Consider the following 72,089-nt stretch of genomic DNA (forward strand, 5'->3'; position numbering starts at 1 on the left):
TGGTTATTATACTTACTTGTATTTGTGCCAAATAAACTAAGTATAAAAGCGTCCTTGAGTAGAGGGTTCTTACCTATATCAATCGGTTAGTTGAACCGATAGTGAGATGATAAAGGGAACACTACTCTTAATCATTCCTAGTCGAGTATTAACATTCAGGGACAATGTTAATGCGACGAGACTAGCATGTAGGTCAACTCGATGACTTGATCTCACAAGTCATGGATATAGAGATATCAAGTTAACACATGGGTATGCATTGGAGAATGTATACTGAATGACCCGCCATGAGAAAGTATCATGGATCGTTATATGAGTGTCATATACTTTCTCATGTGGCTATTAGTATGACTACTAGTCCTTGGACCTGAAGTCACCATGGATCTCTACATAAGGAGTTACATACTTTGGCTTCGTCAAACGTCACCCGTAACTGGGTGGACTATAAAGGCGATTACTGGGTATGTAACGAATTAAGCAGAGGGATGTGAGTAATGTAGATGGGATCTATCCCTCCTATATGACGGGAGCGACATCGATATTCTTGATAGAGTGAGACCACGAAGTGCATGGCCATGCCCAAATGAGTCAATATGAGATATTGAGCTCATTTGATCGAGTGAGTCTACTTGGAGTTCAAGATTTAGATTGATTAGAGGATGACACGGTCTATGCCTCACATTGATCAATCTAGATGTCTAGGATAGAAGGACACTTGTCATATATTGTGAGAAGTCACAATTAGTAGTCACAAGGTGATATTGGATCTCAACATTCTTGTGACTTGGGTAGTAATGATGTGTTGCTAGATACCGCTCATTACTTATGCTTCTAAATGGGTTTAGGAGCATTGCCAACATTATAAGAACCTATAGGGTCACACACAAAGGACAATTAGATGGAGATTAGGTTCATATGATGAACCAAGAGGATTAGATTCATGTGATGAATCAAATTAGATTAAGAGTAATCCAAATTGAACTAATTGAGTTGGACTCAATTTGATTCATGTGTTCAATGAGTCTAATTTAGATTATGACTCATTGAATCAATTTAATTAAATGAATTAGATTCATTATATTAAATTGGCTTGAATCAAATGGTTGGATTTGATCAACCATGGGAGTTATAATGTCAAGTTTGACTTGACTTGAGAGGAAGAGGAAGAGTCAAGTTTGAATTGACTATTTGCCATCTCATTTGTGAGTTGGCATTAGGAGGACTAATGATGATGTGCCACATCATTATAGTTGGTACATGTGTGTGCCACCTCATGGAGGTTATAAATCTTCTCTTTAATGGCCACATTAAATGAGAATGGAGGTTATAACTCCAATGTGGCCGGCCACTTATTGTGAGGAAAAGAGTTGATTTTTCAATTCAAGGCATTCACTCCATCTTCTTCCTCTTGCTCTCAATTTTCTTCTCCCTCTCCTCTCTTGGCCGAACATTTCATAGGTGCTAGCACACCTTTTGTTTGGCCTCTCCACCTAGTTTGTTCGTGTGGATACTTCTAGAGGATCGTACGCTTGACGATCTCAAGATCCGGCAAACCGTTGGACTAGCAGGATTGCGAAGGGCATCGCATCGAGGGTAACTTCCTTCTCTAGTGTAGATCTAGGATTTAGTAAACTCGTACTCAAAATTTTTGTTTATAAACTTCGCACAGATCCGGTGGCATGGGAGATTCGGGGTTTCCGCAACGCGAAAAAGCGATTTTTGCAGCTCGAAAATCCCAACAGTGATATCAGAGCCACGTGCAAAGTCTTGTACGAATTTAGTTTGCATTTTTATGAAAAATGTAGGTTCTGTAACTTTCTATAAATTTAGGGTTTTTATGATTTTTATGAGTATTTTTCTCGTAGAAGCGAAGCACAAGTGTTTAGACACTTGTAGGCTTCGACTACCGAGAAGATTTTTCCGAAACGACAAGGTTTCGCCCCAAATCTTTTTGGGACAGCGGACTAAGGCGCTGTAGGATTTCTTAGGGACACTCACGATGGTTATATCGTAGGTAGGGGCGCTGCCCCTGGCCCCGCAAGGGGATTTGTTCCGCGATTGTGCCCGAAAACCATTTAACGGGGCCGCCGGGAATTTTTACTCATAAAAATTTTAAAAAATAGTATTAAAATTACAGAAAATTATGGAAATTGCATAATTTAGAATTATGTATAATTTGTGATGGTCATGGCCCCAAAAGACCCAATTTGATTGGAATATTTGTGTTGTAATTCATATTACGGCCTGCGCGCCGTCATTTGTGTTGTGTGTGCTGTATATTTGATACGCGACCAGCGCGTCATGCCTTTCTCCATTTATTCTTGTTGTAAATTAGTTTAGACTCGAATGTAACTCGAGTTTCAAAATTGTAATGTACAAAATTGGAGCCGTGGAAGGTCCACTCGAGACGGAGTTACGAGGAGGGCGCGAGCAACACAAGGTGGTCAGAGGGAGGAGCTTGAGAAGCTGTTGACCCTAGGTTGACCATCCGATCTTCTCATTGGCTTGAGAAGATCGTAGTAGGGCCATGACTAATCACAAATAGTATAATTAATTTCTTGTGTGTGTGTATTTGATGCATGCTAGTAAAGTAGTTAATTAACGCCTTAACGATTAGATTAGATCTAAATCGTGTACAAGATGCACCCTACGATTAGATTAGATCTCAATCGCATCAACTCTAAAATGCCTACCATACTGTGATACCTATCACTACCTCGATCACATGTGTTGTTGAATCTTCCAAAGCAGAGAAACACATATTATCTTGGAAGGGTACGGAGGGACAATCTTGGTCCCGCCTATCAACGCATGGGTGAGTAGAGACTCAATTTGATTGAGTACAACTAGTTAAATCGAGTTTAACTGTAGGCATTCTTCCAACGGTTGGAAAGATAGGGCATAAATCACATTTATATTAATTCTTGGGCATATTAGCTAAAGCTAACTCAAGTTTTAATATAACTGCAGATAATGATCCTATAAACAAGAGTTGCATAGAAATGTAATTGGTAAATCGTTATCTACCGATCATACTAAATCTTGGCCGTATTAGCCAAAGCTAACTCAAGGGTTAGTATGATGTAGATCTTGTCCCACATGAATTATAGAATTCAGTGGGAGCATCATTTAATTAAAGGCCTAATTAAATGATTACTAGAATATGATGTTTATTTATTTTCTGCATTTTTCTATTGTAGATAACTATGACGTCAAACACGAACACCTTCTCTCTGTGTTCTGTCCTTGACAAGGACAAGCTCAACGGAGCAAATTTCCTGGACTGGTACAGGAATCTGAGAATAGTTCTCACCCAAGAACGTAAACTGTACGTTCTGGAGCAGCCCATTCCAGAGGCTCCTCTTGCCACTGCCACGCGAGCTGACCGAGATGCTTACAAGAAGCATCAAGATGACGCATTAGATGTGTCCTGCCTTATGCTCGCGACCATGAACTCTGAGCTTCAGAAGCAACACTAGTTAATGGGTGCTTATGATATGGTTGAACATCTTCATCAACTATATCAAAGACAAGCACGACACGAGAGATTTGAGATCTCAACGGCACTATTTCAGTGCAAGATGTCAGATGGGGCTCCCGTATGCTCATATGTACTCAAGATGATTGGGTACATAGAAAACCTACAGAGATTGGGGTTCCTGCTTGGCCAAGAGCTGGCCACTAACCTGATCTTGCAATCCTTGCCGGATAGCTATAGTCAATTCGTTCTAAACTACAACATGAACGAAATTGACAAGCCACTGCCCGAGCTGCTTAGCATGTTGTTCTGTTTATTTAAAAGATATGTTCTATTATAGTGCACCTCTGATGAACGAACTCTACATTCTAGACCTTGAAATCCCTATCTATAACATAAATATCAAGAGGTTCAAGTCAAATGACATGAACCAAACCTATCTCTGGCACTGTCGCTTAGGTCATATAAATGACAAGCGCTTATCCCAGCACCATAAGGATGGTTTGCTGGAATCATTTGATTTTGAACCTTATGAGACGTGCGAGTCATGCCTACTAGGCAAGATGACCAAGACTCCCTTTAGTGGGCACAGTGAAAGAGCGACTGATTTGTTAGGACTTATACATAGTGATGTATGTGTCCCTTTCAATGTGGCTGCTAGAGGCGGTTATAGGTACTTCATCACATTTAATGATGACTTCAGTAGATATGGTTATGTGTACTTGATGACACATAAGTTTGAATCCTTTGAAAAGTTCAAAGAATTCAAGAATGAAGTACAGAACCAGCTTGGCAAGAGTATTAAGATACTTTGATCAGATCGAGGTGGAGAATACCTTAGCCATGAGTTTCGTGACTATCTAGCTGAGTGTGGGATTCTATCCCAACTCACTCCTCCAGGAACATCACAGTGGAATGGTGTAACCGAAAGGTGGAATCGTACCCTATTAGATATGGTACGATCTATGCTGAGTCACACAGATCTTCTGACATTCTTTTGGGGCTATGCTCTAGACACGGCAGCTTTTATACTCAACCGAGTTCCATCCAAGGCCGTGATAAAGACACCATATAGGATATGGAATGGGAGAGATGCCCAAGTGTCTTTTATGAAGATTTGAGGATGTGAGGCTTACGTTAGACGTCAAGTCTCAAACAAACTGGGACCCAAATTTGATAAGTGCTATTTCATTGGATATCCCAAGGAAACTAAGGGATATTACTTCTATATTCCCAGTCAGCACAAGGTAGTTGTGGCAAAGACTGGGGTCTTTCTAGAAAGGGACTTTGTTTCTAGAAAGACTAGTGGGAGTATGTTCGATCTTGAAAAAGTTCAAGATACGGACCATAGCACTGAAGCCTCGATGGAAGTTGAACTGGAACCACAAAGTGTTGTGGATGATGTTGTTCCACAAAGAGTTAAGGAATAACAACCAGTTCAAGTAGACATACCTCTTCGCAGGTCTGATAGGGTACGTCGTCAGCCTGAGAGATACTCATTTCTCTTGTCTGACCATGATGATGTTGTGCTCATAGAGGATGAGCCTACCACCTATCAGGAAGTTGTGATGAGACCATATTCCGAGAAATGGCTAGAGGCCATGAGATCCGAGATGGAATCCATGTACACTAACCATGTATGGACTTTGGTTGATCCACCTAAAGGGGTAAAACCCATAGAGTGTAAGTGGGTCTTTAAGAGAAAGACTAAAATGGATGGACTTATCTATAAGGGTCGCTTGGTAGCTAAAGGTTTCAAGCAGATTTATGGTATTGACTATGATGAAACCTTTTCTCCAATAGCAATGTTTAAGTCCATTCGGATCATGCTTGCTATTGCAGCATACCATGACTACGAGATATAGCAGATGGATGTTAAAACCACATTTCTGAATGGAAACCTGCTCGAGGATGTGTACATGACACAACCTGAGGGTTTTGTAGATCCACAGCATATTGGCAGAGTATGCAAGCTGCATAGGTCCATTTATGGACTAAAGCAAGCTTCTCGGAGCTGGAATCTTCTATTCGATGATGCAATCAAACAGTTTGGTTTCATCAAGAATGAAGATGAACCTTGTGTCTACAAGAAGGTTGTAGGGGATATAGTTATCTTCCTCATATTGTATGTGGATGACATACTACTCATTGGGAAAGACATCCCTTTGCTACAGTTTGTCAATGCTTGGCTAGGGACTTGTTTCTCAATGAAGGACTTAGGTGAAGCATCCCACATTCTAGGGATACAGATCTATAGAGATAGATCTAAGAGATTGCTTGGCCTAAGTCAGAGTACATATATTGACAAGGTACTCCTTCGGTTTGCCATGCAGAACTCCAAGGGATTTCTATCGATGTCACATGGCGTGAGTCTTTCGAAGACTCAAGGTCTCTCTTCTAGAGAGGAGAGAGACCGCATGGATCAGATCTCTTATGCCTCAGCCATAGGATCTATCATGTACGCCATGCTATGTACTCATCCTGATGTCTCGTATGCTTTGAGCATGATGAGCAGATACCAGTCAGATCTAGGTGAAAATCACTGGATAATGGTCAAAAATATTCTTAAGTACTTAAGAAGGACTAAAGAATATTTCTTGATATATAGAGGCGATGATGAGCTAGCTGTAAAGGGTTATAGTGATGCCAGCTTCCAGACCGACCAAGATGATTATCGATCACAGTCAGGGTTCGTGTTTTGCATAAATGGTGGTGCTGTGAGCTGGAAGAATTCGAAGCAAGACACAGTAGCTGATTCTACGACAGAGGCCGAGTGCATTGCTGCATCAGAGGCAGCAAAGGAGGCAGTTTGGATCCGCAAGTTCATCACTGAACTTGGGGTGGTTCCTAGTATCGCTGACCCTATTGACTTCTATTGTGACAACAATGGAGCTATAGCACAGGCTAACGAACCTCGCTCACACCAGCGGACCAAACACATACTACGGCGCTTCCATCTCATTCGAGAGATTATCGAGAGAGGAGATGTGAAGATTTATAGAGTACCTACAGAGGCTAACATCGCAGATCCCTTGACCAAGGCTTTGGCACAGAGGAAGCATGATGGTCACACTAGGTCATTGGGGCTTAGAGCTTACACTGATTGGCACTAGTGCTAGTGGGAGATTGTTAGTTACAGCCCTAGAACCAATCATTTGATGATTGTTGTATGGACTAATTGCATCATATTCTTATATAAATAAAGACAATTGTTTTGGTTATTATACTAACTTGTATTGGTGCCAAATAAACTAAGTATAATAGCGTCCTTGAGTAAAGGGTTCTTACTTATATCAATCGGTTAGTTGAACCGATAGTGAGATGATATAGGGAACACTACTCTTAACCATTTCTAGTCGAGTATTAACATTCAGGGACAATGTTAATGCGACGAGACTAGCATGTAGGTCAACTCGATGACTTGATCTCACAAGTCATGGATATAGAGATATCAAGTTGACACATGGCTATGCATTGGAGAATGTATACTGAATGACCCGGCATGAGAAAGTATCATGGATCGTTATATGAGTGTCATATACTTTCTCATGTGGCTATTAGTGTGACTACTAGCCCTTGGACCTGAAGTCACCATGGATCTCTATATAAGGAGTTACGTACTTTGGCTTCGTCAAACGTCACCCGTAACTGGGTGGACTATAAAGGCGATTACTGGGTATGTAATGAATTATGCAGAGGGATGTGAGTGATGTAGATGGGATCTATCCCTCCTATATGACGGGAGCGACATCGATATTCTTGATAGAGTGAGACCACGAAGTGCATGGCCATGCTCAAATGAGTTAATATGAGATATTGATCTCATTTGATCGAGTGAGTCTACTTGGAGTTCAAGATTTAGATTGATTAGAGGATGACACGGTCTATGCCTCACATTGATCACTCTAAATGTCTAGGATAGAAGGACACTTGTCATATATTGTAAGGAGTCACAATTAGTAGTCACAAGGTGATGTTGGATCTCAACATTCTTGTAACTTGGGTAGTAATGATGTGTTGCTAGATACCGCTCATTACTTATGCTTCTAAATGAGTTTAGGAGCATTGTCAACGTTATAAGAACCTATAGGGTCACACACAAAGGACAATTAGATGGAGATTAGGTTCATATGATGAACCAAGAGGATTAGATTCATGTGATGAATTAAATTGGATTAAGAGTAATCCTAATTGAATTAATTGAGTTGGACTCAATTTGATTCATGTGTTCAATGAGTCTAATTTAGATTATGATTCATTGAATCAATTTAATTAAATGAATTAGATTCATTATATTAAATTGGCTTGAATTAAATGGTTGGATTTGATCAACCATGGGAGTTATAATGTCAAGTTTGACTTGACTTGAGAGGAAGAGGAAGAGTCAAGTTTGACTTAACTATTTGCCACCTCATTTGTGAGTTGGCATTAGGAGGACTAATGATGATGTGCCACATCATCATAGTTGGCACATGTGTATGCCACCTCATGGAGGTTACAAATCTTCCCTTTAATGGCCACATTAAATGAGAATGGAGGTTATAACTCCATTGTGGCCGGCCACTTATTATGAGGAAAAGAGTTGATTTTTCAATTCAAGGCATTCACTCCATCTTCTTCCTCTTGCTCTCAATTTTCTTCTCCCTCTCCTCTCTTGGCCGAATATTTCATAGGTGCTAGCACACCTTTTGTTTGGCCTCTCCACCTAGTTTGTTCGTGTGGATACTTCTAGAGGATCGTACGCTTGACGATCTCGAGATCCGGCGAACCGTTGGACGAGTGGGATTGCGAAGGGCATTGCATCGAGGGTAACTTCCTTCTCTAGTGTAGATCTAGGCTTTAGTAAACTCGTACTCGAAATTTTTGTTTATAAACTTCGCACGGATCCAGTGGCATGGGAGATTCAGGGTTTCCGCAACGTGAAATAGCGATTTTTGCGGCCCGAAAATCCAAACAGTACGGGCATGTACTTAGACGACCAATAAATGCTCTAGTTAGGCGATGTGAAACTATGATAAATATGCATATCAAACGAGGAAGAGTAAGACAAAAAAAAGACTTGGTTGGCAATAATAAAACAAGATAAAATTTATTTAAATATAGAAGATGATATAATAGGAGATAGAGTTCAATGGCGTAAAAAGATTCATATAGCCGACCCCACCTAGTGGGAAAAAATCTTGGTTGTTGTTGTATCGAGAAAATATTTTTCTATATGATGACTAACTTAAGTTTTATGATTTACTCTTTTCTAATGGAGCAGGGATCCTCTGGTTTATATTTAGCGGATCAGGCCCTAATCCACTACAGTGATTGGAGGGATTTAATGGTCCTCATCTGCTAAACAGGTGGGGACCATTCAATCCCTCTAATCGCTGCCCGTGGTACAGGAGCGGATCAGGACAGATGGGACGAGAAGATCCCGTCTGCACCTAGTGATGTGAGATAGTCAAGGCGGCTAGAGTGATGAGTTTCACCTTTTATAGGAGTATCCAATTAAAGTTTTAATTTAGTTCTATTTTTGTCAGATGTGTGATCAAGTGTTCACACTCTATTAAGTAAAGTCTCAGTATGTCGTTTCTCTATCTTTTCTTTTGATTGAGACATTCATCCTAGTCAGCAACATCTCAACATCTCCCAACACCTCACTAGTGGCTCCACCTTACCACAAGCTCATAATTCCTAGCTCTACGCTAGCGGAGCTCTCGACCCTCCTAGCCCTCGCTAATGGCCTTACGACACACTCAGAATTCATAACTTCGTGCTAGCAGAGTTCTCGGCACTCCTAGCCCATGGCTAGTGGTCCTATAACAGTCTTGAAATTCATAACTCCACACTAGCAGAGCTCTCGTCCCTCTTAGCCCCTAACTAATGGCTTCACCATATGACAGACCTGGAATTCCTAGGTTCGCACTGGAAGAGCTCTCAGTTCTCCTAGCCCCTCATTAGTGCCTCCATCTTACGACATATCTAGAATTCTTAGATTTGTGCTAGCGGAACTATCGACCCTCCTAGCCCCTCGCTAGTGGCTCATCTCCTTACGATAGACGCGAAATTCCTACTTCTATTCTAGCAGAGCTGTCGACCCTTCTAGCCCCTCTCTAGTAGCTTCGCCTTACAATAAGGTCAAAATTCCTAGCTTCGAGCTAGTGGACCTGTCGATCCTCCTAGGCCCTTGCTAGTGGCTTCATCTTACGACATATCTGGAATTCCTAGCTCCATGCCAACAGAGCTCTAGCCCTCCTAGTACCTTTCTAGCAGCTCCACCTTATGACATATCCAAAATTTCTAGTTCTGTGCTAACGGAGGTCTCGGTCCTCCTAGCACCACGTTAGTAGTTTCGTCTTACTACCATCCCTGAACACCTAGCTCCGTGCTAATGCTAGCGGAGCTCTCGGCCCTTCTAGCTACTCGTTAGTGGCTCTGCCTTGCGACAGGTCCAAAATTCCTAGCTCCACACTAGCAGAGCTCTTAGTCCCCTACCCTCTCTAGTGGCTTCTCCTTATGACAACCCTGGAATTCCTAGCTCCGCACTGGCAGAGCTCTTGGCCCTCGAGCGGCTCAACCTTATGACAAGCACAAAACTTTTAGGCCATGCTAGTGGCTCAGCCTTACGACAAGCTCGACCTTGGATATCCTGACCTTGGGTTCAAATATCTCATACTTCACTGTTAAACAACTTGAGATTATCAGCTCAAGTTAGATTGACAAATAAGACTCCAATTAATTTTATATAATTTTAATTCAATGCATTCTCTCTACCTCTAATAAATATTGTCCTAGCCCTGCGCTAGCACTTAACCCAAGTAATAGAGTTTGCAAGGAGATGAGCCAACTACTACGGAGTGAATTTAGTCGTTGGCATTCAAGTCTCAATCTCAGATCCTCCTGATACAACGTTGACTTGGTGCAAAATTTCAGCTGTAGAAATTAAGAAAAAGAAAAAACTAGCCATATTAATGAATCTAAAATTGATAATAGGAAATACAAAGTATAAGGTCTTTATATAGTTTAGTTAAGAAACCCTAAACTCTAAATATAAAAGGGAAACATCTCCCCTCAAACAAATAAAAGCTATAAACAAATAAATATATATAATCTAACATCCCCCTTCAAACTCACAATTTTATAGCTAGAAGCATTGAGAATTTGTCAGATAAGAAATGAAAGTGTGAAGCATAATATGACTTGGTAAACATATCAATAATCTGTAGTATTGAAGGAACAAAAAGTAATATAATGGTGCTAATCTAAAGATGATGACGAGTAATGTGACAATCAATTTTAATATGTTTCATTCGCTCATGAAAAACTAAATTATGTGTAATTTAAATAGCACTCTGATTATCACAATATAAGGGAGTATGTTGATGAAGAGAGATACTCATATCTGTAAGCAATCAACGCAACCAAACTATCTCATAAGTAGTTAAGGTCATAGCATGATACTCAGCTTCTGTGGAAGATCTAGAAATAACATTTTGCTTCTTACTTTTTCAAGAAATGAGGGAATCACCGAGAAAAATATAGAAGTCAGTGGTAGATTTATGATCCGTAGGATCACCATCCCAATCCGCATAACAGTATGCACGTAGTTCAAGAGATGAAGTAGAAGGAAATAAAAGGCTTTAAAATTGAGTGCCCTGGAGATACCTGAGAATACGAAAAAAAGTAGCCTAATGAACTATAGTTGGTATAGCGACAAATTGATTAACCACATGAACAGCATACGCAATATCTGGATGAGTCACAATGAGATAAACCAAGCTTCCAACAATAGTTCTGTACAAACTAGGATCCGACAAAGGTGAGCCATTAGATGGAGAATATCGAGCATTAGTTTTAATAGGAGTATCAACAACTCTATTATCAATAAGACGAGCATGCTCAAATAGATTATATATATACTTTGACTAGATAAAAGATAACCTTTTGAGAAATAAGCAACCTCAATGCCCAAAAAGTAGCGTAGTATGTCCAAGTCTTTCATAACAAAACGATGAGTCAACTCAAACTTCAGGGAAGCAATTTCATCAGAATCATCATTAGTAATGATCATGTCATCAACATATATGATAAAAGAATATAACATGCACTCGTACATCTAACAAACAATGTTAAATCATTATTACTAGGATGAAAACTAAGCAAAATAATCAATATAGAGAACTTCTCAAACCAAGCATGTTTGAGACCATAAAGTGCTTTACGAATCCTGCAAACATCACCAGGTTGGTGTGAAATATCAGGAGGAGGTGTCATATAAATTTCTTCATGAAGAGCACCATTTAGAAATGCATTTTTGACATTCATCTAAGATATTCTCCATCGACGAACAGAAGCAACATCAACAGAGTATGAACATCCATCATTTTTACAACAAGAGCAAATATTTCCTCATAATTCATGTTATACTCCTGAGAATAACCTTTAGCAATAAGACGAGTTTTGTATCACTTGACAGATCGATCAGATTTAGTTTTGATCTTATATACCCAACGAGAACCAATAGTTTGTTTTCTAGGTGGCAACGGAACCAAATCCTATGTATGAGTCTGATGCAGAGTAGTTAGTTACTCAGCCATAGTACTCTTCCAAAGTGGGTTACAAACAATTTCTCTATAGGATATAGGCTCATAAAGACAATGAATAGATGCAACAAATTAAGTAAAAGAATGAGATAACAAGAGTAAACAAAATCTGATAGTTTAGTAGACTTACGAACATGAGTGGATGACGATGGTGGAGAGAAGGATCATCCGCAACCTCAGGAGATGATTGGGTAGTGACAAAAGGAGGAGCATGTGGAGCGGATATCTCAGGAACCAAAGTACCAGATTCAGTTGAGCTACCAGTATGAGCTGTGGGTGAAACTTCCTCAGTGTCGATATTGTAAGGATCAATACAAAGTATATATGACTTTGTCATATTATGCGAACTAGCTAGAATAGAAAAGAATGGAATATGCTCAAGAAACACATGACGAGAGATATACAATTTTTTACTAATGGGATCAAAGCAACGATATCCTTTTTTAGTAATACCATAACCCAAAAAAACACAAAGAGCAAACCGAGAGGTTAATTTATTACGCTCGACATGTGGATGAAGGACAAAGTAAGTACAACCAAAAACACATAAAGAGGAATAGAGAGGAGCATGCCCATACAATTTTTTAGAAGGTAACAAGCCTAAATTGTGTGAGTTTGGAATTCTATTAATCACGTGGGAAGCGGTAAGGATTACTCCCCCCCCCCCCCCCCCCAAAGGTACTAGGAATACTGGTAGATAATAAAAATGAACGAGTTGTTTCAACAAGATACCTATGTTTTCGTTCAACCACATCATTCTATTAAGGAGTATCTATACAAGAGATTTGATGAATAGTACCATCAAAAGTAAGTAATTGTGAAAATTAATTTGAAGTGTATTCACCCCTCAAATTACAACGAAAACATTTTATGACACTAGAATGTTGAGTGATCCTGTCGGGAAGCTGGGAAGACAAACCTGCCGGAATGACGTGTCTGGAAGGTTGACCGCATTCCCATGACCCGGCGGGTGAGCTGTCCTCTAGGTTGACCGAGTCGTCAAAAATCCTTCGGTCAACCGTACCTGCAGCCAGTGATCAGGATGCCCCGATCACTAGTACCTCAGTGCTCGAGGTAGGTCCCGCGAGCATATGAGCATCCACATAGTAATAGAACAATAAAATAAGTACAAAATGAATATGAAGACGTACCCTGGCCCCCGGGGGGGGGCGCCCTCAGATGGATGGTTAAGCTGATCGGGATACTGACCGGGTCGTCGCGGCCCTGAATAGTAGGTGAATGTCCGCCTGGTGAGTAGCTAGCTCCAATGGCTCGAAGCCGTACGCGATATGGATCAGTAGGATGATGCACTATCCGACTACAACCTTGGCTCGCAAGCCGAAATGCAACAATGGCACGAAGGCCTAACACTCTACTGGCTCGCAGACCGGGATACAACTGTAAGACCGTTAGATTCGATAGAGGGGGGGTGAATATCGATTCGAAAATCTCGAGTTAAAACGCAGCGGAAAAGTAAGGAAGTAAAGAAATGAACACGGTTGATTTTTACTTCGTTCGGAGCCTGTGACGACTCCTACTCGAAGGCCCGTACTCCTTGAGTACCTTCGTTGGGCAATTCACTAGCAATTCGGATAATTACAATTTACGTACAAATATTGCTAATGAAAAGAAAGAAAACAAAGCTAACCGACAAACAATGAATTAAAAGGAGAGCCGGAGTGAGTCGTCGGAGCTTTGTGAACGTTGTTGGAGCGCAGAGCAGCAGAGTGATTGGACTCAGAGTTCTCAGAAGACTGATGTGTTGAAGCTCCTGCCTGGGGCTTCTTTTATATGCTGCTCCGGGCGCCTGGATCCCTTCCGGGCGCCTGGAGTGTGACGTAACACTCCCAACCAGCATGCTCCAAGTGTCAACGTCGTCCTGGGATAAAATTTGCCTCCGGGCGCCTGGATCCCTTCCAGGCGCCCGGACTTCCGGGCGCCCGGAGCCATTCCGGGCGCCCGGACCCTCACTGTTCCCTACCTGCAAAACAGTGTTAGTCCGAGGCAAATAAACCCTGCAGCACAGTTTGTTAGCACATTTTTACAGATACGCTAAGTAATAAAAATTAGCATCAAGAGTATGACTTAGATTCCGTCTTTCCGAGACCGGAATCTAGTCACGATCTCGACTTAGATATCCGAAATGGATCTAAGCCGGATCGACGCCTAATGTTCCCTTCCCGGGAACGCGTCCTCGCAGTCACTCCCCTCCAGTGACTTACCTTACTTACGTCCGGTCAGCCCGTCGACCCGTCTGGACTTCTTGCCAAGCGTCCGGTCAGCCCGTCGACCCGCTTGGACTTCTCGCCAGCTATCCGGTCAGCCCGTCGACCTAGCTGGACTTCTCGCCAAGCGTCCGGTCAGCCCGTCGACCCGCTTGGACTTCTCGCCAGCTATCCGGTCAGCCCGTCGACCTAGCTGGACTTTTCCTGCACACTTGATCAAAGTGTCAGACAACAACACAACTAACTTAACCTATTTGTCATTCATCAAAACCTGGGTTAGACCGTTAGTGCTACCCGCACCAACAATCTCCCCCTTTTTGATGGAATGACAACCTGGTTAAGTTAGTGAAAGCATATGTACGAAACAACATGCATTTGTGTGGTTTTAAAGTTAGTTTGTGTTTTCAAATTGGTTTAGCTAACTTAACCACCTAACCCTTCTCCCCCTTTGGCATTCATAAAAAAGTAAGCAGGGGTAAACAAGCATAGTGTAGAGTAATAAAAAGTTTGGTTAAAAATATTCAAAGATATTGATAAAAGTATAATTTTTAACAGCAAAAAAAATTAGTCAAGTTGACTTGGGGGAGTTTAAGCTTTTGAAAATTTGTTTAAAGCATTAGCTTTTAGCTTTTAGAAAGCTAGCTAAGTTTTCATTTTCAAACACAAGTTTTCAAAAACCAGAATTCCAAAACTAAGTTTGAAAAATTTATTTTTCAACACTAAGTTTGTAAACGATTTAATTTAAAACTTAAGTTTTGACAGTGATTTAAGTTTGAAAAAATCTAACTTTCATAATTTTTAACACTTGAGTTTTTGTAAATCAAATTTCAGTTTGTAAATATTGATTTTGAACTTTACTTTTAGTTTTCAAAGGAGTTTGGTAGAACTAATTTTGATAAAGTAAAATAATTAAATCTAATTTTCAAAAATCAAAATTTTAAAGTTCAAAAGTACTAGTTTCAAAACCATGGTTTAAAATACTTGAAAAGTTGAGTTTTCAAACACTAAGTAAAAAGGATAAAAAGTTTGTGATTTAAAACAAATAATTTTGAAAAAATTTTCACAATTTTAAGCAAGTTGATATTGAAAATTGATTTTCAAAATTAAGGAAAATGATTTTGAGAAGCTTAGTTTGTAAACTTAAGTTTTGAAAAATCTAATTTCCACAATTTTCAAAACTAAGTTAAATCTAATTTTTAGAATCAATTTTCAATAAAAAGTAAAACCCAATTTTTAAAAACAACTTAGTTTTATAAGAGTTAGTTTTCAAAAGTAGGTTTAAGAAATTTTTAGGAGAACACTTTTCAAACAAGATTTAAAATATTTTATATAAAGGAAAATTTTTAATTAATTCCTCCCCCTGAACCTGACATAACTTTAACCAGCTGTCTAACCAATTAGGTACTAACTAACTATCAGAAGATAGTAGCTTTCACCTGGTTAGTCAGATAAAGTTAATTATAATCAGTCAGTGTTTGACTTGACTGATGAACTTTAATCTGATTAATATCTGAATTGTATTTAACGTCCAGACTTATGTTGATGCACTGAAATAAACATCTTAAGTCTAGACAGTTGGCCTATGCATCTCACCCCTTTCTATGTTTATCAAACACAAGCAAGGTAAGCCTAAGATGTTGGTGAGATGCTCAAGAACTAAACCTATGGGTACATTCTTTCTAAGGATTCAAAACTAGTCTAAGGCCAAAACTGTTTTTGAAAAATCTAAAAATGGAAAGTTTTGAAAACAAACAAGTTTAACCTATAATTTGATAAAACCATTTTGAAAGTATTTTGAAATTTCCTAGTCTATTGAGCACATCCCCAATTGTCGTCGTAAGTTGCTAAATTCACTCTCAGGGAGTGGTTTTGTAAAAATGTCAGCTAAATTTGATTTAGACTCAATGTACTTGAGTTCAATATCACCTTTAGTAACATGATCCCTGATGAAGTGATGCCTAACTTCAATATGTTTGGTTCTTGAATGATGTACAGGATTCTTGGTTAAGTTAATCGAACTTATATTATCAATTAATACTTTTACATTTGTGATATTTAAGTTGAAATCTTTTAGAGTATGCATCATCCATAATATTTGTGCAACACACTCGCCTATAGCTATGTATTCTGACTCAGTTGTAGATAGTGCAACACAGTGTTGCTTTCTACTAAACCAGCTGACAAGGGATGGACCAAGTAGTTGGCATCCACCACTTGTGCTTTTGCGGTCTAATTTGCATCCGGCATAATCTGAGTCAGAATATCCTATTAATTCAAAGTTGTTGGTCCTAGGATACCAAATTCCTACATTTGTGGTTCCCTTGAGGTATCTAAAGATTCTTTTGACTTGAGTCAAATGAGATTCTTTAGCACAGGTTTGGTATCGAGCACACATACTAACTGCAAATAAAATGTCAGGTCGGCTTGCAGTTAGGTAAAGTAGACTACCTATTGCGCTCCGATAATGTTTTAAGTCTACTAATTTTCCATTAGGATCATCATCTAGGATTGTGTTGACGGCCATAGGTGTTTTTATTTCTTTAGTATTTTCCATTCCAAATTTTCTAAGTAATTCCTTAGTATATTTTTGTTGATAAATATAATTTCCTTCATTTGTTTGTTTGACTTGTAACCCTAGAAAATAAGTTAATTTTCCTACCAGACTCATTTCGAATTTGTGTTCCATTAGGTTTGTAAATTCGTTTAAAAACTCTGAGTTTGTTGAACCAAAGATGATATCATCTACATAAATTTGAGCTATAAAAATATCTTCTTTTATTGATTTCACAAATAGTGTTGGGTCAATTTGACCTTGGTTGAACTCTTTAGAGGTTAAGTAAGAGGTTAGTCTTTCATACCATGCCCTAGGTGCCTGTTTAAGTCCATATAATGCCTTTTTTAATTTGTAGACATAATCAGGGTGTTCTAGGCTTTCAAAACCTGGTGGCTGACCTACATAAACTTCTTCTTTTATCAATCCATTAAGAAAGGCAGACTTGACATCCATTTGGTATAGTTTGAATCCTTTATGAGCTGCATAGCTTAGTAACATTCTAATGGACTCTAGTCTAGCTACTGGGGCATAAGTTTCATCGTAGTCAAGTCCTTCAACTTGACTGAACCCTTTGGCAACTAACCTAGCCTTGTTCCTAGTAATTTCTCCAGTTTCACTTAACTTGTTTCTAAATACCCATTTGGTTTCTATTATTTTCTTATCGTTAGGTGGAGGTACTAAGTCCCAAACTTCATTGCGCTCAAATTGAGCTAATTCTTCTTGCATAGCTATGACCCAGTCTGGGTCAAGTAGAGATTCAGCTACAGTTTTGGGTTCAATGTTTGAGATTAACGAGATTTGACTTAGGTTTCTGAAAGATGACCTAGTTTGGACCCTCAGGTCTGGGTCACCAATTATTTGATTAGTAGGATGGTTTGGGTTGACTCTTATGGTTCTAGGAGGTTGACTTTCTTGTAGTTGTTCTTCTTCTTCATGATTTTGGGTTTGGTTTGTTCCCTCAGAATTGATATGTTCGTGAACAGAGTCAACTGGTTGAGGTTGGGCTTGTTCTAGGTTTTGATTGGATTCTTTGAATTTTACATTGGTGGTTTCCTCAATTCTTAAAGTGACTTTATTATAAATTCTGTAGCCTCTGCTATTCAGAGAGTAACCTAGAAAAATTCCATTTTCTATTTTGGAAGTGAATTTGCCTAAGTGTTCTCTAGTATTTAGGATAAAGGCTGGGCAACCAAATACCTTAAAGTATTTTATATTAGGTTGTTTGTTGTAATATATTTCAAAAAATGTTTTATTGTGTTTTTTGTTTAGTGTTGTTCGGTTTTGTACATAGCAGGCTGTACTAACAGCTTCTGCCCAAAAATATTTAGGTAAGTTGTATTCATTTAGCATAGTTCTCGATGCTTCAAGTAAGGTTCTATTTTTCCTTTCTACAATTCCATTTTGTTGGGGAGTTTTAGGGCAAGAAAATTCATGATGGTAGCCATTTTCAAGGCAAAATTTTTCAAAATTATGATTTTTAAATTCTCCTCCATTATCACTTCTGATTCTTTTAATTTTTATGCCTTTTCATTTTCAATTTGTTTGCAGAAATTTGTAAAAATTTCAAAGGTTTCATCTTTATTTTTTAAGAATTTGACCCAAGTGAACCTAGAATAGTCATCTATTATAACTAAACAGTATAGACTTCCATTTATTGATTTAACTCCATGGGAGTCAAATAGGTCTAAGTGTAAAAGTTCTAGGACTGAATTGGTTTGGGATTCATTAATTGGTTTGTGGGTAGATTTTGTTTGTTTGTCTTGTTGACAAGCATTACATATTGTTAAATCTAAGTTAGGTAATTTTGGTAAGCCTCTAACTAGACCATTTAATTTACTTATGTTTCTGAAATGTGTGTGTGACATTCTTCTATGCCATAGCCAGGTTTCTTCTTTTTGTGTTAAATAACACTTGACTGAAGAAGTGGTTAAGTTAATGGCATAGATATTGTCTTTTCTAAAGCCTTTTAGGCTTATAGTTGGATTATCTAGATGTTTGATCAAACATTCTGTGGATAGAAATTTTACCTTATACCTAGTGTCACATAATTGACTTATGCTCAGGAGATTGTATTTAAAATTTTCAACAAGTAGAACATTTGTAATTATGAAATCTATTTTTAATTCAATATTACCTATACCAATTACCTTGAGTTTACCGTTGTTTCCAAAGGCAACTGTTCCTAGGCTTTTGTAGGTTAATTGAGTGAACTTGGTGTGATCTCCAGTCATATGTTTGGAGCAACCACTGTCCAAAATCCAGTTGGTTTCCTCTTCGGAACCTTCGGAAACGAGTGCGGACTCGTGGCTCGATTCGGGTTCGGACACGTCTTCCGATTCCTCTGATTCGTCTTCCGTTTCAGCTTCGCGAGTCATCAGCGCGAGATGACTTTGGTGCTTTTGCCTTTCTCCCTCTGATTTGTCTGAGGAGGAATCGTCCCATGTTGCTTTGAGGGCTTTCTTCTTTGTTGACTTTGGTTTGTCAAGTTTCAATCTTGGGCATTCGTTCTTGTAGTGCCCCTTTTTGTTACATCCGAAACATGTGACATTTCTTGAGTCGGCTGGCGAACTGATCTTTTGAAGATCCTGTTTGCTGAAGCTTCTCTTTTTCCTGGTGAACATTTTCCTTACCAGGTTCACCAGGTGTTCTTCGTCTTCAGAGTTTTGATCGGAATCTTCTTCAGATTCGGGCTTGTTCTTCTTTTCTTTAGAGGAACCTGCAAATAAAGCTACACCTTTCTCGACCCCGGCGTTAGTTTGCTCATGCAGTTCTAATTCACAAAAGAGTTCATCCAATTTTAATTTAGATAAATTTTTTGAAATTTTGTAGGCATCTACGATTGATGCCCACAAATTGTTTCGCGGAAAAGCATTTAACGCGTACCTGATTAAGTCTCGGTTCTCCATTTGGTGGCCAATCGCGTGGAGACCGTTGAGGATATCTTTGACCCTCGCGTGGAGCTGACTTGCCGTTTCTCCTTCCTGCATTTTTATATTAAAAATTTTATTTAACAGCAAATCTCTTTTTGTTACCTTCGCATCACTTGTTCCTTCGTGCAGCTCGATCAGTTTATCCCAAAGCTCCTTAGCGTTTTGATGCGGTCCGACTCGGTTCAGTTCTTCTCGTGTTAGTCCGCAGTGTAGAGTATTGATGGCTTTGTTTTCAATTGATGCCTTTTTCTTTATATCATTTGTCCAGTCTTCAGGGTCTACTATGTTCCCGGAGTTGTCTACTGGAATTTTGTAAGCCCTTGTGACGCTCATCCATTGGTCGTAGTCTGTCTTCATGTAGACCTCCATTCTTCTTTTCCAGTATGAAAAGTCATCCCCGTTGAATAGGGGAGGACGATCTGTCTGAAGCCTTCTTGTTGAGACATCTTATCCTGCACACACTAAATTAACTGGAAAAATCCCAAGACTTCGTCTTGGATTAGCAGAGCGGGAGAAAATAGAAACTCTAAGTTGTACCAATTTGGAAAAAAAATCTTCCAAAAGATAATAATATCAGTTTGGAATTATAAAAAATGATTTCACCCCCTGTCTGATTGGTGGTTGCACCAAATCAGAGCGGTACCTGCTCCGATACCACTTGTAAGACCGTTAGATTCGATAGAGGGGAGGTGAATATCAATTCGAAAATCTCGAGTTAAAACGCAGCGGAAAAGTAAGGAAGTAAAGAAATGAACACGGTTGATTTTTTACTTAGTTCGGAGCCTGTGACGACTCCTACTCGAAGGCCCGTACTCCTTGAGTACCTTCGTTGGGCAATTCACTAGCAATTCGGATAATTACAATTTATGTACAAATATTGCTAATGAAAAGAAAGAAAACAAAGCTAACCGACAAACAATGAATTAAAAGGAGAGCCGGAGTGAGTCGTCGGAGCTTTGTGAACGTTGTTGGCGCAGCGCGAGTGATTGGACTCGAGTTCTCGGAAGACCGATGTGTTGAAGCTGCACAGGGCTTCTTTTATATCGGCGCTGGATCCTTCCGGCGGAGTGTACTCCCAACCAGCATGCTCCAAGTGTCAACGTCGCTCAGGATAAAATTTGCCTCCGGGCGCCTGGATCCCGGAGCCATTCCGGCGCCTGGACCCTCACTGTTCCCTACCTGCAAAACAGTGTTAGTCCGAGGCAAATAAATCCTGCAGCACAGTTTGTTAGCACATTTTTACAGATACGCTAAGTAATAAAAATTAGCATCAAGAGTATGACTTAGATTCCGTCTTTCCGAGACCGGAATCTAGTCACGATCTCGACTTAGATATCCGAAATGGATCTAAGCCGGATCGACGCCTAATGTTCCCTTCCCGGGAACGCGTCCTCGCAGTCACTCCCCTCCAGTGACTTACCTTACTTACCTGCCAGACGTCCGGTCAGCCCGTCGACCCGTCTGGACTTCTTGCCAAGCGTTCGGTCAGCCCGTCGACCCGCTTGGACTTCTCGCCAGCTATCCGGTCAGCCCGTCGACCTAGCTGGACTTCTCGCCAAGCGTCCGGTCAGCCCGTCGACGCCAGCTATCCGGTCAGCCCGTCGACCTAGCTGGACTTTTCCTGCACACTTGATCAAAGTGTCAGACAACAACACAACTAACTTAACCTATTTGTCATTCATCAAAACCTGGGTTAGACCGTTAGTGCTACCCGCACCAACAACAACAACGGCACTAAGGCCGGGCACTCTCTCGGCTCGCAGGCCGGAATATAAACATAATACAATACCTGAACCCTCGGATGGCGGCGGCTTGGAGGGTGACTGTGGCGGTCGCCAGGGGCGGCGCCCGCTGGGGGCAGTGCTGCCGCGTGGGACGGCGAGGATGGCCACAACAGCTGCAGGCGGCGATAACAGTGCTGGAAGGGGTAGCAACAGCCCCTGTAGGCAACGGCGGACACTGCTGAACCCTGTGAGCAGCTAGTCCCTATGGCTGCGCGAGGGAAAAGAGCGCTTCCTCCTCTCTGCTCGTGGTGGTTGCGACAAGAGGAGGAGAAATAGAAGCGGCGGTCGGGTCCTTTGGCGGTGACGGCCGGCGAGAGGGCCGGAAGCATCGCTGTCCGTGGGAAGAGAAGGAGCGCGTCCGCGTCGTCGGCTCGAAGAAGGATCGACGATAGACAGGGCTTCGAGAAGAGGAGAAGGAATAGGCAAGATGCTTGGCTGGTGGCTTCGTGAAGGTGGCGGCGGGAGAGGAAAACTCCACCTCCTTCCTCTCTCCGGTGGCGGCGAAACCTCAACCTCCTCTCTGTACTGGGCTATGGCGGAGACAAAAACGAAAAACCCATCCTCCTGCCCTTTTTTCTTGGCGGCGGCCTCCCGCTCCTCTCCCGAACCCCCATGCCCTCCTTCTGTCAACCGTGCTTATAAGCACTAAAATCCCTAAAGCATTCTCCTTCCAAATGACACAAATGCCCCCGTCCCTCTTCTTAATTCGTTTCATGTCCCAAACTACATCCGGATCATTGATTTTTCACAAGAGTTTGAAGTTGTTGAAAATTGTATGATAATCAGACCTGTGTTTCATAAGATAGACCGAAGTGTAACGAATGCAATCATCAATAAACGAAACATAATACCTTGACCCCCCCCCCCCCCCCCCCCCTTTGTGAGAATAGGAGAGGATCCCCACACATCAAAATGGATAAGATCAAATAGAGCAGAAGAAAAAGAAAGACTTTTAAAAAATGGTAAGGCAAAAAATTTGGCTAGTTTACAATCACTACAATAAAAAATATCAAAACTTTCTAAAGGTCCTAATACTCCTATAGAAGTTTAAAACTACAAACGAGATGCTGAAACATAATCTAAATGAAAGTGACACAAATAAAAATCATAAGATGAACGATTCAGATGAAAGATGATAAATCCACACTTGTAGCTACAACTTCCGGTACTTTGAGTTGATCTAAAACATAGAGTCCTCCTTGCCTATGACCTATCCCAATCAGCCTCTGAAATTGCAGGTCCTGAACATAACAATTGGATGAAGAAAAACAGAAACAAGATTTAAAGTAAGACTCGAAATATAATAAACATCAGTAAAAAATAAACAAGATGTAACAATTGAACTGATACCTACTAATGATATAGGAGTACCATCAGTAGTCACAATAGATATAGATGAACGGGGAGAAAAAGAAATAAAAGATGATAAATTAGATGACATATGATGGGAGACACTAGAGTCCAAAATCCATAAGGATGAAGATATATATGAAATATCAGACGATGACAAATGTATATGAGAGAAAGCTGATATGGCAGAAGGTTGTGAAGTAAGGAACCGTCGAAACTGCTCTAATATATACGGATCAGATTTCCATGAAGCATCTACACGATCAGACATGATGATAGAACGAATAATGCTCAGAATAACCAAATTGTAAGGATGCACATCTGTACGATCTGTAAAAACTGGTGTCAGGACAACCCGTGGTCACACAAAGAATTTGAGGCCAAAAAGGATGTCAAATGTAGAATCGATAACATAGGGTGTCAGTGTTGAAATCGAAAAAAGGACGTTAATACTAAAATCGGTAACACATGGTGTCGGCACCGAAATCGATAGAAAATCAACAGTATAGGACGTCGGCATCAAAATCGGCAAAAAGTGCATCGGCGCCGAAATTGGCAGGATAGGTCGTCAGCATCAAAATAGACAGGACATAGCGTCGACGCTAAAATCGATAGCAACAGTAATAGGAAATAATAACAGGGTAGAAAAAAATTATGTTAGAAAAAGAGAATCTTGCTATGATATTATGTAGAAATTAAAATATATATATATATATATATATATCTATATTATTGAATAAAAATTGATAATAGAAAATATAGCTATGATATTATGTAGAAATTAAAATATATATATATATATATATATATTTATATTATTGAATAAAAATTGATAATAAAAATTATAGAGTATAAAGTATTTATATAGTTAAAAAAATTCTAAACTTTAAATATTAAAAGAAAAAAAATAAATTATTCTAAATATTATAAATAAATAAATATACTAGCATCATCCGTGCCTCATTATTTAGATGCTGACACGCTCTCTATCTTAGTCTCGGCAAACTCGAAACTCATAGTCTCGCGTTGATAGCTTAGTCGTGTGATAGAAACCCTTCGTCGGTTCATTCGTTGTTCAATGCTAGTAGAGGTAAACATGATAATTATAAGACAATCGCGTCACTCAGCTAAGCTCTCTGCCGTTTATTTTTATTGCTTAGCCTCTCTGAAATAGACTGTTGACTTGGTCGGTACATTAGTCCCCCGCCGCTCAGAATAAATCAAAAACACATATCGGGCACATGCCATTTGCACAAGTTTTAGAAAGTGAAGTTTATTTATAAAAGAGAATTTTTCCATGTCATTAAAAAGAAAAGACAAATAATAAGAATGTATGAGATAGCAAACCTAACCACCCTGTTTTCGCTTTTTGTCCGTCCTCTCTCTCCTTAAAACATCATCCCAAACAATTAAATTCTAACCATAATTAATTAAATGCCAAAATTAAATTTATTTAGAACTTGTGAATTGTTTTAATAGTTATATAATATTATGTTAGTATTCAAATATCGATAGAATTAAAAGGATAGTTCGGTATATGAAACTCTTATCATACGGAATTTCAGAGAATGATTCATTGTATGTAGTTTTACCTTACTTTTTGGAAGATGTTGTTTCCAAAATTTAAACTCATGACCTTTAGGTCATAAAATAACAACTTTATCATTATGCCAAAACTCCCTTTTATGAGTGAGTTGACTATTAAGAAATTTAATTGGTCTTAGCTCATTCATGATCATGTGACACGTATGGTAAATCTAACAACCAAATTGAAGTTGATGGGAATGGATATGAGTGAGACATTCCTAATACAATTTATTATCAATTCACGTCCTTCTGAGTTCAGATAGTTCCATGTGAACTATAACATCATTAAAGAAAAGTGGAACTTTCAAAAAATTAAGACTATATTAGATAGAAGCAAGGTAAGTTAAAGAAAAATGAAGGATCATTCCATCCATTTATCGACTTATGACAGAGCCAGTAGTAGCAAGGCTAAGCTAGGTAAGAAAGGTACAAATAAAGGTAAAGCCCTTATGAAAATTAAAAAGGGTAGTGGAGTCCATAAAGAAAATGTTAGTGTTGGAAGCATCAAATAATCGAACCTGATTTTGATATTAATAAAAAGTTTAAAGTTAAGTTGTATTGTGATCTAATGAGGTTAACTAAGTGAGCAGGTATCTCAACTAGAAAGTACTAGTAGGTCAAGTTGATTGGATATTAGGCAAAGACAAAAGTCCTAGTGGCCACTAGGCAAATCGAAAGCTCTATTTGTGGCTAAGCAAGGGGAAGTTGTTAGTACCCTAGGGTAGTTTTGAGGAGGTCAACCGAGTTAAGTTAGGTTCTGTGTTTGTTTGATACCTTGTGTCTAAGTGTGTAGAACTTAGGAGTATAGGAAGTCAAACGAAAGACGCAACTAGAGATAAGGACGACACAGAAGAGAGTCGATAGACCTGGTGCATCCGAGGGACGAAGTGCTACGGAAGAATACACTGGCGGATGAGAAGGAAGCGCGCGACATTTCCAAGAGACGAGAAGCCAGAGCAGAAGCTTGCTCGAGGAGAAGGCCGGAAAATAAGTTCAGGTGAGCCCTATTCCAGATGGTCGAAATCACCCAAGCGAACGGAGTGGAATCGTAGGAGAATCAGATAGTCAACAAGATGTTGATTGTCCGGGAGCTTGGACCGCTTGGATGCTCCGGGTGCCCGGACCCATGCCTCGATGCCCGCCTCACAGAGCAAGGGCGTTAGGGTGCCTGGACTTGGTCTAGACACCCTAACGAGAATGAATTTATCTTGATCAAGCCATTATGACATGGATAAAGTTTTATCTACACCCAAGCGTCTAGAGCTGCCACGTCAGCAATTGGTCATATTCAACCAACAGACTATAATAGAGTCCTAGTCTTGGTAGTTTAAACAATCACTTGTACACAAGTTCATTTTTTGTTCTACTACTTTATTTGGTTGCTTCCAACACTTGTAAGAGGCTTCTACACCTACGACGAAAGGAGAATTAGATTAGTGCTTTCAACATCTTGGATTAATAACCTCTTCGGTTGTAACTAAGTAAAATTGGTAGTCTCTATTAATTTATTAATTTTAGTTTATTGTAATAAAGTGATTATTTTAATCAAGCAATTAGATCGAGAAAGGTTTGATTTTGTTTTTCAAGGCAATTCACTCTCTCTTGTCGACCGCACGGGTCCTAACAAGTGGTATTAGAGTCATGCTCATTTCAGAAGGACTAACCACCATCCGAAGCAAAAGAAATGGCTGGATCCAACATCTACCTGCTGAAATTTGAGGGAGATTTTTTAACATGGAAAAAGCACAGGGAGATATTCTTCAAGATCGATTTTGAAATATTACCAATTATAAATACGATTTTGTAGCACCTATGGATCAACACGGAACTGAGAAAGAAGAATACATGTGGACGAAGAACGAACAAGTCAACTTTGTGGCTAATAGGAAAGCAGAGTTTTTTATCTTAGTGTTCTTCCACCCAAGGAGGTTAGCAAAATCAGAAGCTACGACTTTGCCAAAGATCTTTGGGAAAAATTCCTAGCGCTTTATGAAGGTACTTTGGAAGCCAAACTAACAAAGTGTGACATCCTCCAAAGCCAACTGACGAACCTCCAGATGAACAAGGGAGAGAAGGTAGCCTAACTCCAAGCAAAGATCAAAGATCTGATCACCCAATTCAACAACCTATAAGAAAAGATAACAAATCATGACTCTTTAAGACATGCACTTAACGCTTTTCCAAAAACTCAAGAATAATCAGCCTTAGTAGATGCTTACTACATCTCTAAGGACCTTGAGGCAAGTACTCTTGAAAATTTGTTTTCAACATTTGAAATTCACGAGTCTCATTATGTAGATAATCAGGAAATAGAAAAATCTAGCAATATTTCCCTAAAAGCCAAGAAGGATGAATTAGATGCCGACACTTCCCTTAACGACGATAAATGAACATATATGGTAAGGAAATTTAAAAAATTCTTTCGATCTAATAAATTTAATCAAGTACGGGAGAAGAAAAGAATATCAAGGAAGATAAGGTATTATAACTGCAATGAAGAGGGGCACATCAAGGATAACTACCCAAAGATAAAGAAGAAGGACAATAAGAAAGGTTCAAGTACAATAAAGCACAAAACCCTGAAGGTGACTTGGGATATTCATTTTCAAAAAGAATTATGTCTATTTAAAATATTTTTCATATAATCTTTCTATTTAAAATTCTTATCCAAATTCTTTACAGTGATAAAATTGTCGAATTTCTATTTGAAAATATTTTTCTATAGATTTTTTGATAAATAATGAATTTTCTATGGATTATTTACTGAAAACCTTATGTTTAAAATAAAAAATTATCAAAAAACTTATTTTTGAACAACTTAATTTTTTTATTAGTTAGACATTCTATTCTCAATATTTGAAAAAAAAAATTGAAGGATTTATTTTAATAAAAATTAAATTTTAAATTTAACTTGCAAAACCTATATTTCTATGTAAAATAATTTATTTGTACTAAAACACATATAAATTTTTCATGAAAATTTTTCTGTATATTTAGATACTTCTATTGAACTTTAAGTAAAATTTTGAATTTTTTTTTGAAATATTAAACTTATTTTTAAATTAAAATTTTAAATGTGATTATTAAATCATGGCAAATATTCTGTAAATTTTTTTTTACATTGAATTATGTTTTCTAACCCTTAGAAAAGTTTTAAATTTTTTATCTAACTTTGTTTTTCTCTGACTTTATTTTTGCTAGTCTAGGGGAGGTTATATTTTTAATTTTATAGTTTATAAAATTCTAATTTTAACTTTTATTTTATTAATTCTATATTTTACCCTAACTCTAACTGGAGTTGATACATATCAAAAAGGGTGAGATTGCTAGTACCCCAAGGTAATTTTGATGTGATCAATTGAGCTAAATAAGGTCCTATATTTGTTTGATGTCTTGTGTCTAAGTGTGTAGGAACTTAAGAGCATAGGACGTTGAGTGAAAGATGTAGCTAGCAGGAAGGATGATACGAAAAAGAGTCGATGGGCTTAGTGCATTTGAAGGATGAGGTGCCACGAAAGAGTACGCTGGCAGACGAGAAGGAAACGCATGATGTTTCCGAGCGACGAGAAGATGGAGTGGAAGCTTGCTCAAGGAGAAGGCTAGAAAATGAGTTTGGGTGGGCTCAATTCTGGATGGCCGAAATCACCCAAGCAAACAAAACTAGATCATAGGAGAATCGGACAGTAAACAAGATATTATCTGTCTAGGCGCCTGGACCCCCTGTGCAAGCCTAGGGGTGCCTTGATGCCTGCCTTGCAAAGCAAGGGAGTCTAGGCACCTGGACCTAGTCCAAGTGCCCGGACTAGGTTCAGGCGTCCAGACCAGAATGAATTTATCTTAATTGAGTCATTGTGATGTGAATAAAGTTTTATCTACACCTAGGTGCACGGAGTTGCCACATCAGCAAACAATCATATTCAACTAGCAGGCTATAAATAAAGCCATAGTCTTAGTTGTTTAGATAATCACTTGCACATTTGTTTATTTTTTGTTCTATTACAACCCAGAGCTTCCCGGTTGTAACCAAGTAAATCGATAGCCTCTGTTAATTTATTCATTTTAGTTTATTTTAATAAAGTGATTATTTTAATCAAGCTATTAGATCGAGAAAGATTTGATTTTGTTTTTAGGGCAATTCACCCACTCTTGCTGGTCGCACGTGTCCTAATAGAAGTCCTAGTTGAGGCTGTTGGAATGTATACTAAAAGCCTAACTTTTATATAAACATTTATAAGAATCACATTGGTCAAATGTCTACATTTATGCTAAGTGTAGTTGTCCATTTAATTTATATTGTAGATAACATGGTGTGAGGAGACACACAGAAGATCATGTTATCAGATCCTTATAAATTATAAATAGTAGCTCACAACCAAGATGAAATAGACAAACCATTGGAGTGGTTGTAGTGTAATTTGGTATTAGTTTATCTAGACTATAAAATTACACTAATACACTATGAGTGTATTGAGCAGGATCATTTGAGGTAGTTTTTTTTATACTGACTATATAAAAGAATAAAATCTCTGTTATTATGAAAGTACGTGCTCTTAATCATGATATAATAACAAGCACGTATATTTAATATTTATTTATTTAATTTATCAAAGGGTGAGATTTAGCTCGTTAAATCAATAGGCCCGATAAGTTGGGAAATGATATTATTTATATGGTGTGTGTTGATTATTGAATGAAACTGTGTCCTAGTAATCTAGGTTGATGATGTCCCCTTGAGAAGCTCATAAGGATTGTCATGTAAACCTTGCAGGTGGACCTAATCTGGCATGACAATGAAGTTGAGTGGTACTACTCTTGGAGCTAGATATTAATTAAGTGAGTTGTCAGTAACTCATTTAATTAGTGGGCATTCTATATCTTAAACACAGGGAGATTAATGCACTCATAATAAGAAGGAGCTCATAATGTAATTTGAGATTGGTGCGGTAGTTCAATAAAAACTCTTTAGTGGTATAAGTTATTATTGATGAACTTGAGTTGAGTGTTCGGGGTGAACACAGGTAGCTCAAGCTCATCGGGAGACCAAAACCAATTTCTCCTCTCGGTCCTTGTAGTAGCCTTTATAAAACCTTGTATCCATAAAGTCCACTTCTTACCTAAGTAATGGGCTGGCCACATCCTTGCTTGGTGCAAGGGGTCGGCCAAGCATGAGCTTGGAAGCCAAGAGGTGGTCGGCCAAAGCTTGGTGCCCAAGCTAAGGGCTGGCCACATGAAGTAGAAAAGGAAAAGGAAGTTTTGTAAACAAAATTTTGTTAAATCTTTCCTTATTTGTAGTAATCTACAATGGTTAAAAGAGATATTTTATTTTGTTAAAATCTTTCTTTTTTTGTAGTTATCTACAATGGTTTTAAAAAAATATTTTAATTTTGTTAAAAACTTTCCTTTTATAGCCATCCTCAAGAGAGATTTAAAAGAGAGTTTTAAAATTTTAAAATCTTTCCTTTTATAGCTATCTACAAAAGGATAAAAGGGAGATTTTATTTTGTTAAAACCTTTCCTTATTTGTAGTTATCTATAATGTTTAAAAGAGAGATTTTAATTTTTGATAAAACTTTCTCTTTTTGTAACCATGATTTAAAAAGGAGAAGTTTTAATTAATCTTTCCTTTTTTATAGTTGTGTACATGTTTTAAAAGAGAGAGATTAATTTTAAAACTTTACTTTATTGCCATGTACAATAGGAAATTTAGAAAAGATAGATTTTAACTGTTGTTATAATTTCTTTTTTTAAATGGGAGACCACAAATAAGGAAGTTTTAATTATGTTTAAAACTTTCCTTTTTTTCCTTGACCAAGGATTATAAAAGAGAAGGAGAGGGTGCCTCATGAGGTACACAACCCTATTCTCTCCTCTCTTTTCCTTGGTGTGGTTGGCCCCTTCATCCCTCTCTTTTCTCTTCCTTAGGCCGGTGACACTCCATGCTCTCTTCTCTTCCTTTCTTCTTTCTAAGGTCAGCACTCATCTCTTCTTGATGGTTGAAACTTGAAAGTATTGGAGAAGACTCTATCTTGGTGGCCGACTACTTGGAGGAGAAGAAAAAGAGAAGGAGTTTCCTATTTTGGCATTGCTTGGTGGCTCGAGAGTCTTGGAGAAGAAGAAGTGGTTCGAGTGGATTCCATCTTGGTAGATCGTTGCCCACACAACGTCCAAGAGGAGGAGAGGAATACAACAGAAGATCAAGAGGTCTTTAGTTACAAAGAAAGGTATAACTAGTTATTTGTTTTCTGCATCATAACTAGTTCATATTCTTTGTATAGATCTTGAAAAACCAAACACAAGAGGCTATCGGTTTTAAGTTATCATTTTTGTTATCGATTTTATTTTTCGATTTCATGTTTCGATAATGTATTTATATTGAGGTCTCTATAGTTAAACCTAGTTTACTGTAAGAAGTTAAATATCCGATTTCTTTGTGAGGCTTTGTCTAGAAAGTGGTGGATGATCCCATACCCAAGAAGGCCTAGTGCCTCGCCATGTTTAACCTGGAAGCCGATCTTTGAAATAGATATTTTGATAACTTCTATAATATGGTTTAACTTAGGAAGATCACATCGGTTGAACTTGGAGTAAGAATGTTAAGTTTCGTTCCCAATCCAAGTTTAACTTCTAAAGGGAAATTTGGATTAATAATGTTAAGCATCATTTGCAATCCAAATTTAACTTTAGTAGAACACATGGGTAGCTAGGATAGTTCTATGCTTGTACAAATTTTTGTATAGGGGAACTAGAGTAGTATTCCATGTAGCAACCAACAGAGGCTAGACAAGTAAGTCTTGGTCGGTGGAACTTGGTAGGAAGATTTAACAGATCAAATACACTAGGCGAGAAGTCTTGATGAATCTGGAGGATCGAACATTGAGAGGAAGTTCTCAGGACTGGAAGTGAAACACCCCTAGTTTTTTTATTTATATTTTTCTTTTATAATAATTCATATATATATATATATATAAAACTTAAATCTACACTATCAACATGAAGGGAAATATTGAATTCTTGTCATAGGTTCCTAAATTTATTTGTAAACAAATAAACTACTAGATTATGCGGAAATATAAAATAAAAAGGGTCTTCAGGTTGTGCCTAAAATGCCCTAAGCCTGCTCACTGGTCGATGCCTTTCATCTCATGTGTTTTGCCTCCTGAAATAAATTCAACGATGAGTCTACAGACTCAGCATGTTCAAAACTATATTATGCAATAGTTAGCACATATAATCTAGTGTACTAAAGAAAAAACATGCTGGATAACTTAGGACTTGACTGTTGGCATATCATAGACATGAACATAATCATAAGCATAAGCATACTTGCATGGCATAAACAGATATACTAGGGATGAGCATAAACTTAATCATATATGAACCTATCATGAACATAACTTGAACATAGGCATAATCGTAAATGTAGTGCCATGTAAGCAGATTGTATGTCATAACCACGTAAGGTTTGTGAGCTCCTGGGCTAGGGTCACTGGCCACATTCTACCTCATAAGATTTGGTGAGCTCCTGGGCTAGGGTCACCGGTCACACTCAACCACATAGGATTTGGTGAGTTCCCGGGCTAGGGTCACTGGTCACACTCCAACCATATAATATTACAAGCACCCCTTAGATATCACAACTTGCTAACTTTCATTTAGAAAAAAGAAAGAAAGGGCATTACAACATGAAGGAAATCTCCTAAAAACAGTGAGGTGCATAATCTCTACATGATTCAAAATTCTTTAACCCTACAAACTACTTTGAGCATCAAACCATTTCTACCTCCATTTAGAAACAAGAAAGGAGCAATAAAACATGAAAGAAGTCCCCTAAAAATAGTGAGGTGTATCAACTCCTCATGATCCAAAATTTTTAAACCATACAACCTAGTTAGAGTATTAAAACTTGCTAACTTTCAAGTAGAGATGAGAAAGGATCCTAAACCATGGTATCATCTTATTAAAAATAGAAAAGAACCTAAGAAGCTATAGAATATGAATTCTACAAATTATAGAAACTAATTAAAGAATTAATCAAAGTAGAGAACATGCACGAAATTGTAGAGCAAAAACATGATGGACAACCCTTAAAATTAGTGAGGAAACTATCCCCTCCAAAAATCTTTAATCCAACATTTTACAAATAATTTGGAGCATAAGAATAGAACCTAAACCATAGTTTCATCTTTCTAAAATAGCAAAGAAAAACCAAACATTAGAAGCTATAGGATATGAATTTCACAAGTTATAGAACCTAATTAAAGCATCAACCAAGGTAGGGAACATGCCTTCAATTTTTAGCTGCTAACTCCCTCTTCTTTGCCTTTTCTTGGAGTTCTAGAACTAGCAGAATTTAGTGAGGGTGGAGACTTAGGGCTGGCGGTTTTTTTTTAGAAGAAGATGGAGCTTTAAATGTAGGGGTTTTATAGAAGGTGGAAGCCTAGGGCTTTGTCTTTCTTTTCTTCTTTTACAATAAATATTGGAGTTATTCCTTATACCAAAATTACTAAGTCATATGAATTTTTATACTAGGTCATATAAATATTTCCATTATGCTAAGTCATGTATAATTTTTATATAAAAATTTATATCCATACATTATATAAATTTTTATATGCATACTAAGTCCTATAAATTTTTATATAAAAATTTATACACATAGATTATATAAATTTTTATATATTTACTAAATCATATAAATTTATATTTAAATTTATACACATGGGTTATATAAATTTTTATATACTTACTATGTCATATAAATTTTTATATAAAAATTTATACACATGGGTTATATAAATTTTTTATACACTTACTAAGTCATATAAAATTATATAAAAATTTATTCACATGAGTTATATAAATTTTCATATATTTACTATGTTATACAAATTTATATAAAAATTTATACACATGGGTTATATAAATTTTTATATACTTACCAAGTTATATAAATTTTTATATAAAAATTTATACACATGAGTTATATAAATTTTTATATATACATTTGATTTTTAAATAAATTTTATACATATTTATATTCAGTCATTTTCTTAATAGAATTGATCAATTCAAATATCATAAATGTAAGCTAACTTAATTAATTAAATCTAACTATTTAAATTAATAAATTCTTAATTAAATCTAAAATAATTAAATAATTAGTTTCAGACACTATAGGAGAATCAGATGCCAAGCAAGAAGTCCAAATAGATCTGGAAGATTGAATGTTTGGTAAGTCAGGTAACTTCTCCTGAGAGATGTTAGTGAGGATGTATTCCCTTAAAGGAAACAAGAGACATCGGTCCGACTTAAGGTTTTATGGAAAATCCAAAAGTCAAGACTAGACAATCTTGAGACTGTCAAAACTATTTATATATTTTTTATATTGTGCTTGTGTGCTAATTTTGTATTGTAAAGACATACATAGATCTTCGAATTCTATATGTGTGGCCACTGACAAGGCCTGATCTGAGTCACAAGTTAAAAGTTATGATTTTCAAAAGATTATTGTGTCAAACCAGTGGATTGGAGGTGCCCTGGTCTGATTGGAGGCACCGTGATCTACTTGGAGGAGCCTTGGGATGATTGGAGGCACTCCAGGATCCTTGGAGGCACCCTGGGATGCTTGGAGGTGGCCCAGAACATCTAGGGTGCCTTGGACTAGAAATGTTATCAAGAAGATAATGAACAACGACAGTAAATCAGATAAGACCTACTCGAGGCACCCTGAGTCATTCTAGGTGCCTCAAATGCCTTATAAAATTAGTGTTCGTCCAGTAGCAAAGAATATCACTTTTCTACACTCAAGCTATCTTCATGTTGCTCTGAAATTCTACTACGATGGCAAAGTACTACTCTGATAACCATGATTGAGTCTACACTTCATTTTCTTATTGTGGGTAATATTAATAGTTATACTTCTTTTACATACTTGGTATATGAATAAATGTAACATGTGCTACCCCCAGCACCTTCTTCGATCCTACAAAAAATAAGTGCCATTTTTGTAATAAAAGAGGCCACTTCAAGAAGGATTATCCGAAAAAAAGAGTTTGTTTGAAAAGAAACATAAATATTATATTTCAATAAGTTTCAAATCAAATCTTATTGAAGTGTCTAATAATACCTGATGGTTGGATTCTAGTATAACTACTCATATGTCACATATTATGTAGAGATTCCTTTCGATCCAAACCATAAACAAAATTAAAAAATTTCTATATATGGGAAACAAAATGAAGGCACGAATAGAAGGAATTGGGACGTATATATTGGTATAATTTGCACTAACGGTCTAACTCAGAATTTAATGAATGACAAGTGAGTTAAGTTAGGTATTTTTGTGATCTAATGCATTTACTGAGCATGTAGAGATTAACGGGTCTAGGGGACCTGACACTAGGATAAAACTTAACTAGGTCCGAGGACTCGATAGTTGGTCCGAAGCCCAGATAGGTAAAAGGGCTGACTTGATATTTGGCGAGAAGTCTGGCTAGGTCCATGGGGCCTGACAGTCGGTCGAACTCCAATTCAGTCTGCAGACCTAACAACTGGCGAGAAGACTTAGTGGGTTGAGAGGCTAGTTAATAGACTACAAGTTGGTAAGTAAAGGTAAGTCATTGGAGGAGAGAGTTCCGGTTAGGATGAGTCCAAGTTTGTGCTTTAGGCGTTGGTCTAGTTTAAGTTCATTTTGGATCTCTAAATTAAGACCTTGACTAGTTCCTGATCATGGAAGGACATGAACTAATTATAATTGCTTATTATTATTTGTGCTAACTTTATTTTGCAGGTTAAATATTTTAGTGTTGGACTAATACATTTTACAGAGCAAATGGAGCATAAAGTCCCTCGGGTGAATAGTACCCAAGGAGTCTTTGAGAGCTTTGAAGGCGCCTTCGGGTACTGTTCACGAAAGGCGCCTTCCATCGGATAAAATCAAACTTTATCAACGATAAGAGGCGAACTGTTCGAGATCAGATTTTACATATTGAAGACACCTTCAGCACTATGGAAGGCACCTTCCACACTCTATAAAAGAGCATCTCAACCAACTCTTCAATACAACACATTTTACAAGCCTCTACGCGTCCTTTTGGAGTTCCAATTGCTCCTTCTTCCTGCTGCTTCTTCACAAAAGTCGTTCTGCCATCGAGATACTTTTTTGAGTCATCCAATATCCTTAGTAGACTGACAGCAACACACGAGTGTGCTTTAAATTGCTGGTAACCTTTAATAGTGTTGCTATTTTTATACTACTCTTTAAAATGGAAGTGTAAGCTATTACACTATTCCTATCTTTGTATTCGATTACCTCTTCTAGCAATTTTGGAAGAGACATTTAGTGGATTGCCCATCGACAGGTTTGTAAAACCTGAGTCTTGGAGTAGGAGTTGTAGAAGGCTCCGAATCAAGTAAAACTGATCAAGTTTTTTTCTTGTTTTCATTTCAAAAACATGTAATTAATGTTGGGACCAAAAGTAGCTAGAGGGGGGGGGGGTGAATAGCTCGTCCCTCGCTCGTTGCTCGGCGTTGCTTGTTTCTTCTAAGATGCGCAGCGGAAGTACAAGAAACAAATCACACAACGCTAACACGATTGGTTTACTTGGTATCCACCTCACAAGAGGTGACTAATCCAAGGATCCACACCAACACACACACCCTCCACTAATAAAACCCTCCTTTATGGTAACTACGAAAGGCGGAGAAGCCCTACAAGACTCAATACAAGAAGAGAGGAAAGGGATACAAAAAATACAAGCTTACAAGCTTACAATGAGTGCAAACCCTAACCCTAGTTTCTTCTTCTTGGCTTTGATCCGCCTCTTGACTTGGAGAACTTCCAAGATCCTTCAAGAACTGGCGATCTGAGCTTTGTGAGTGCTGTGGAGGAGCTGGCGAGAGATCTGAGATGAATCTGTGAAGTAATGCTGAAGAAATCGCACGCCAACAGCTATAAACGACGCCAACGGTCGAATCCCAATCGATTGGATTGCTCCCAATCGATCGGGGAGGCTTTGGATCGATCCACGGATCGATCCATAGTGCCTTTGTGCTCTGGAAAAATGCCTGGATCGATCCACGGATCGATCCAGCGCTTATCGCGCGAAGCAGCAGCGTCCCAATCGATCCACTGATCGATTGAGACCTCTGGATCGATCCAGAGGGGTTCTGTTCGCGGGGACTCACTGGATCGATCGGCGGATCGATCCAGATCTTCTGGATCGATCCACTGATCGATCCAGATCTGCTGGATCGATCCACGGATCAATTCAAACCTGCTGGATCAATCCACGGATCAATCCAAACCTGCTGGATCAATCCACGGATCAATCCAAACCTTAGTTTTTGTCCAAAACCAAGTCTAAAGCCCCCTAAACCAACATCTAGTCAACCATGACTTGTTGGTACATAAGGCCTAGCATCCGGTCACCCTTGACCGGCTAGGACTCTCTCACCAAGTGTCTGGTCAATCCCTTTGACCCACTTGGACTTTTCTCTTCTTGCCAAGTATCCGGTCAGTCCCTCTGACCTACTTGGACTTTTCTTTCTCGTGCCAAGTATTCGGTCAATCCCTTTGACCTACTTGGACTCTCACCAAATGTCTGGTCATACCTTGACCCATTTGGATTTCTCTTGCCTGGCTTCACTCACCAGGACTTTCCCAATTGCCTAGTTTCACTCACTAGGTCTTTCACCTGGCTTCATTCACCAGGTCTTTCCCAATTGCCTAGCTTCACTCACTAGGTCTTTCACCTGGCTTCACTCACCAGGATTTTCCTCCTGCCTAGCTTCACTCACTAGGACTTCCCAATTGCCTAGCTTTACTCACTAGGTCTTTCACCTGGCTTCACTCACCAGGATTTTCCTCCTGCCTAGCTTCACTCACTAGGACTTCCCAGTCAAGTATCCGATCATCCTTGACCTACTTGACTCTTCTTCAATCAACCTTACATTGTCAAACATCGAAACCCAAACCAAGACTCAAGCTTGGTCAACCAGGTCAACCTTAACCTAAGGGATGTTGCACCAACAATCTCCCCCTTTTTGATGTTTGACAATACCAACACTATCACTTACAATACCACATGTAAGTTAGGCTAATCCCATAGCCAAAACCTTCTTCATGCCACTAGGTAATGAATACATAAGTTAAGCCCTTCATTCTCCCCCTAAGAGGGCAAACTCCCTCTAGGTAATGAAAGCCTAACTTACTCCCTTTCATTCTCCCCCTATTGGCACACATCAAACCATGCCCCATTTTTGGGCACATATCAACAAATTCACTTGTTGAAAACTCTCCCCCTGAAGAGTTGCTCATCGTTGTTCACAACTTCACTCGTTGTGATCAACACGATAATGAAGGTCTCATACCCTTCATTAACCTTAACCCTACATTCTCCCCCAATGTAGGCAAATGCCCATCCTTGAGCATTATCCACTTGAAGCCACTTGAACAATGAGGATATCCACTCCCCATTAAAGTTCAAACGCTCAACCTTGAGCATGTTCTTAACGGAAGGTTGACCACCTTCCAAGGTTCATGAAAAATAGTTTTCATGTCTTTAAAGAGTCCCTCCCCCTAAAGACATGGTGGTAACTTCTGTCATTGCACCAACAATGACTTGGAATCCCCAAAACTTTAGGAAACCCAATTTTAGAAGTTTTGAGGTTCAAATATTCAAAATTTGAAACAAACCTCAACCTAAACTTCAACTTAGCCTTCCTTAACCAATCCATCCTTGTTTTCCACACGAAAACACCCTTTTTATGTATACAAATGTATTTTCAGGGGTTTGGAATGGTTACCTAGACTAAAATAGGTTCAAAATGCTGAAAATAAGCTTTCCCAGCCAAAATCAGCATCTTCGATCGATTGGAGTTGGGTTCCAATCGATTGAACCCTGCTGAATCGATCCACCGATCGATTCAGTCTTCTTGGATCGATCGGCTGATCGATCCAGCGAGCTTTTGCTCGCTAGAATTTCCTTCTGAATCGATCCACTGATCGATTCAGACACTCCAATCGATCCATGGATCGATCGGAGCTCTGATAGTTGCTGAATTTCAAATTCAGCCAACTTCAGAAACCCCTAGAAAATTCTACAAAAATCTAAAAATCATGAAATTTCGTGTAGACATTATTTAGGGCATACTTTATCATGGAAAAATAGTTTTCTATGAAAATATATCATATCTTCAAAGATTGACTCAAGCTTGAAAACTTGCTAAAACTTTAGCGTTTTCTTCAAGTTTGTGTCTAACTATTCAATGGTGATTACTATCAAAAGATAGCCTTCACCAAGGTTTTCCAAAAGTCTTTTAAAATAATTTTCAAAACCAATATCCCATCACATTCCTGGGCTTAATGCACATGACTTGTACATTAGCTTTCCCAATGATGGGAAAACACATAACTATGTGTTTTGATGAACCTAAAACTCAAAAGAATGCACTAAATCAACATGTTGAGTTTTGTTCATCATCCTAACATCTCACTTGTATCTATTGTGGACAAAACACATACAAGTCATCTTATAGGTCTTTGTGAGATGTAAAATTTGGTTTTGCCCTATTCTAGGGATCATGCATATCTATCTAGGCATTTTAGAGATATTAGACATCCACCCAGGATGTCACTTGTTAATAAGTGTTGTTAAATGTTATTTGCCCTTAATTACAAGGAATTAAACTTAATGCATGATTATGCTATGACATACATCAAAATGAAATAACTTTCAAAAGAAAGATTCCTATAATTACATGATGTATGTATGACATGACATGGTATTTTTGTATTTTCATAATAAGGTATGAGTGCAAAAATAAACATGATGTCATGACATATAATGGGCAAACAATCATGGCAAGATTCAGCATAAATAAAATATACCTAAATTACCTTTCTAAGTATCCTTACCCACTTAACTAATCCCACTTGTTTTAACTTAAAACGTTAAACCTAGATTGCCCTAAATGCTTCAAAGAAATGCCAAAACCTAAATTGACATTTCTATTTCTCTTGATTTGTTTATGCCACTTAAAAAATTAAGCATATCCTCAAATGTTGGCATATTCTTAAGAGTAATCACATAAATCAAGGCCCGGATTGCCTTAAATTTCTAGGAGAATACCAAAATCCCAACTTGGTATTTCTCTAGGTTTTCCTAAACAGTGCCATTTAAAAATAAGATCAAGACTTCTCAAATTTGGCACATTTTACTCTTTTCGAAGAGTAAATAATAATTCCATTTCATTTTCAAAGGTTAACAAAAACCTTGAAAATGCTCCTTGAGTGTCAATTTCCTCAAAGTTGGGTTAACTACCCTTCTAATCGGAGTTGACACTCTCTAACCCATCTATGGGGTAGAGAAGATGCTCCTAGGAACCCAACACCTATTGGTGCTCCTTGGATGCTCTAGGTACTCACTAGGGATAACTTCCCTAGATACCTTCCTAAAGACCTTGTTGGGCTTCTTAGAAGCCTTGATCACATTTTCTAGGTCAACTCTAGGGATAGCCTCCCTTGTGACATTGTTAGTGACTTTCTTAGACTTCTTAGAAGTCTTAGTCACATTTTTCGCAAAAATACTCTTAGGGATAACTTCCCTAGTATTCTTGGCTTGACCACTGGACCTAGGGTTTGTTCCATAACTATATGGAACTCTATGGTACGAGGGCATATCCTTCTTAGCCTTTGGTTTGTATCCCAACCCTCTATGGCCATTGGATGGCTTTGATTTTCCTAGCCCTAGGTATTTCTCATTTTGCCCTTGTAGAATATTTTCCATCCTCTTTAGGGTCTTTTCCATTTTATCAAGTCTTGACCTCAAGACTTGATTTTCTATCATTAAATCCTTAGGTTTTGGTCCATGAGCATTTTTGTTCTTGGGCATGTATCTATTATCCTTAGTGTTCCCGCCCAAGTGTCTATTTACTTTCCTAACCTTAGGTTGGGTAGTCTTGGCATGTAGGGCCACATGCTTTTCCTTAATGCCCTCATGCTTTCTATTCTTATGGTAAATTGCATTAAAATGATAAAAATTAGAACTATCATGCTTTTTACCATAACGTAAAGGGGTAGGCTCAATAAATGTTACCTTCTTCTTTACCTTGGAGGCTCCCCCTTGACTAGTGCCTCCTTGAGCCTTGACCATCTTCTTCCCCTTGGGGCATTGACTTCGGTAATGCCCTTTTTGTTGACACAAGAAGCACACAATGTGCTCCTTGCTCTTCTTTGTCCCGGGGGTGGTCTCCTTGCCCTTTTGTGTCACTTAACCCTTCTTCTTGGCCAAGTTGGGACACTTGCTCTTGTAGTGCCCACTTTCCCTACACTCAAAACATATTATATGATTTTTATTTTTATTTGAAAAATTTATACCTTCTTGTGTAGGGGTGGTGCTTTCTCCTCCATGTGATGTGGATGTAGAGGCTTCCTCTTGATCCGATAGTGATACTCCTCCATTTGATTTTTCTTGACTTGTGGAGGTGGAAGCTTCTTCATCCTCTTCTCTTCTTGACCCGGATGTAGACGATTCTTCTTGCTCTTGATCCGGTGTCAATGAAGATTGCTCCCCCTCAATCCTAGAGGTGGAGGCTTCATCATCTTGTACATGGAACAAGGAGTATGCTCCCTCCTTGTTCTCTTCATTGCACTCCCTTGAAGATGAAGCTTCTTCCTGGACTTCTTCGGAGGTTGAGCATCTCTCAACCTCGGAGTCCTCCTCTTGATCTTGCTCCAATGAGTCTCCCTCTTTGGATTCCTCTTGATTCGGTACAGTGGAGGGTTCTTCATGGATTGTTGCCAATTTACTCCAAAGCTCCTTGGCATCGTTGAATTCTCCGATTTGAGCCAAAATGTGGCTAGGCAATAAGTTGACCAAAAGCTTGGTCACTTTATCATTTGCCTCGCTCCTTTGAATTTGCTCCAAGCTCCATTTGCTTTTCTTGAGAAGCTTGCCCTTGGAGTTTGTTGGAGCTTTGAAGCCTTCCATTAGAGCAAACCATTGCTCTATCTCCATCATAAGAAAATTTTCGATTCTTGATTTCCAAGAATCGAAGCTTGTGGATGTGTACGGTGGAGCCACCCTCGTGTCGAATCCGAGCCCATCTCGAAATTCCATTGTAGAAGTTGAGCTTTTGAATTTCTTTGACTTTGACAATTTTGCTTCAACTTCTTCACCCTCTAGCTCTTCTTGTTATGCTTGACCCTTCCGGCGATGATTCCGGTGAAGAGCGGCCTCGCTCTGATACCACTTGTTGGGACCAAAAGTAGCTAGAGGGGGGGGGGGGTGAATAGCTCGTCCCTCGCTCGTTGCTCGGCATTGCTTGTTTCTTCTAAGATGCGCAGCGGAAGTACAAGAAACAAATCACACAACGCTAACACGGTTGGTTTACTTGGTATCCACCTCACAAGAGGTGACTAATCCAAGGATCCACACCAACACACACACCCTCCACTAATAAAACCCTCCTTTATGGTAACTACCAAAGGCGGAGAAGCCCTACAAGACTCAATACAAGAAGAGAGGAAAGGGATACAAAAAATACAAGCTTACAAGCTTACAATGAGTGCAAACCCTAACCCTAGTTTCTTCTTCTTGGCTTTGATCCGCCTCTTGACTTGGAGAACTTCCAAGATCCTTCAAGAACTGGCGATCTGAGCTTTGTGAGTGCTGTGGAGGAGCTGGCGAGAGATCTGAGATGAATCTGTGAAGTAATGCTGAAGAAATCGCACGCCAACAGCTATAAACGACGCCAACGGTCGAATCCCAATCGATTGGATTGCTCCCAATCTATCGGGGAGGCTTTGGATCGATCCACGGATCGATCCAGAGTGCCTCTGTGCTATGGAAAAATGCCTGGATCGATCCACGGATCGATCCAGCGCTTATCGCGCGAAGCAGCAGCGTCCCAATCGATCCACTGATCGATTGGGACCTCTGGATCGATCCACGGATCGATCCAGAGGGGTTCTGTTCGCGGGGACTCACCGGATCGATCGGCGGATCGATCCAGATCTTCTGGATCGATCCACTGATCGATCCAGATCTGCTGGATCGATCCACGGATTAATTCAAACCTGTTGGATCAATCCACGGATCAATCCAAACCTGCTGGATCAATCCACGGATCAATCCAAACCTGCTGGATCAATCCACGGTTTAATCCAAACCTTGGTTTTTGTCCAAAACCAAGTCTAAAGCCCCCTAAACCAACATCTAGTCAACCATGACTTGTTGGTACATAAGGCCTAGCATCCGGTCACCCTTGACCGGCTAGGACTCTCTCACCAAGTGTCTGGTCAATCCCTTTGACCCACTTGGACTTTTCTCTTCTTGCCAAGTATCCGGTCAGTCCCTCTGACCTACTTGGACTTTTCTTTCTCGTGCCAAGTATTCGGTCAATCCCTTTGACCTACTTGGACTCTCACCAAATGTCTGGTCATACCTTGACCCATTTGGATTTCTCTTGCCTGGCTTCACTCACCAGGACTTTCCCAATTGCCTAGCTTCACTCACTAGGTCTTTCACCTGGCTTCACTCACCAGGCCTTTCCCAATTGCCTAGCTTCACTCACTAGGTCTTTCACCTGGCTTCACTCACCAGGATTTTCCTCCTGCCTAGCTTCACTCACTAGGACTTCCCAATTGCCTAACTTTACTCACTAGGTCTTTCACCTGGCTTCACTCACCAGGATTTTCCTCCTGCCTAGCTTCACTCACTAGGACTTCCCAGTCAAGTATCCGGTCATCATTGACCTACTTGACTCTTCTTCAATCAATCTTGCATTGTCAAACATCGAAACCCAAACCAAGACTCAAGCTTGGTCAACCAGGTCAACCTTGACCTAAGGGATGTTGCACCAACAATTAACCCCCCCCTCCTCTCACGTGCTAATGATCCAATAAGTGATATCAGAGAGTGGTCGCTCTAAATTGGTGAAATCACCAATCGCCCTTTTTCCCTTTTTATTTTTTTACCATTAGTTAGAATTGATGAAATATTCCATTTGACAAAATTTTTTATAATATTTTTTCTCAAAATTAGTGAAATACCCTTATTTCCTTATCTCTCATAATACTTACCCTAAGATATAGTCTTGGAATCTTCATGAGTCCTTTTTCAATGTTGAAAAATGGTTAACAAAGAAATGCTTGGATGAAATGTCAATAAACCACCACCATATGATCAAGATTTCAACTACTAGAGGCGAGGAATAGAGTGCTTCTTGGGAAGTATAAATATTGACTATTTTTTGATATTAAAAAAGGCTTCTCAAGATTTAGAGTTGAATAAAAAGGTAACTGAGTCAATTTGTACTATTTTACCTAACAATGTTTTATATAGATTAGAAAAGTTTGAAAATGCATACAAGCTTTGAATCCAATTGATCAAGCTTCACGAGGAGCCTTTAAAGCTAGAGGAGCAAGTCAAAAGTGAATCCAGACTCGAGTCAAGTCCAATGGAGAAGCCTACTGAATTATGGGGTGCACTTAAGGTTAGTATAATTTATCAAAATACCCTTGTCAGTAGTAGTTTAAATAGTCTGCATGATAATGTACATAAATATGAAATTATCCCGAGTATGGTGCATGATAATATAGATTTTCATGATTCAAAGTTAATTAAAAATTAAGAACTATAAAATAATCTAGATTCTAATCAAGTAAATCAAGACTTTGACCAAATCGACATTAACCTTGACTTGGTCAAATAGAACAATTGTCATGCCCAGAGGAGTCCCTGTCCGACAAATAGACAGCATCTCCCCTATAACAATGACAGTTGAAATATGTATACAATACCACAAGGCTACTCACAAGCTATCAACAGCCCATACGACTAGAACATACACAACCACACAGTTATATACACAGCCCATATGACTGTAATAGAAATAACATAACCGCACAGTTACATAATAAGCAGCCCACACGGCTGTACCAAAAACACAACAGAAGACAAAGGAAAGTAACACTAACCAAAAAGATACAATGCGTGCCAGCACGACTTAAACACAACCGAATATCAAACAATAAAGTAGCCACACGGCTTAAACACCAATACAATACCAATACCAATACCATAAGGAAAACATGTAAGAAGACAAGAGCGAAGTAAAGATCATCTTCTGATGTGACGTGGGACCAGTAAATATGATACTCCAAGTGACTCCAAAATCATCTACCTGCTACTTGAGGAAAAAGACAATATACAAATATGGAGGTGAGTGTGGGTCACTCAGTGGGTAATAGACAAGATAGTGCATGGTCTAAATAAAACATGGATATCAAAGTATACAATTTCAGTAGGGAATAAAGAACATGATCTGTAACGCCCGAAAATTCTCGAATTTATTTTAGAAATATTCTATGATTTTTCTGGAATTTTAGAATATTTTTATAGAATTTTTGGAGTAGCAGAAGTAGCAAAATTAAATAAAAACATAAAACAGTCTAAGCGGGAATTGAACCCGAGATCAATGGACTCTATGACATATAGGGTGAAGTAGTAACCAGGGGGCCCCAACAGGGGTGTGCTGAAAGAAAAGGAGAGCAATTATATTTAAGGTTTAGTCGGGGTGTAATTATCACTTAATATAAATAGGGAATTTAAGTGGGAGATTTTATTTTTAACGACAATTTCTCCTCACCCTCAAACCCTCACTGCCGAACCTCCTTCTCCTCCTCACCCTCTCGACGCCCAAGCCCAAGAGACCTAGGGTTCCATCCCTAGGGTCGTAGGAGCACCTTCCGGCGACAACTCCGGCACGAGGACGCTCCTCTCCGCGAGAAGAATGCTTAGACGTAAGAGGATCACCGAGGAGATCTTCTTCTCCGGAAACCTAGTGATTGGAATTGTAAGAAATCTAGCGCAGGAAGTAAGTAACCCCTCACCTACAGTATAAGTAGCTCCTCGTATGTTTTTATGTCCTTAGTTCGCATTTATGTGCATAGTGCAGTCACACGTAGAGATAGAGCACACCAGGTGCTCGATAAAATGACTAGTATAGTTATCTGCCACAGTAGGCACTTTAATAACTCAGTTAAATGCCATAGATGCATTTTTAAATAGCATTCATACCCTTGCTTTAGTTATATAGGACTACGGTCTAATGGGTGGGCTCCCATAGTCGCCTCTAGGTTCAGATAACCTAGCTCTAGGTTTAGATAACCTAGCAAAAGCAAGATAAGATAAATCATTTTATAAACAGTATTTTACTTTTATCAGTGGCACTGTACTGGACTTCAGTTGTCCATGGATTGGACTCCCATAGTCGTCCCTAGGTTTAGATAACCTAGTAACCCTACTAGATTCGGGGCTTGCTACCTCGGGCTTAGTTAGGGATGTGCGCATAGCAAGTACAGTTGTCAGGCCCATCAGCAGCATGTTTAGTATTTTTATCTATTTATGAAAATAGTTTTCAAACTTCAAAAACCAGATATGTGAATATAGTTTAGCTCTAGCTTAATTTCTTGTCGTTGTAATGCATAGCCTAGCTTATGTATTGATTTAGTTAGCTTGTTGATACAATGATTAGCTTTTGTTCAGTATTTGTTTAGCATGACTTAATTGTCGATATGCCATGTTTTAGCATTTTCAACATGATTATTAGCATGTATTTCGAATAGCATCTTTGTGTTAGAATGTATACTAAAAGCCTAGCTTTTGGTATAAAATATTTATCTAGAAATAAGAATCACATTGGTCAAATGTCTACATTTGTGATAAATGTAGTTGTTCAATTAATTTATATTGTAGATAACATGGTGTGTGGTGTCACACACAGAAGATCATGTTATCAGTACCTTATAAATTATAAACAGTAGCTCACGACCATAATGGAAAGGAACAAACCATTGGAAGGTCGTAGTGTAATTAGGTGTTAGTTTATCTTAACTATATAATTACACTAGTACACTAAGAGTGTATTGAGTAGGACCATTAGAGGTCGTTTCTTTTATACTGACTTTATAAAGGAACAAAGACCTCAGTTATTATGGAAGTGTGTGCTCTTAATCCTAATATAATAACAAGCACATATATTTGATATTTATTTCTTTAATTTATCACTGGGTGAGATTTGGTTCGATGAATCAATAAGCCCGATAAGTTGGGAAATGATATCACTTATAGTGTGTGTTGTTGATTATAGAAGGAAACTGTGTCCTAGTAATCTAGGTTGAGAATGTCCCCAAGAGGAGCTCATAAGGATTGCCATGTTAAACCCTGCAGGTGGACTTAGTCCGACATGATGATGAAGTTGAGTGGTACTACTCTTGGAGCTAGATATTAATTGAGTTGTCAGTAACTTACTTAATTAGTGGATATTTGTTATCTTAAACACAGGGAGACTAACACACTCATGATAAGAAGGAGCCCAAAATGTAATTTGGGATTGGTGCGGTAGTTCAATAATAGTTCTCTAGTGAAATGAATTATTATTGATAAAATTAAGTTGTGTGTTCGGGGCGAGCACGGGATGCTTAATTTTATCAGGAGACCAAAACCAATTCCTCCTCTCGGTCCCTATCGTAGCCTCTAGTATATAGAGATTTATACCAACCGCATACCCACCTTCTTACCCATCCAATGGGGCCGGCCAAGCTAGCTTGGAACTCAAGCTAGGGCCGGCCAAGACCAAGTGGATGAGCCATGTAGGTGGCCGACCAAAGCTTGGGTCCCAAGCTTAGGTGGCCGACCACTAGAATATTAAAAAGGATTTTTATTAAAATTATTTCTTATGTGGATATCATGATTTTAAAAGGGAGTTTAAAAATTAAAAATTTCCTTTTATAGCTTTCTACAAAAGATTGAGAGAAGAGATTAATCTTTTTCCTTATTTGTAGTTTAAAAGGATGGTTTTAATTTTTGGTAAAAACTTTCCTAATTTGTAAATCATCTACATGTTTAAAAGAGAGTTTAAAATTTGAAATCTTTCCTTATTTGTTGATTAAAGGAGGATTTTAAATTTTAAGAAAACTTTCCTTTTTAACCATGTTTATGATTTAAAAGAGAGTTTAAAAATTAAATATTCTCTTTTATAAGTTTCTACAAAAGATTAAGAAAAAATTTGATATCTTTCATTATTTGTAGATTGAAAGAGATTTTAATTTTTAGAGATAACTTTCTTTTTATCCACATGTTTAAAAGAAATATTTTAATTTATAAAATTTCCTTTTTATTAACCACCATGAAGGAAAAAATTATTTGAGAAATTTTTATAAATTTATGAAAGAAAATTAGGAAGTTTTAATTCTTATGTGAATTAAAATTTCCTTGATTAAGGGATTAAAGGAGGACGACCATTATCATGATGAAAAGAAAATTATTTTTAATTAAATAAATTTTCCTTTTCAATGGCAAAAGAATTAAGAAAGTTTTTATTAAATTTTCCTTATTTGCCAAGACCAAGGATTATAAAAGAGGGGGTAGAGGAGGCTTCAAGGTGAAGGACTCTATTCTATTTTTCTCCCTCTTTTCTTTGGTGTGGTGGTCGGCCCTTCCCTTTCTCTTCTCTCCTCTTGTTGTGGCCGAAATCTATCATCTCTTGGAGCTTGGAGGTGTTAGGATGTATACTAAAAGCCTAGCTTTTGGTATAAACATTTATCTAGAAATAAGAATCACATTGGTCAAATGTCTACATTTGTTTGTAGTTGTTCAATTAATTTATATTGTAGATAACATAGTATGTGGTGTCATATATAGAAGATGATGTTATCAGTACCTTATAAATTATAAACAGTAGCTCATGACCAAAATGGAAAGGAACAAACCATTGGAAGGTCGTAGTGTAATTAGGAATTAGTTTATCTTGACTATATAATTACACTAGTACACTTAGAGTGTATTGAGTAGGACCATTTGAGGTTGTTTCTTTTATACTGACTTTATAAAGAAACAAATACCTCAGTTATTATGGAAGTGTGTGCTCTTAATCCTAATATAATAACAAGCACATATATTTGATATTTATTTCTTTAATTTATCAATGGGTGAGATTTAGTTCGATGAATCAATAAACCCGATAAGTTGGGAAATGATATCACTTATAGTGTGTGTTGTTGATTATAGAAGGAAACTGTGTCCTAGAGATACTAGGTTGATAATGTCCCCAAGAGGAGCTCATAAGGATTGTCATGTTAAACCCTGCAGGTGGACTTAATCCGACATGATGATAAGGTTGAGTGGTCCTACTCTTGGACTAAGATATTAATTAAATGAGTTGTCAGTAACTCACTTAATTAGTGGACATTCGATATCTTAAACACAGGGAGACTAACACACTCATAATAAGAAGGAGCCCAAAAATGTAATTTGGGATTGGTGCGGTAGTTCAATAATAGTTCTCTAGTGGAATGAATTACTATTGATAAAATTAAGTTGTGTGTTCGGGGCGAACACGGGATGCTTAATTTTATCGGGAGACCAAAACCAATTCCTCCTCTCGGTCCCTATCGTAGCCTCTTATTTATAGAGTACTATACCCACCTATACCCACCTTCTATACCCACCTAAAGGGGGCCGGCCAAGCTAGCTTGGAATCAAACTAGGGTCGGCCTAAGCATGGTTTAAGGTGGCCGGCCCTAGCTTGAACCCAAGCTAGAGGGGCCGGCCATATTAAATTTAAAAGAATTTTAATTTTAATTTTTATTATGTGGAAGATATAATTTATTAAAGAGAATTAAAATTAAAATATCTCTCTTGTAAAGGATCTACAAAAGATTAAAGAAAGAGATTAAATCTCTTTCCTTATTTGTAGATTGGTGAGATATTTTATTTTCTCTTTAAAAATTATTCACATGTTGAAAAATTAAAATTATAGAAATTTCTTTTTATCAACCATGAAGAGATTTTTGAAGAGAAATTTTATTTTTAAAATTTCCGGAAACAAATTAGGAAGTTTTAATTTGTTGATTAAAACTTGTCTAATTTATTCCTCCATGATGTGGCCGGCCATTATAGTTTAATTGGGAAATTTTATTTTATTTTTCTCAATTAAATCATGTCAAGGAAATTAAGGAAATTTTATTGTAATTAAATTTCCTAATTTACCAAGGCTAAGGAATATAAAAGAAGGGGTGGGGTGCCTTCAAGAGACACAACTTCTATTGTTCTCTCCCTCTTTGCCTTGGTGTTGTGGCCGACCATCATCCTCTCCCTCTCTTCCTCCTGTGGTGGCCGAATCCTTCATCTCCCTTGGAGCTCTTGTGGTGGCCGGATACTACTTGGAGAAGAATAAGAAGAAGGAGAGAAAGCTTGCATCTCTTGGAGCTTGGTTGGTGTTTTGTTCTTCATCCTTGGTAAAGCTTCCTTATTGTGGCCGAACCTAGCTAGGAGGAGAAGAAGGTGGTTGGTGTTTTCTCATCTCGGAAGATCGTTGCCTACACAACGTCCGAGGTTAGAAGAGGAATACGGTAGAAGATCAAGAGGTCTTTCTAGAAGGTATAACTAGTAATTTTTACTTTCCGCATCATACTAGTTATTTATGGAAATAATACCAAATACAATAGGCTTACGATTCTAGTATTTCGAATATATTTTTCGATGTTGTGTTCTTTTGTTTTATTTTTCTTTGTGATTTGATTGTTCTTTTCGGTTAACCTAAAGTTATTTTAGAAAATTAAATATTAGTTTTCCATAAAAGGTTTTGTCTAGTCGGTGGTGGTTGCTCCCATATCCAAGAAGGCCGTGTGCCTCGCCACGTCAGTACTGGGAACCAATTATGAAAATTAATATTTAATGGAATTAATAACTTAAGGTGATTTGGGTCAAACGTGTTAAGTTCCGCAGGAGACCCAAGTCAAAACCTAAAAGAACGAATAGATTAAGTTTTGGATCAAACGTGTTAAGTTCCGCAGGCGATCCAAAATTTAATTTAAAAGAACACATGGTAGCTAGGAAAAGGTTCAGACCTTTGTACAAAATTTTTGTACAGTGGAACCTCTAGGTTTTCCGAGTAGCAACCAACAGGAGGATGTGGCCGAATCAAGGAAGGAGAAGAAGGAGAGAAAGCATGCATCCTTTGGAGCTTGGTTGGTGGAAAATTCTTCATCCTTTGGAAGTTCTTGTGCTTGGCCGAAACTTGAAGGAAGAAGAAAGAAGGTGTCTAGGTGGTTCTCATCTCGGAAGATCGTTGCTCACACAACGTCCGAGGTTAGAAGAGGAATACGGTAGAAGATCAAGAGGTCTTTCTAAAAGGTATAACTAGTAATTTTTCTTTCCGCATCATACTAGTTATTTTTGGAAATAATACTAAATACAAGAGACATACGATTCTAGTGTTTCGAATTTGTTTTCGATATAGTGTTCTTTTGTTTTTCTTTTCCTTGTGATTTGATTGTTCTTTTCGGTTGACCTAAACTTATTTTAGGAAATTAAATATTAGCTTTCCTTAAAAGGTTTTGTCTAGTCGGTGGTGGTTGCTCCCATATCCAAGAAGGCCATGTGCCTCGCCACGTGTAACGACCCAACTCCTGGGTACCAGGCTGTGAGCCGGATCGCTACATTAACTACTGAAAATACTGTGCGGAAAACTGAGCAAATTTGAAATTTGCTAAACTAATTACTGTAAAGTCTTAACCTGACATTCTAGGAGTACCTGAGTGTTGTACACATGCTAGGAGAGACAATCTATGCCTCTTGGATGTCCTGCTAGCTGCAGTCAGACATTTCAACCGATCCGTAAGTCGATTGAGCCTTCGGAACGATTCACAGATCGTTCCAGCTGATCCCGGATGCACCCTGATCGGTCGGGAGACCGATCGGTGAGCCTCGTGCCTGCTGCGTTACATTGCTGGATCGGTCTGCGGCCGATCCGAAGCACCGATCGGTTGGTAGACCGATCGATGCGCTCTTATGTTTACATTGCGCCTGCGGATCGGTCCGTCGGCCGATCCGGTTGCTCAACGATCGGTCGGTCGACCGATCGGTGATCGCAGATTCGTCCCGAACTCTCATTCGGTCTTTGGATCGTCGGACGACCGATCGGATAGCATCTGATAACATCTTGTATGCCTGCGGATCGATCGGTGACCGATCCGAGATCTGATCTTTAACGGATCGGTCGGGCCGATCCAACTCGATATGAAATCGAGTTTCGATTTCAGAACTTCCAGACCTGGAACGTGCCACAACTCACAGAGACCAGTTCTAGATACATGAAAACACTCAAGAATGTGAATACTCATATTCTAAACATGATGACTAAACAAGATATAGTTCACTAAACTGTAACAAGACTAATTCATAAAACCGGACGTGTTAAGTACTAAAACTGAATTAAAAGCGTGTAGATCCCAAGGATCTTTATTCCAGACCCTTGCACACACACATCATTGTAGCATCGCCCTCCGACCTCCGCTAGTCCACTTTTCTTTTACCGTATCTGCGGTATAAGAAAAGTAGTACTGTAAGCTTAAAGCTTAGTAAGAAACCATCTACCTCACTAAATCATGCATACGATGCAATTATGATTTTAAATCATGTTGTTTGAAAAAACATACTGAACATGCAAGCATGGCATGGCATATCAAACAAAGCATAAACTGGAACTGAAACATGGCATATCATATAAACTGAGCATGAAACTGAACTAGTCATGCATATGTCTAAATCTGTACATGAACTCAAATCATGTAAATTGAACTGAACTGAAAGCTAAATTAGTGTTTTCATCATTGGTTTCAAATTTGAAAACTATACATATAATAGATGAAAATACTAAACATCTTCTTTGGGCCCCGCAACATTAACTTCTTGTCGCGCATCCCTCGAGACCGGGATTGCAAGTTCGAATCCGCAGGTTACTAGGTTATCGAACCTAGGGACGACTGTAGGAGTCCAGCCCATGGATATCTGATCCAAGCACGATGCCAACTGAATAAAAGTAAAATACTGAATCTTGTTTAATTTGCTCTTTCTAGGTTATCTGAACCTAGAGCTAGGTTATCTGAACCTAGAGGCTACTGTGGGAGCCCACCCAATGGATATCTGATCCATATAGCTGTAATAACTAATAATAAACTGAATAAAATGTTTCTATTACATTTTATATGCTGTTAGGACGCCTATTGGTACATCCTTCTGAACTGGGCATTCTACCGAATGCTTGGCGTGCACTAAAAGCATGCCCTAAAACTGAAAACTATAAAATTACTGAACTAACGCCAAAACTAACAAGCGAGAGCAATTATACTGCAGGTGAGGGGTTTCTTACCTCAATCGTAAGGTTTTCTTACGATTCTATTCGCTAGGGGTTTCCGGAAAACTGTCCGCTCGACGAACCGCTTACGTCTTCGCGTTCCTCTCGCGGAGAAGAACCCCTTTCGTGTTGGAGTCGTCGCCGGAAGATGATCCTATGGACCCTTGCCTTGGTGTGCCGTGCGTGAGGAAAAGGAGAAGAAGGGAGAGGCGGCGGTGAGGTTTTGGAAGAGAAAGTCGCGTGAGGTGAAGAGGTGCCGAACCAAAATAAACCAAACCCCACTTAAGTTTATTATTTATATTAAGTGGTTTAATGAACCCAACTCTAATATAAATATATTTGGTTCTCCTTCCTTTCAGCACGGCCCTGCTGGGTTCAACTGGTTACTAACATTATCCCTTTCACCATAGTTCTCGGGTTCGATTCCCGCCTAAGCTAGTTTGCGACCTATTTGTTTTTGCTACTTCCGCTACTCGGATTTTTCCGGAAAAATATCTAATAATTCCAGAAAAATCATAGAATAATTCTAAAATAAATTTGGGAATTTTTCGGGCTTTACAATCCCCCATACCTTATAAAAAGTTCGTCCCCGAACTTAAAACAATTCTGGGTACTTCTGTCTCATGCTGGCCTCTGTCTCCCAAGTCGCCTCTGCTGCTGTGTGATTTTGCCAGCTGACTTTGACTAATGGTACTTCCTTGTTCCGTAATTTCTTTACTGCTCGGTCTATTATCTGAATAGGCCGATGTCATAGCTGAGATCATCACGGACCTGTACCATTGGGGCTCAATCACCTGGGTGGCGTCTGGAATATGCTTCTTGAGCATGGAAACTTGAAATACGTTGTGGACTGCTGACATCTCCTGAGGTAGCTCTAGCTCATATGCTACCTTGCCCACTCTCTTCGTGATAAGGTATGGTCCCACATATCTGGGAGCTAGCTTGCCCTTCTTCCCAAAACGCATGACTCCCTTCATGGGAGCTACTCTGAGGAAAACTGTATCCCCAACTGAAAACTCTAGGGGTCTGCGTCGTGTATCGGCATAGCTCTTCTGACGGCTCTGTGCTGTCTCTATCCTCTGGCGAATCTGCTGTATGGCTGCTGTGGTATCTGCTACTAGATCTGTCTGAAGCTCTAGTTCCTTCTGTTCACCACTCTCATACCAGCAGATTGGTGATCTGCACCTCCGCCCATAGAGTGCCTCATAAGGAGCCATGCCGATAGTGGCCTGATAACTGTTGTTGTATGCAAATTCTGCTAGACTCAGATATTTGCACCAACTTCCCTTGAAATCTAGGGCACAAGCTCGGAGCATATCTTCGAGTACCTGATTCACTCGCTCCGTCTGACCATCTGTCTGAGGATGGAAGGCTGTGCTGAATTTTAACTGGGTGCCCATAGCTGACTGTACACACTTCCAGAAGTGTGATGTAAATCTGCTGTCTCTGTCTGAAATGATGGTTCGTGGGACTCCATGTAGTCTGACGATCTCCTGGAGATACAACTGAGCTAGCTTCTCCATGGAGTAGGATATCTTGATAGCTAGAAAGTGGGCTGATTTAGTCAACCTGTCGACTATTACCCAGATGGCATCAAAACCATTCGTGGTTCTGGGTAGTCCCACTATGAAATCCATGGAGATATCCTCCCACTTCCATTCTGGAATCTGTATAGGCTGCAGAACTCCTCCTGGTCGCTGATGTTCTGCCTTGACCCTCTGACAGGTGAGGCAGATGCTAACATATCTGGCGATGTCTCGCTTCATCCCGGGCCACCAAAAGCGTTTCTTCAGGTCTTGATACATTTTGGTGGAGCCTGGATGCATAGCGTAGGGAGTCCTGTGAGCCTCGTCTAAAATCTGTCTCCGTAGCTCCTCCTGATCTGGAACACAGAGTCTGTCGCCAAAATACAACACCCCGCTGTCGGACACTCTGAATTCTCCACTTTCCGATTCTGCTAGCCCTTGCTTGATTTTCTGAATTTCAGGGTCCTGATCCTGAGCTGACTGAATATCACCAAGCAAGGTAGACTCTAAGGTCATAGTGGAAAGTTGTCCGACTATAAGCTCGAGACTAAAGGCCGTAATCTCCTTCCTTAGGGGTGGTGACATAGCTGCTAAAGATAATAAGGTAGCACTGGACTTCCTGCTGAGTGCGTCTGCTACCTTATTAGTTTTTCCTGGATGGTAGAGGATATCTATGTCATAATCTTTGACTAGTTCTAACCATCTACGCTGTCGCATATTCAGATCCTTCTGAGTAAAGAAATACTTCAGACTTTGATGATCTGTATACACTCTGCACTGAGCTCCGTACAAATAATGTCTCCAAATCTTGAGAGCGAACACCACTGCTGCAAGCTCAAGGTCGTGAGTAGGATAGTTCCTCTCATAATCCTTGAGTTGTCCGGAGGCATAGGCGATCACCTTGCCCTTTTGCATCAGTCCTGCTCCTAATCCCAATTTGCGTCACTGTAGATGTCGAAGCTGTCTATGTTTTCTGGTATAGCTAAAATAGAGCATTGGTCAATCTCCGTTTTAGTTCGCTAAAACATTCTCATGATCCTCATCCTGAAATTTCTTGTTCTTCTGGTGAGAGCATCGGTGGGAGGCTATCTGGAGAAGTCCTCTCAATTTCTGTAGTAGCGCTAATCCCGAGCTTACGATTTCCGGCGTTCTGGGTCTCTTCCGGTTACTTCGCTTCTATCTTCTTTGGGATCTACCATAACACCATCTTTGGAGATGATGTGACCGAGGAAAGGTCTAGCCGAATTCACATTTCGTGAATTTGGCGTACAACTGGTTCTGTGAAGGATCTGCAGTTTTCTGCTCTGCATGGTCCTCTGAGTGCTGAATAGATAAGAATGTCATCGATGAACACGATGACAAACTTGTCTAAGTATTCTCTGAATACCCTGTTCATGAGGTCCATGAAAGTAGTTGGAGCATTTGTCACGCCAAAGGCATGACTACGAACTCATAGTGTCCGTATCTGGTCCTGAAGGTTGTCTTGTTCCTTGACTCTAACCTGGTGATATCCTGATCTGAGGTCAATTTTAGAGAACACTGTGGCTCCCTTTAGCTGGTCAAACAGGTCATCTATCCTGGGAAGAGGGTATCTGTTTTTAATTGTGACCTGGTTCAAGGCACGGTAGTCTATGCATAGGCGCATGCTTCCATCCTTCTTCTTCACAAACAACACAGGTGCTCCCCATGGTGAGTGACTAGGGCGTATGAAACCCTTGTCAAGAAGCTCCTGTAATTGCTCCTGAAGTTCCTTCAGTTCTGCGGGAGCCATGCGATATGGTGCCTTGGAAATTGGATTTGTGCCGGGAATGAGCTCTATCTCGAATTCAATCTCCCTGTCTGGTGCTAAGCCTGGTAGCTCTTCAGGGAAGACTGCTGGGTAGTCACAAACGACTCGAACCTCTGATAGCTGTTGGTTCTTGTCCTGGCTGGTGTTGACTACATTTGCTAAAAATCCCACGCATCCTGAATCCAATAGCTGCTGTGCTTTCAATGCTGAGAGAAACTTCCTGGCTTTCCTCTTTGGCTTCCCCGTGTACTCAAACTGTACTCCAGCTTCAGGTTGACCTTCTGTTTACGGCACTCTATAAAAGCGCCGTATCGATCGAAAATCCATTCCAAAGATGACATCGTAGTCGGTCATTTCTAGCACTATCGGATCACCAAAAGCTCCTGTCTGCTATAATGGTAGCCTTTCTCGAGCAGTGCGTAGATGCCATAATGTCTCCTGAGGGTAGCGTTGTCATGACTATTGAGTACTTCGGAGGTGTTGCTAGTTTCTCGGCAAATGCCCCTGGATACATAAGAGTGGGTTGCCCGATGTCGAATAAAACGGTTGCATTATCTTTGAAAAATCTTGATCGACTGTGACAAGCCGAGGCATTTGCTACGTCCTCTCCGGTCGGTGAGAAAATCTGGTAGGGGCTTCTAATCTGCCCTGACTGATCTGTGGACCATCTAAGGCAGCATACATCTGGTGTAGCTGCGCTGGCTGAGCTCCATACTGTATCGGCTGAGGCTGAGGAAGACTGTTCTTGTTCGGGCACTGCTTAGCCATGTGCCCTTCCTGTCCACATTCAAAACAACCTCGCGTACCCTTGCGGCAAACTCCTGGATGATGTTTCCCACAAGTAGCACACTTGGGATGTCTGGAATGTTTTCCAGCTGGTCCTCCTTTTGGGTCACTACTTGCCTTGCGTTTCCCCTTCCAGTTGGAGCTATGTCCCTGTTGTTTCTGTTGAGTACCTGAGCTAGTTTGTCCCTTGGGCTCTGTGGAAACCTGCTTCTGCTGGGTGATATTGTGCTGATAGTGCTCGGTGATCAGAGCACTACTCACTAGCTCCTCTGTGGTTTGTGGCCTATGAACGCCACCAGCCACATTCATTGCGATCTCTGGTCTGAGCATCTTCAGCATCAAGCGTACTCGTTCTTTCTCTGAGCTGACTAGTTCTGGACACAGACGGGCCAACCTGTTGAATTTCTTCACGGCCTCCTGAACTGATAGGTTGCCCTGACGAAATTCTGTAAACTCGTCATAGTGTCGGTTTGTGACTTGCATATGAAAGAATTCCTCGAAGAATTCTTTCTCGAAGTTGGCCCATGTCATCTGGTTTACTGGCCACTTCGATTTAATCCGCTCCCACCACATGCGTGCGTCTCCTGTTAAACAGAAGGAGGCACACTTCACCTTTTCGTGCTCTGGCCAGTCTAGAAGCTCCATCGTGCTTTCCAGTGTTTTAAACCATGCCTGAGCATCCCATGGTTCGCTGGTGCCTGAGAAGTTCTCGGGCTTAATTCTCTGCCACTGGATAAGGTAAGCTTCTCTCTTAGCCCCTGCTACTGGGACTGGTACTGCAGGCTGAGTTGGTACAACCTCTGTGATTACTGGAGTCGTGAGGTTCGGTACTGGAGTGACTGGGGGAGTAGTCTGCTGGTTAGCCTTTAAGGAGGCTATCTCCTGCTGCTGTTCAGCTAACTGCTGCTGTAGCTGAGCCACTAATGCTGTAAGGTCTGGGGGAGGCACTGAACTGCCTGCCTCATGCTGGGGCTCAGCCGCTGCTGCTTTCTTAGCTGGACGTCCTCGTACCATTTTCTAAATAGCAGAGAACACATATATATAACTAAGCTATCATGTTATAGTTAACTACTGGTAACATGTTAAATACTATCACTGTAAACATAAATTAATTAACTACCAACATGAGAGCAAACATGGAAGCACACATAACTGATATGAAAGCTGAAAACAAACTGAGTGAGAGATGTTCTTACTTGGAAGCTGTAGGCACAATGCTGATGTGTGTGTAGGAAGTAAGGAACCCTGCTCTGATACCACTCTGTAACGACCCAACTCCTGGGTACCAGGCTGTGAGCCGGATCGCTACATTAACTACTGAAAATACTGTGCGGAAAACTGAGCAAATTTGAAATTTGCTAAACTAATTACTGTAAAGTCTTAACCTGACATTCTAGGAGTACCTGAGTGTTGTACACATGCTAGGAGAGACAATCTATGCCTCTTGGATGTCCTGCTAGCTGCAGTCAGACATTTCAACCGATCCGTAAGTCGATTGAGCCTTCGGAACGATTCACAGATCGTTCCAGCTGATACTGGCACGGATGCACCCTCTGGATCGGTCGGGAGACCGATCAGTGAGCCTCCGTGCTTCTGCTGCGTTCTGTTCGCATCTGGATCGGTCTACCGACCGATCCAGAAGCACCCTGATCGGTCGGTAGACCGATCAGTGCGCTTCTGTTCGCCTCTGGATCGGTCTGTCGACCGATCCAGCTGCTCACTGATCGGTCGGTCGACCGATCAGTGACTGCAGAACTGTATGCCTCTGGATCGGTCGGCTGACCGATCCAGGATCCTGATGCTGTAACGGATCGGTCGGCAGACCGATCCAACTCTGATATGAAATCAGAGTTTCTGATTTCAGGAACTTCCGGCACTGGAACGTGCCACAACTCACAGAGACCAGTTCTAGATACATGAAAACACTCAAGAATGTGAATACTCATATTCTAAACATGATGACTAAACAAGATATAGTTCACTAAACTGTAACAAGACTAATTCATAAAACCAGACGTGTTAAGTACTAAAACTGAATTAAAAGCGTGTAGATCCCAAGGATCTTTATTCCAGACCCCTTGCACACACACATCATTGTAGCATCGCCCTCCAGCCTCCGCTAGTCCACTTTTCTTTTACCTGTATCTGCAGTATAAGAAAAGTAGTACTGTAAGCTTAAAGCTTAGTAAGAAACCATCTACCTCACTAAATCATGCATACGATGCAATTATGATTTTAAATCATGTTGTTTGAAAAAAACATACTGAACATGCAAGCATGGCATGGCATATCAAACAAAGCATAAACTGGAACTGAAACATGGCATATCATATAAACTGAGCATGAAACTGAACTAGTCATGCATATGTCTAAATCTGTACATGAACTCAAATCATGTAAATTGAACCTGAACTGAACTGAAAGCTAAATTAGTGTTTTCATCACTGGTTTCAAATTTGAAAACTATACATATAATAGATGAAAATACTAAACATCTTCTTTGGGGCCACAGCAATCTTGTACGCATCCCTCGAGACCGGATTGCAAGTTCGAATCCAGCAGGTTACTAGGTTATCTGAACCTAGGGACGTGGGAGTCCAGCCCATGGATATCTGATCCAAGCACGATGCCAACTGAATAAAGTAAAATCTGAATCTGTTTAATTTTACTTTCTCTTTCTAGGTTATCCGAACCTAGAGCTAGGTTATCTGAACCTAGAGGCTCTGTGGGAGCCCACCCAATGGATATCTGATCCATATAGCTGTAATAACTAATAATAAACTGAATAAAATGTTTCTATTACATTTTATATGCTGTTAGGACGCCTATTGGTACATCCTTCTGAACTGGGCATTCTACCGAATGCTTGGCGTGCACTAAAAGCATGCCCTAAAACTGAAAACTATAAAATTACTGAACTAACGCCAAAACTAACAAGCGAGAGCAATTATACTGCAGGTGAGGGGTTTCTTACCTCAATCGTAAGGTTTTCTTACGATTCTATTCGCTAGGTGTTTCCGGAAAACTGTCCGCTCGACGAACCGCTTACGTCTTCGCGTTCCTCTCGCGGAGAAGAGCCCCTTTCGTGTTGGAGTCGTCGCCGGAAGATGATCCTATGGACCCTTGCCTTGGTGTGCCGTGCGTGAGGAAAAGGAGAAGAAGGGAGAGGCGGCGGTGAGGTTTTGGAAGAGAAAGTCGCGTGAGGTGAAGAGGTGCCGAACCAAAATAAACCAAACCCCACTTAAGTTTATTATTTATATTAAGTGGTTTAATGAACCCAACTCTAATATAAATATATTTGGTTCTCCTTCCTTTCAGTACGGCCCTGCTGGGTTCAACTGGTTACTAACATTATCCCTTTCACCATAGTTCTCGGGTTCGATTCCCGCCTAAGCTAGTTTGCGACCTATTTGTTTTTGCTACTTCCGCTACTCGGATTTTTCCGGAAAAATATCTAATAATTCCAGAAAAATCATAGAATAATTCTAAAATAAATTTGGGAATTTTTCGGGCTTTACACCACGTTAGTACTGGGAACCAATTTTGGAAATTAATATTTAATGGAATTAATAACTTAGGTGATTTGGATCAAACGTGTTAAGTTCCGCAGGAGATCCAAGTCAAAACCTAAAAGAACAAATAGATTAAGTTTTGGATCAAACGTGTTAAGTTCCGCAGGCGATCCAAAATTTAATTTAAAAGAACACATGGTAGCTAGGAAAAGGTTCAGACCTTTGTACAAAATTTTTGTACAGTGGAACCTCTAGGTTTTTCGAGTAGCAACTAACACTTTGAAAGCATGATTTCTTCGCATGCATGTTTTGTAAGGTAGATGGTTTCTTACTAAGCTCCCAAACTTATAGTTTCCCTTTTTCCTTATGCTGCAGATAAAGGTAAAGGGAAAATGGAATAGCGGAGGCTGGAGGGCAATGCAACCGGATGTGTGTGAGAAGGAACTTGGAATGAAGATCTTTGGGAACTAGCAAATTTGAGAACTTAGTATTTCTTATAGTGTTACTTTTCTGCACTTTTAGTTATTTAAGTGTCTTGAATTATGAAAGTTATGCTTAGATTACTCGTTGTCTAGATATTAGATAGCTAACCATGAGTAATGGCATGCCTAGTGGTAGTGTTGTGTTTGTAGTTGAATTTCTGAAGGTTCTGTACGAGGTCGGGTCTGATTTATGTAGAAATCAGAAACCCAATCGATCAGCCGATCGATTGAGCAATCCTCAATCGATCAGCCGATCGATTGGAAGAAGTCCCCACGTATAGAACACTATGGAATCGATCAGCTGATCGATTGAGGAGCCCTCAATCGATCAGTAGATCGATTAGGAAGCGATCTGCCGCGTACAGAAAGCTTATGAATCGATCAGCTGATCGATCGGCCATGGATCGATCAGCCGATCGATCGGGAGATTTACTCCCGCGAATAGAGAGCTTCTGAATCGATCATTGGATCGATTGGTCAGCCTGGATCGATCAGCCGATCGATTCAGAATTGACCCCCATGCACAGTAGCACGTTGAATCGACCAGCGGATCGATCAAACCACTCCAATCGATCAGCCGATCGATTGAGAGGTCTGATTTCGACTAGAAGTGTCTGATTTCAGTTTTTGATCAAGTAGGAAGTTTAGGTTTCCTTCCTTAGCATATGTACAACTTCAGAAGTGTATTCTGAATATAAAATTTTAGATTTTATAGCAAATAGCATAGAGTTTTATTTAATTCAGTTTTTCCGCCTGCTAGTTTAGCTTAGCATAATGGAATGTGACCCCCGGCCTCGCAGCCCAGACAGTAGGAGGCGGGGCGTTACATGATCATACTGACATAATCAATGCATCTAAACATAACTGACATAATGAATACACATACCTAATTTGGATCTAACGCATAAGATCATGATCACACATGACATAATAAACATACATACCCAATCTGGATCTAACACATAAAGACAAGATCGTAAATGACAATAAATGCACATAACCATAACTGACATAATGAATGCACATACCCAATCTAGAAACTGGGACATACAGTATAATGATCAGTATACTCACCAAGGATCAATAATAGATCTGCTAGTAACACCTGAACAATATAATCAATAGCATATACATGTATGGCATATGAATATGTATGAAGCATGACAACCATATGCAACAATCATATCTCAAGCAAGTGTAATATATCACAATCACATGTAACTAGTATCTAATAGAGATGTATGCAAATATATTTCCAATAGATGCACCGTGCATTATATGCATATCCATGCATGCATCATGGTCACCTCCAAAACCTCTTAAATCACCACGACCCTTGTATGGCCAAGAGGCCAGATCCGTGATAACTATATTACCCTCCAACTACCACTATATAGTGGTTGAGGCTGATAGTTCGCTAAGTAGTTATCTAATTACATAGCATCAGGGTCCTTGACTGCTCATAACGTGGGATATCACTCTGCCGCTGAGTGGTCGGGTGGCATGACAGGACTAGCTCCACTCCAAGTTGTCACTCTCCCTCAGTGGCCAAATGGATAGCTAACATGCCTGATGACTAGGTCATACCACAAGGAAGCAATGGTCGTCGAACCAGCTCATACCACATGGGAGCAATGGTCATCAACATATATATATATATATATGACTGTCAACTAGCTCATACCACAAGGGAGCAATAGTTGTCAGCGTGCATATAATGCAATGATAAACATAATGTAAATAATCATGATACTGACATGATCATCATTAATGCAACATTCCAATCCACATAAGTAACTCTAGTACAATGATCCATCTAACACCTATATCTATAGGTGTGGGTAGATCCAATTGATGTCTAATAGACAACAAATATAATAAGTAGCAACACCAGACATGAACATATCATACACTTACTCACCCTACACTGTAGGTATAAACAACAAGATACCTCCAACATCATACTAGATACATATAATCACCAACATAGGTATTATCGACATAGTTCATCCAATAGTACTACCAGACACATATGCACACAACCACAAAAGTATAATCAATATGAAACCTCCAATAACCACACTAGACACATGTACACACAACATAGGTACAATCAACATGATTCTCCAGTAGAACACATCATACACATACGCCCTCTACAACATATAAATGCACGGTCAACATGATAACACTTGTAATATATACCAAACATGTGTACACTCAACATCATTTGCATGATCAACATGTTAACTTAATCAACAAGACATCACCTATGATACATACTCTACATGTGCATACACAACATAGTATAGTTATTCAAAGCCAAGATAATATATAAAATAACTGGATCATCTCTAAAGTCAAGCACGTAAGTATCAAGTAGGATAACAATACAAATAAATTTAAGATAAAGTAATCTCAACCATCAAATAATAACCATGCACTAAGTTCAAAGAACTATATAGAGGCCAAGAAAAAAAATACTCGCCTTTATCTGTCGATCGTGCTAAATAATCTCACGTCAAGACACTCGCTTTGAATCAAAGTCCTATAAATCACATGATGTATGATTTAACTAATTACATATGCCACAATAAACTAAACTCAAATCCAAACTAATTAGAGAAAATCCTAATTGAATAATCATTCATTAATTCTAATTAATGATCAACTCCAACTAATATCAAATCCTTGATTGAATTAGGTTTAACCCGACATTATCAACTCCTTGATTGATCCATGTAGTAATCAATTTTCTAACAAATCAACTCAACATAAATCCAAAATACCTAATTTATCCAATTGATTAGTTTAGGTTTAATCATATCATCCAACAAAATCCAATAATCCTTAATCAACTGATCGTTTCCTCTTCCAATTCACATTCACATTTAGCAATTCATATATAATCAAACACAACACCATCAATTTAATCAAATTAATATCCTATTAATTCACCTAGCAATTCAATCAAATCCATCATGATCAATTGTCAATCCACCCAATCTGATATCCGATCAATTTCAACAATTCACCCATATAAATCTACTAATTAACCATTAGCTAGGTGTCCAACAAATTCCAAAAACTCACCTGAGTCTGATGACTTAGCCGATAATCCACAGTTGGAGAAATCTACTGCTAGAATTGTTGACTGATGCTACAAGAATCAAACAAGTAGCTAATCACAATATCCCAAAACTAAAAATGAAAGCAAACCCCTACAAATCTAACTCCAAGCATGTCTTACCCTCTGAACTAGATCCATAAATTCTTATTAGACAGAATCTGAATGCCACTATGATGGTGAGCCACCTAGAGCGATGGATCTAAGGCTAGGGCATGGACAAAGGTAGGCTCGACTGCCGACAAGAACAAGAGAGGAATTCGGCATCGGCTTGGAGCAGAACATATGGTGGCTGTGGCTAGCCACCCATGGACAATTTCCTCACCAGAGTTGACTCCCTCTACCAGGAAAGGATCGGGAGTGAAAGCATTGGCCAATGCAAAGATCGGCTGGAGTGATGCGGTCTGAAGGTCAGAGATGCGGTGCATAGAGATGCGACAATGGGAGATCAATGCTAGGGCTCGAATCTCCCCTCTTGGCCAAAGACCTGCTTGCACTGGGTGACAATTTGGGGGAGAAAGACAACATAATGACCTCAGGCGATCGACAAGGGAAAAAGTATAGCTCGGTTGATCATGGTCACACGACGCTGGCGCATCGAGAAAAGGCAGTGACGCACGTGATGAACAAAGGAACCAGTAGCGGTCGAGGAGGTGATCGACAGATGAGCTCAGCACTACCGGTGCAGTGACTGTGGTGGCGACATCAACAGTGCATGCAGGAGGCGATAAGGAGAGGAGAGAAAGAAGGGAAATCGAGAAAAGGAAATGAAAAAGGTAATGAATTAAACCTAAGTTTAGTTATTATACTTAGCTCAATTAATTCCAGCTTCAGGCTTAATGAAATTAATCAACTCTCAACTAAATAGGTATTCCAAACAGGCTTCCTCATAACCCAATAATCGACCCTCTTAAAACATATCATACAAACTCTATTTAAATCCAAAAAATCTAATAAGGTTATTTCTCCAATAACACTTATTATTTAATTTATCATATCTTACAACAATGACTAAATCAATTCAAATAAATAAATTAATTCAAACATTAAGATAAATTCAAATTTAAAACTTAAAAATGATGAAATAGATCTAAATCAAATTAATAAATATCTTAATAAAATATTTGATAATTTAGATAATGTCAATCTAGAAATTTCTATCCAAAAAAATAATTTAATAAATAAAAATTTAAATCTTAAGGATAAATCTATAGATAAAACTAATCTAACAAATTCAACTAATAATATAAACTTAAAAGACAAAGAAAATATAAGGATAAAGTTAAATACTTTATAAAATCAAAACCAAATCTAACATATTCAAAATTAAATAAACCTTTAAAGAAAGATAATTCAAACAAATTAACCAATCTCAAATAAAAAATTAATAAAAACTTAAATATCAAATATAATATTTTAAACAAAGATGATTTAAATAATTTAATAAATTCAAAATTAAAAGAAAACTTAAATCTTAAGTAGACTCCTTTAAAGAAGGATAATTTAACCAACTTAATTAATTCAAAATTAAAAACTTAAACTTAAATTACAATTAATTTGTCACGCCCCGAAGAGTCCCTGCCAGACAAAAATCCAACAGCATTTTCCCTGTACCCGATGACAATATGAATCCCAAGATACATATATCAACATACACAACCCACACGGCCGGTACAATATACTAAACAGAATAAAAAAGACAATCCACGCAGTTTATAATGTAGCCTCCGGCTGACAACAAATATTACTAAAAGAAAAGATGATATAGATAACATCGGAGATATATATAAACCTACTCCACTACAACGAAGAAAGAAGAAATCCACGAAGTAATGAAAAATACCGCAGCGGAAAACAAGAGTAGCGAACCCAAAATGCTCGACATAAAGTCCACAAATACATCCACATAATCTATAGTATAACAAATCTCAACAAGGACCTATAAAGTCGAAAACCTAAAATTCACCATGAAAAGGGGCTAGCGATCGGACTCTCTTGACGACCTCAACCTGAAATAGGAAAATAAATTCACGGGGTGAGTTCAATGAACTCTGCAGGTAACCAATAGATATGTACAGTAACATATAACTACCAGCAATAACCTATGGTACAGTCTCCTAAACAATATAGAAGAATGCATAACTGAGTAAACTGTAGAAACCAACAATAGGCATATAATACCATTTCATGAAACAACCATAAGCAATACAAAACTGAAATAAACTGTACTCACCGGCAAGTCCTATATAAGTATATGACTGTGAACATACAACAGCTAAAGTTAGTCAGACTAAATAAGAATGTATCCTGTATGCGTGTCAATCATATGCAGTCACTCAAAGTGCAACATCTAATATGCAACAATCAGATACAATAAATATAATATGTGCATATGATGCAATATGACATGGTCACCTCTGATGTCAGTCAGTCATCTCACACGTGATGGTGAGACCGAGTGGGTAGGACTATGACAACCGTGCACTCTGGCATCACTACTCTTGAGTGACTGAATGGACGGGATGCTGTCGGAGTACACCTATCATCCTACCTCAAACATAGTGAGGAAGCGCAATGCTCTCATCTCCCTGAGACAATCTAGAGGATGGATCCATGCCCGCTACCACGCTGCGTCACACTACCCATGAGCAGACTAATGGAGCCTGACAGAGCAAACTACACACACCCTGAGTGTTGTGCCACTACCCATGTAGTGGACATGATGTGTGTGCAGGCCATGTAGCTAGTGACATGCTCAATAATAATGGAGTCGACAATCACCCAACATGCAATCATGCAGGATGGTGTATGATGCTACAGCATGTCAATCATGAACATATCCTCATCCATAATATATGTGCCAAAAAAGTAAACGCATATATAACAATGATATAAGCGACATGAATCCAAGATCACATATCAAATATGTATAGCAGCTAATCCAATATACAGAAGTACTATGTATATATCTCTATGAACCTAGATACACATGGCAGGAGATAAGAGCATACAAGTCTAATGTATAGTAGCTAACAGTAGAAGCATGTAACAGGTATCAAATAAGCTAAAACCAAGGAAATGATAAATCTACCAATTACTCCTAGTTATATATATACTACACATATCTTAAGACACTATCAAGAGATAAGTTAAAGGGTACCCGCCTCAAAAGAAGATCAAATCAAACAAATCCGAAGTTGAGACGCTCGTCTTGAATCAAAGTCCTGCATCAATCAATGTATATATTTTATTTAGATAAATTCATATAAATTAAATAGTTAAATAGAAATCCCCAACTTAGTTAGGGAAAACCCTAATCAATATAGTCATTAACTCTAACTAATCATAATCTATTGGTCAACTAGGGTTAACTTCATTAACCCAAATCATACCACCATTCAATTAGATTTAAATCTAAACCTAAATCAATTCTAGTAACAATTCACGCTTCACCTAACTACCATAAAACCTAAATCATACTTAACCAATTTGTATCAAATTCTTACACCTTACCTCAATTCACAATCGTTGTTGTTGCTGGAACAAGGTGAGCTACTAGATGGAATTGATGTCGGAACCAAGAACACCCCACAGAGCACAATCTCCCTGTTGGAATCTTTCCCACTGGTTGGATCAAGTTGAGATCAAGAAGTGGAGATAACAAATCAAGCAATAACCAAATTCCAACCAAATCTTACCTTCAACCGTAACCTCAATCAATCGTAAAAAAGAGGAGGACCAAGATCTGTTCAGGGGAAAACAACAATAGAATGATTCAACACTTTCCCCTAATCCAAACAAGAAGAATCAATGCAGAACATAACCCAATCGAATGATATCCTTGAATCTACGAAATGTCCGACGACGCCTTACCTCTATCGATCACCTCCAGAGGGTGTCACACGGTCTAATTCCAACAAGAAGGGAGGTGCGGACCGCTCTGTGAACAGCTAGAGGAGAGAAAATGGAAGGTCGATCAGTTGAATACGACGCGAAATCCTATCCTTCACCATGCCCTAGCCACTGTGTCGTCGACGATCAGGCACAGTAACCACCGTAGAAGCGATCACGGGACTGAAGATGACTTGGACTCCGTCGGTACCATCAAGATCTGGCGATGTGATCCTCAGGGTCGGCAGCGAAGGTGAGATGGTGAAGCTTCGGTGGCGAGAGGAGGCGATCGGGAAATCGCAGGGAAGAAGAGAAGAAAGCACATGATCGGGTAGCGAGGATCGGCGTTTGGGGGAAGAAAGAGTAAAGGAAAAGAATATATATATATATATATATATATATATATATATATATATATATATATATATATAATATTTCCTCACTTAAATGGGGTAACCTAAATAGGTTTTTCTTCGAACCCACTGATTCATCACTTCAAACCCGTCGTACGAGCTCCGAAAAATTTCCAGAAAATTTCTAAAAATTCTGAAAAATTCTATTAAGGTTATTTGTCCATTTAACCTTATTATTTATTTACCATATATTACATAATTAAATATTAAATCTTAACTAAAATTAATCTTAATTATACAAAAACTTAAAAAGAAAATCAATAATTTAAGAGGAGACATCAAATTAGTTGGCACCTCCAAAGTAATAACTTACCGGGTTAGCTAATTAGGATTATATTAATTAGGGACAAAAGTTTAACTTGACAAACAATACTGGAGAAATTTTGGATAATAGTAGGTTAGGAAAGTTCTATCTATGCATGTCTAGGAAGATATGACTTTGACTTTGTGCATTTAGCTTAGTGGAACTAAATGAAGCTACCCCTTACTAATCTTAGCTGGTTAGACCAAAATTTTGTATTGTTTTTTAGATAGTAATATTTTAAACATCTTGAAGCACGTGGTTACTCTAATGATGTTTGTGTAACTCACCACAGCTTAGAAATTTATTCAAAAAATGTCTGCTTGATTAACCCAAAGCTAAACTTGAATCTAACATAAGTTAAACTAAACTCTAAAATTCAACTTAACTCATCCCACAAAATTATAGGATTTCTTGATTAAAAATATAAATCGGATGAGATGAATAAGTATTAAAATTTGAATTAAATTAAATTAAATTAAATTGAATTAATGTAAAACAAATTAAATTATATTGAATTAAATTAAATTAAATCAAATAGAATTAAATTAAATTAAATTAAATAGAATTAACATGAAATTAAAATAAATTAAATTAAATTAAATTAAATTAAGCAAAGTTAAATTAAATTAAAATAAATTTAATTAAACTTTAAACTTAAAATTACAATGGAATTAAAGGTAAAGTTAATTAACATATTTAAGAAATTTTTTAAAAAATCTTTTAAAAATTATTTAAAAAGTCAATTTAAAAATTATTTTAAATATCAATTTAATTTTTTTTTAAAAAATCTTTTAATAAATTATTTTGAAAACTCTTTTAAAAATCCTTTAAAAAAATATTTTTAAAATCATTTTAAAAATTATCTTAAAAAAATATTTTAAAAACTCTTTTAAAAATTATTTTAACAATCCTTTAAAAATTATTTAAAAATTCTTCTAAAAATATTAAAAAATTATTTTAAAAACTCTTTAAAATTATTTTAAAATTTTTTATAAATTATTTGAAAAAAATATTTTGAAAATCTTTTAAAAATTATTAAAAACCCCCCTTTGAAAAATCATTTTAAAAAACTTTTGAAGATGACTTGAAACTGTAATAAAATTAATTTACAATTAAATCTTACTTAAATTAATAAATTAATTTATACCTAAAAATATTAAATTAACTAAAATTCAATTAATTTAAAACTGAATTACATAAGTAACATATGAACAATTAAAACTTAATTAATCTAACCTTGATTGATAATCTACGATAACCTTAATAAAAAACTTAATTTCATTAATATCTTATGATTCTATCTGAAATTTACGAGAAGTCGTATTGACTCTGATGAACAAGGGGTTTCAAAGATGATGAACTCCTGAAGATCCAGAAGAGCTCCTCAACGATCTTGTGCACAATGAGACGAATCAACAAAATGTTAGTGACCTAAGATCGGGCTGAAAATCCCTAGCTAGGCCCTCCGATGCTTAAGTCAGTTCCTCTCTCGAAGGTGGAAGAAGAAGAAGTACAGTAATCAAAGTACCTAAAAGGAGAGTTTTGGATGCTAGAGTTTGCTTACCTTGCCAACGGAGAGGATCCCTCTTTTTATACTACCTCATATAAGCTCCGTAATCATGAGGTAGTCCCCGATTTATTAGAGTTTGTTAGAAGATGAAGTCACACTTTAGGTTTCATGCAATAATCCTTTAAGGAATTTTTTTTGTACCCTAGATGTACCTCTTTTGTCATTTATGACTTATATTCCTGATGAAATATGAATAGGAACATATCCTTGTAACTAAAGAAGCTTCTAGAGAATGTTTCTCGTCAAATTCACCAAGCTGTCATACTTTTATGTTATCTTCTATTAAACATGTTTCAGCCGGTCATGTATATTGAGAATACCTTCTGTTGAGCATGTTCGACTGGTCATTCAAGCCGATTGTATATATATTGAGAATACCTTCTGTTAAGCATGTTTCAGTCGGTCATTCAAGTCGGTCATGTATATATTGAGAATAATTTCTATTAAGCATGTTTCGGCCGAGAATGTACTATAAGCTTTATAAGATTGAGCGCCTTTACGCTTGGTCGGGCTTTGTCCGACCAAGCCCATATAAGCACACTGGTGTTCACTTTGCCTTCACTCGACATATAATATACTAAAAACTGTATAAGGCTAAGTGTCTTTACGCTCAGTCGGGCTTTGTTCGGCTGAGCGCATATAACCACATTGGTGCTCGCTCAGTCTTCACTCAACCGGTAATATACTAAAAGTTATATAAAGCTAAGTGCCTTTACGCTCGGTTGGGCTTTGTCCGGCCGAATGTATATAAGCACATTGGTGGTCGCTCGGTCTTCACTTGACCAGTAATATATTAAAAGCTATACAAGGCTAACTGCATTTAAGCTCGATCGGGCTTTGTCCGGCCGAGTGCATGTAAGCACATTGGTGCTCACTCAGCCTTCACTCGACCTGTAATATACTAAAAACTATATAAGTCTAAGTGCCTTTACGCTCAATCGGGCTTTGTCCGACCGAGCGCATATAAGCACATTGGTGTTCGCTCGACCTTCACTCGATTGGTAATATACTAAAAGCTATATAAGGTTAAGTGCCTTTACGTTCGGTCGGGTTTTGTCCGGCCGAGCGCATATAAAATACATTAGTACTCGCTCTGCCTTCAGTCAACCAGTAATATACTAAAAGATATATAAGACTAAGTGCCTTTAAGTTCGGTCGGGCTTTATCCAAATGAGCGCATGTAAGCACATTAGTGCTCGCTTGGCCTTCACTCGATCGGTAATATACTAAAAACTATATAAGGCTAAGTGTCTTTACGCTTGGTTGGGCTTTTTTTGGCCGAGCGCATGTAAGCACATTAGTGCTCACTTGGCCTTCACTCAGCTAGTAATATACTAAAAATTGTATAAGGTAAAATGCTTTTAAGCTCAATCGAGTGGAGCTTAACCGAGTGCCTGTGGAAAACCTTCTATTTGGTCGGCCATTATCATATTAATCATACATTCATCTAGCTATGGGCCTCTCCTTTCTCTCTTGATCGTGACCTCCACATTATCCGATAAGCCAACTTATCATAACTCATATCACTAGCCTCCCCCTTAAGTCTAGTCGAAGGAGGTGTAGCCGACTGACTAGACATGAGTCTGGATTTCGTTTGTTTGCTCTATTCGTCTAACTCATTATTTTATGCTCTCTTTTCTTTTCTCTCTTAACTATACCTTGAGAGTTGAGTGACTTTTTAAAAATTTTTTGTTGGTAATTGGTCCTTCAACGGAAAGAGAATGTTGGAGGCACTCAAAGATATGACGTCTCAACCTATGATTTGGTATGTCCTATCCATCATAAATGTCTCTTTATGGGTGAGCGACACGTAGTATTTTCTCCTATTTCTTGAAGAAACCTTTGACATGCTTCTTTATCAATGTCCTATAACATATTCTTCTCAACAGATCAACGACTCTCCTATCACGAGCTGTTTCAATTCAACGATGATCTTTATTAGTTATACTGCCCTAAAACCCTAAGTCTTTTTTATTTCTTTACCCTT

Source organism: Zingiber officinale, chromosome 4A (genome assembly GCF_018446385.1).
Source record: "Zingiber officinale cultivar Zhangliang chromosome 4A, Zo_v1.1, whole genome shotgun sequence".
Classification (NCBI taxonomy): Eukaryota; Viridiplantae; Streptophyta; class Magnoliopsida; order Zingiberales; family Zingiberaceae; genus Zingiber; species Zingiber officinale.